This window comes from Eubalaena glacialis, chromosome 3 (genome assembly GCF_028564815.1).
Source record: "Eubalaena glacialis isolate mEubGla1 chromosome 3, mEubGla1.1.hap2.+ XY, whole genome shotgun sequence".
Classification (NCBI taxonomy): domain Eukaryota; kingdom Metazoa; phylum Chordata; class Mammalia; order Artiodactyla; family Balaenidae; genus Eubalaena; species Eubalaena glacialis.
This window is the reverse complement of record NC_083718.1, coordinates 119,109,516-119,181,604: the sequence shown is the minus strand read 5'-3', so window position 1 is coordinate 119,181,604 and position 72,089 is coordinate 119,109,516. Positions and strand designations below refer to the sequence as shown.

The 72,089-nt window shown below is 35.8% G+C and overlaps 1 protein-coding gene across 2 annotated transcripts; it reads right to left on the bottom strand.

Annotated features, from left to right (window-relative positions):
* Window positions 1-36,438: 36,438 nt before the first annotated feature.
* Window positions 36,439-71,315, bottom strand: ODF2L (outer dense fiber of sperm tails 2 like). Of its 2 annotated transcripts, XM_061186375.1 has the most exons (18): window positions 71,121-71,315; window positions 65,059-65,231; window positions 63,011-63,143; window positions 62,189-62,314; window positions 61,100-61,159; window positions 60,901-60,972; window positions 60,231-60,347; window positions 55,860-56,045; window positions 53,093-53,202; window positions 51,569-51,704; window positions 46,524-46,634; window positions 45,136-45,240; window positions 43,003-43,161; window positions 42,173-42,211; window positions 41,604-41,689; window positions 41,359-41,521; window positions 38,857-38,982; window positions 36,439-36,586 (listed from the first exon to the last, which is right to left on the bottom strand). In XM_061186375.1, exons 1-18 carry the CDS (start codon window positions 71,133-71,135, stop codon window positions 36,458-36,460), a joined length of 2,046 nt encoding a protein of 681 aa, XP_061042358.1. In that variant the 5' UTR covers window positions 71,136-71,315; the 3' UTR covers window positions 36,439-36,457. The 2 variants fall into 2 exon arrangements, with proteins under 2 accessions (XP_061042358.1, XP_061042359.1); XM_061186376.1 differs by lacking the exons at window positions 60,231-60,347; window positions 61,100-61,159; window positions 62,189-62,314; ... (1 more) ...; window positions 65,059-65,231; window positions 71,121-71,315 and having other exon boundaries at window positions 60,901-61,050.
* Window positions 71,316-72,089: the final 774 nt, after the last annotated feature.

The window sequence follows — 72,089 nt, the reverse complement described above, 5'->3', positions numbered from 1 at the left end:
AACCCCAAAGTTAGCAGAAGGAAAGAAATCATAAAGATCAGATCAGAAATAAATGAAAAAGAAATGAAGGAAACGATAGCAAAGATCAATAAAACTAAAAGCTGGTTCTTTGAGAAGATAAACAAATAGATAAACCATTAGCCAGACTCATCAAGAAAAAAAGGGAAAAGACTCAAATCAATAGAATTAGAAAAGAAAAAGGAGAAGTAACAACTGACACTGCAGAAATACAAAGGATCATGAGAGATTACTACAAGCAACTCTATGCCAATAAAATGGACAACCTGGAAGAAATGAAAAAATTCTTAGAAATGCACAACCTTCCGAGATTGAACCAGGAAGAAATAGAAAATATGAACAGACCAATCACAAGCACTGAAATTCAAACTGTGATTAAAAATCTTCCAACAGGGGTCTGGGCAAGATGGTGGAAGAGTAAGACGCGGAGATCACCTTCCTTGTTGTGAGTCAGCAAGGTATCTACTTTCACAGATTTTTCACATAACTGAAAATTACCTCTTGTGTATTTAAAAATTTTTCATCTCATTTTTGTAAGAAATTTTTCTACAGTCTACTATATTCTTACCTGCCTTATTAACAAAAGATACTGTCTTCAGTTATCTCAATGAATACTCATCACCAGTCAGTGTTTGCAGAGTGAAATTCTAAGTACTTTTCAAAGTTCTTTTCTCTTCCTATTGTACTGGCAATCACTTTTCACTGATACTCCATCAAATATGTGGATGCCACCTCCTCTTTTCAAATATTTTTTATAGCTTACCAAGCTTAATTGAAGTTGTGTGTTAAGTAAAATCAAGCAGGCTCTGAATGAGGGTTTCTAAGTTCATCTAGGAAGGAAGGAATTTACTTACTCTGGTAAGCTAGAGTGCTGGCTTGTCAAAGCCATTCCAGCATGTTTTTCAAAAACTTTCTGGGTGCATAATCTATGCACCAGAGACTTGAGAACTGTAGAAATCTGACCTCCAAAAGAAAGTGGTTATACTAGCTGTTAGTTACAATCTTCTTTTTTAAACAGTTTTGTTGAGGTATAATTGACATACAGTAAACTACATACGTTTAAAGTGTACACCTTTGTAAGTTCTGATATATGTACATACCCATGAAACCATCATCACAATCAAGATAATGAACATGTCTATCTCCCCCAAAAGTTTCCTCCATTCCCTTGTAATCCTAAACCCCAGATCCTCAGGAAACCATTGATCTCCTAATGCCACTACAGATTAGTTTGCATTTTCTAGAATTTTAAATAAATGTACTCATACAACATGTATTCTTTTTTTGGTCATTTTTTTCACTCAGCATAATTATTGTGAGATTCATCCATGCTGTAGCATACATCAACAATTCATTTCTTTTTATTGCTGAGTAGTAGTATATTATATAGCTATACCACAGTGTATTCATGTGCTTATAGACATTTGAGTTGTTTTCAGTTCTTAAGCTGTTACTAATAAAGCTGCTACACTTTTATATACAAGTGTTTGTACGGTGTTATGGGCTGAACTGTATTCCCCTAAAATTCATAAGTTGAAGTCCTAAGCCCCGTTACCTCAGAATAGGACATTATATTTGGAGAAAGAGACTTTTAAGAGGTGATTAAATTAAAATGAGCCCATTAGGGTGGGTCCTAATCCAGTCTGGCTGCTGTCCACAGAGAGACACAGGGATGGGCATGCACAGAGAAAAAAACCACATGAGGACACAGCGAGAAGGAATCAAATATATCTATGTACACATAATTTTTTCTTTTATAGATCTTGCTTTCAGTGATGTATCTAAGAAATCTTTGCTTAATCCAAGGCAGCAAAAATCTTCTCTCTTATGTTTTCTTCTAGAAGTTCCACAGCTTTAGGTTTTTCATTTAGGTCTATGACCCATTTTGAGTAAATTTTTGCAAATGGTGTAAAATATGGATTGAGGTTTCTTTTTTTTCCCCCTCACCATTTGTTCAAAAAACTGCAAATCAGTTGTCCATAAAATTGTGGGTCTGCTTCTGGACTCTGTTTTGTTCCACTGATCTATTTCTCTATCTTTACACTAGTGCCACACTGTCTTGATTACTACAACATTATATTAACCTTTAAATCAAGTAATGTTGGTCCTCCAACTTTGTTCTTTTTCTAAGTTGTTTTGGCTATTCTAGGTCTTTTGAATTTCAATACAAATTTTAGAATTGGTTTATCAATTTCTACAAAAGAGCCTGCTGGGATTATGATTGAGATTGCATTAAATCTTAAGAGTCAGTTTCAATTAATTGATTTGTTTTCCCACTATGGTTCATATTTTCCTGCTGCTTTGCATGGTAAGTTTTTATTAACTAGCAGATACTGTAAATTTTATCTTGTTGGGTAGTGTAAATTTTTGTATTCCTTTAAATATTCTAGAGTTTTGTTCTGGGATGCAGTTAAATTACCTGGAAATAGTTTTATCCTTTTTACATCTTGCTAGACTGGTGCAGAGCAATGATTACTCTAGAGCTTATTCCCCACCACTGAGGCAAGATCTTTCTGTGTACTGGACCCAGTGTGCTGTGAATCCTGGGGCTTTCTAGTCTGGCTGGTGGGAGGGGTAACTATTTTTTGCCCTGTGTGAACACCAGGCACTGCTACCTCTAATACGTTTAGATGTTTCTTTCTCCAGCCCCAGCTGGTCTCCTCACAGGCAAGGGCTAATCTTTACTCAGCTGCATACTTGAGGGGACCCTTTACAGATCTCTTCAGTTCTCTCTGTGCAGCTCTCTCCTGTCCAGCACTCTGTCCTGTGAACACTAGCCAGCTCAGTCCCCTGGACTTTCAGCTTTCTCTCCTCAACTCACAGAGTCCATTGTACTCTTCTGAGCTCCCCCTCCCAGTACTGTGGCCTGAAAATGCTCTCAAGTGGTAAGCAGGGTAATTATAGGGCTCATCTTGTTCTTGTCTCCTGTCTCTCAGGGATCACTATCCTTTGCTGCCTGATGCCCAGTGTCTTAAAAACCACTGTTGCCTATATTTTCTTTTTTTCGGGGGGGGGGGCTTGGTTGTTTCTGGTAAAAAGGAGAATATAGTCCCTATTACTCCATCTTACTCAGAAGTAGATGTTCCCACTCTCCTTTTTGACCATTGTTTTATAGCCTCAAGGTAATGCATTTTTTTAAAAAATTATGTCATTAATCAAACCTTTTTAGTCAAAGGTTAGCTATTCTAATTCACTTATTTTTCTTATGTCATTTGGGAACTGTGTCTTTTGATTCTAACCAATGCAGGATTCCTTTTCCATCTGTAGCAAACAATGCTAATAAAGGGAAATGACTGAATTAGCACTGGACAATAAATACTTCCTCTCCTGATGTGCCTACTCTGACCAATTTGTTATGGCCACTGGATTGTGTTGGCTCGTAAGTATTACAGAAACTTATTTGTTACCTCTTCACCAATAACTGAAAATGAGTAAAGAGAAAAAATTTTAAATTAAGAAGATGCTTTAAATTTGGGTTAGAGTGTTGAAATGTTGGTTAGCTTAAACAATCCATTCTATCTAGATTTTTTTTTTTAATGACAAAGTTGTGCATTGTCATTTTCATTACCTTTTTAATCTCTATCTATGGTTATATATCCTTCATCATTAAAAACATTTATTTGCATTTGTGTTTTTTAACTTTTTTTCTTGGTCAGAACTTGCCAAACACATCATTTTAATGGACTTTTATAAAAGCTGGCTCTTGATATTACTTATTAATTTTTTTTTGCTTTATTGCTTTCTTATTCAATTTCTACTTTTTATCCGTCTATTGCAATTTTGTTCAATTTCTGGGATCTCATCTAGCATCTTCAGACAAAAGCTTAGTTTGTTTCATTTCAATTACAGTCATTCTACCTTCTATCTCTACTGTTTCCCTAACTATCACAACTTATATCCAATATCTAAAATGTTTCTCTCTGGAGGGGGTGGGGAGAGAGGGAGAGGGAGAGAGAGAGGGAAGGAGGGAGTTAAAACCAATAATTTGGCAGACATTTATATAAAAGAGACAACATAAGCTTCATGAGGGTACGACTGTTCACTTCACAAGGGCAGGTTTTGTGCTCTAAAATATTTGGTGAATAAACGAACATACCTGTTCCTGCCAAACTTATTTCTTCTGATTTTGCCTCTGTACTTGGAATGCCCTTTCCCATTTTTGCTAGGTGAATGTGTGTTAATTCTTCAAAACTGGTTCTAGGTCAATTTGCCAAAAGTCAACTGCAGAAAGCCAACCTTCCACAAGGCCGATTTGCCGAATATTCTTGTTCCTTTGAACTATTTATAAAGTTTACAACAATTCACATTGGATGGGATAGTTTTAATAGCTTTTAAAAATTTATGTAAACTTTTAGTTCACCAGTTTTCATAACAGCATTTTAAGGAATGTTTAATTTGTCTCTACCCAGATTCCTGCTGCTGCAGCTGGAAAGAGCTGGGACAGAGAAAGGGGACTTCTACTAGGGGCAAGATGAAGATGAGGGTCAGTATTCATTGCTTCCCAGAGAGAGGCAAGATGTGGTCAAAATACAAAGGATACATGCATGGACCATATATTCACAAAGAATAGATTCTCAAATACAATGACTTTTTTTTTTTTTTTTTTTTGGCTGTTTTGGGTCCTCGTTTCTGTGCGAGGGCTTTCTCCAGTTGCGGCGCGCGGGGGCCACTCTTTATTGCGGTGAGCGGGCCTCCCACTATCACGGCCTCTCTCGTTGCGGAGCACAGGCTCCAGACGCGCAGGCTCAGTAGTTGTGGCGCACGGGCCCAGTTGCTCCGCGGCATGTGGGATCTTCCCAAACCAGGGCTCGAACCCGTGTCCCCTGCATTGGCAGGCAGATTCTCAACCACTGCGCCACCAGGGAAGCCCATGATGACTTTTTATAAACACATTCTTAAATAAGAAGCTGCCCACACGTTCCTCCTTTGTTTCTCCATACATTTCGCCCCGTTTCTCCTCATCTCTGTAGTCTCCTTCCTCCCTGGGAGGGCCGTGCTATGTGCTGACTCTGCTCCCTGTCTCTTCCCAAGTAGTCATTCCCTCCCTGTTCCTTCCAGTGTCAGCAGAAGGAGCTGGGGCAGACACAAACCCAACATTCCTTCGAGTGCTATTATGGAGACAAAATGAAAAGTAGCCCATCTAGTTTCTAAGTAGTGAAACGAAACAAGTAAATTCAAAGAAGTGGTTATTCCACAAATTGGACTCATTTTCTCCCAGACCTCACTCATGTGGCTGCTCTTCTACAAAGTCTTCTCTGACTCTCCTTGGTTGAAGCGGTGGGTCCCATTACACCCTGTTCACACCTCCATCACATCCCTTAGAAGTGATCTGAAGACAGAAGCATTTTATCCCAGTTATTTGATTTCAGAAGTAGCTCAATCTCTAAACTGTTTATTCATTCAACAACTACTTATTAAACAAAATTTTTTCATTAAACAGACATTTACAGGAGGGGTGGCAAATTGGGTGAAGGGGGTCAAAAAGTATAAACTCCTAGTTATAAAACAAGTTAAGTCCTGGGGATATAATGTACAGCGTGGTGACTATAGTTAATAATATTGCGTTGCATGTCTGAAAGCTGCTAAGGGAGTAGATCTTAAAAGTTCTCATCACAAGAAAAAAATTTTTTGTAACTATGTATAGTGACTGATGCTAACTATACTTATTATGGTGATCATTTTGCAATACATACATATATCAAATCATTATGTTGTATACTTGAAACTAATATAATGTCAACTATATCTCAATTAAAAAATTTTTTAAACAAAATAGAACACAGACATTTACCGTGAGCTGACTATGTGCTGGAAAGTAGAAATGCTGGAGATTAAGGTAAAATAAGTCCAGGTCTCAGTGCAGAAATCAGTCTGGAGAAAGCAGAACAAGTCTTAGACCTCTTTATATTCACCTTCCCCTTGGCATTGCGGTTGGCATCGATTCTGTGCTCATTAGAAGTGCTAAGCATATCACAGGCACTTTGCAACTAAAAGAACTAGAACTACAAGTCCCAAGTACAGTCACGGGTGTTATAACTAACAGTGAAAACAACAGCAGAAAATAGTTCCAGTCCAAGAGAGATTATGAGGGGCTTCTGAAGGCTACATTTTCTAATTCACCAGAATATTTAACAAAAAAAAGGACAAACAAAATTGTTTAGTGAGGTACATAGTATTCAGAATGTCACAACAAGGAAAAAAGATGAGATAGCCCTTGTATTTAAAGTCTGGGTCCCGAAACAGGGCACTTGCCATTTCTTTCAAACTACAGCAATAATAACTCAATAACTATGCTCAAAGTCTGGATATGCTAAATGGTATGTTAGGTGTAAATTCATTGAAGAAAATGTATTAATTCAGCCATAATCTAGTTCAAGGTGTAACCTATCAGGCCTAGGGTGATCAAAATTAAATAATGTTGAATCATTCCAGATTCAAGGTCTTACAGCTTCCACATGGCTGCTCAAAAACATGCAGCACACAATAATTTAGGAAGTTCAATAACATACAAAATGACCACAATAAAATTTAATTCAAATCTGACCCTCAGGATTTTTGAAGACTATATCTATTAGTCTGGACAGTTACAAACAGAAATTATGTTGTCAGATGTTCCCCCAAACAGCTCTCTTTTAAAATAAAAGAAACCTAGGTTTATGATTGCTAGTCATAACGAAAGTAGGTCTTTGGAATCTCCATCCTCTGATGTTCTGTTCAGAGATAGTAGGAAGTAAATAGATTTTAGTTTTAGCAAATTTTCAGACAACATGCATGTTAGGCTGAATAATATCCCTTCCCCCAAAAGATAGCATGTCCTAATCCCTGGAATCTATGAATATTGCCTTACATGGCCAAAACAGACTCTGCAAATATAATTAAGGATTTTGAGATGGGGAGATTACCCTGGATTATCTGGGTGGATAACTTTTATTGTTGTCATAATTTATAGTTGTATCATAGTAACACTTTGTCAGTGTAACTATTTAATTTAGAGGCACAATGGATTAGGATAAATCCTGCAGTCAAATTGATGTGAAAGACAAGATTACCTGGATTATAAAAGTCAACATTCTCTGCTCCACCTTTCTTGAATGAACCAGAATTCCATTATTCCCTACTTTGGCTCAAAGGCCAGACTGTGCCTTTAGGCAATCACAAGCAGTTACTCACACAGTTACCTTATTGATTCCCAGTAAGTAACTCATATGCTCTGGGTTATAACTAGACCTAATTCAGAACCTGTCAGACTGTCAGGCCACATTTCCATGATGCAGCCCCTGAAAAGAACATTTAAGGATGGAGATCCCAAAGACCTCTTTTAACCTATTTTATTTAACAAAGTTTTGGAATAAGCCCTCCACCCCACACCACTTCCTGGATAGCCAGGTAAATTCTGAAAGGCGTAGCTTTGCTTCCTGAATTGCTTTGGATGATCTGATCATCCAACATATTCCCAACTGTCCTCACTGTCATCAATCCATAGCTACACAGTTTAGACTGCTAATTAAATCTCAGGTATAAGCTTTAACTTTAATTTTTGTAATTGAGACATTTTTATACACACACATGCCAAAAGTCTTTTTAATTAAAACCTTTTGTGGAAATATTTTTACTTTCCATTTTGGAGATGGTGAGAAGTATATGAAAAGTTTTGATTCTGTGCAGGGCATTCCTGTTTTAAATCAAACTAATTTTTCCATAGAATATTCTGTGATTTGCCCACTCTTAATACAGTTCAGCCAGACACATTCCCTTTGAAATTAATTCCAGTTTGTGAAATTCGAAAGGTGAAGACTAGAAGGAATGTAATTTCATATTGGTGGTTTCTGTGGCTGGGTAAACATTATATGTTTTCACAATGGCATAGTAAGTGATTTAATTCACTAAGCACAGTAGACATATGGTACCATGTTCATATTAGCTATGCCCAGTACATGAAAATAAATCACTAAGTATAATCCATATGCCTATTTTTTTTTTACTAACCTACTGCATTTGAATATGAATTTGTCACTAGCAATGAAGATCTCCAGTTAATATGAACTACGGCAAGAAAGAATATACCATTAGATGTATAGGTTAATAACTAGAACATACAAAAAATGGTGATTAGCAATTCAGTTCTACAAATACTGGGATCATACTATGCGACAGGCCCTGTATTCTGAACTGGGGACAGAGGAGTGAATGAACCAAATTCAGCCCCTGCCCCACGGAGCCTAGTGTACAGACCAGGTACCGCTCTTGCCAGACTCACGATGCAGGTGATCGTGGCAGATAGAGCAGGACGTCTTAATACGAATTCCAACCTCCTTCCTGTACTGCAGTACTTTCATGTCCTACTCAGGTCAGAAAGCTAAAAACTACACTTTCCAGACTCCCTATAAACGAGTTTAGGATGTGATTTGGATTCCACTAATCAGGTGCACTTATCAAAGACCTGGATTAAAACTAAATTAAGTGGAGACCGGGATAGCTACAGAATTCGTGGGGCCCAGTATAAAATGAAAGCACGAGGCCCCTGTACAGAAAGCAGGGGGTGGAACTTCTACCTTCCTTTTGTGGTCTTTTCCGCAATTTATCAAGGTGGTTTCTTTTTTTTTTTAAGCCCCTCTTTCTGTCTGCTATTTCGTGGTGTGATCTCAGAAAGCGAGGACACTCAGATACGAGTGCAGACACTTACCGGGCCCAGGGTCCCTGCCCACGACTGGGCGCGCACTTGCGACCCACTGGCGGCTGGGTTTCCTCTCCCACCGGCTGCCGGACCGACCGAAGCTTCCAGAAGTCCCGTCAGACATCTCTCTTTCCCAAGGGCTGGCACCCCAACCCACGGAGGATGGGTGACACTGAAAGTACTGCCACCTACACGCCCAGATGCACTAGGCACCTGGATAGAGGCAAGTAAGAACCTCCCCCTGCAACTAACGACAAGCGCTGCTACCCGCCAGGGGCGCGAACGGTGCGGCGCTGCCGTGTCGGCGACCGAGGGGCGCATGCGCCTGACGCGAACCAATCCCAATCCTCCTCGCACGCAGGGCCGGGTCAACCCCAGGGCTGGAGAGGCGATGGTCACTGGGCAGTGGCAGGGAAGGAGAGCCCTGGGGTGCTAGGTCGTAGGGGACAGGCTGGCCGAGAACTTGTCACAGGGAGGAGGCAGGAGGAGGGACCTGAGGCTGGAAGCTCCCCGTGCATAATCCACTGTCCCAAAGGACTTCTCCTCAGAACACAAATTTTAAATCAAGAATTTTAGGATGGCAACCTCGGAGTGTTAAACTACAAAAGTGGCGCCCTTCTAAGTGTGGGACCTCGACTGGCTGCACAGGTTGTATGTTCGTGAAGCTGGTCCTGAGCGGAGAGAAAAGGTGGGAGGCTTTCATTTTGTGCCTGCGGATTTGGGCAAAGGCATTAAGGTTCTCCTGTCATCAGTTTCCTGCAAATGTCAAGAAGAGATTGTGAAGTTCCTGGCCACGCAGAAGCTGTGTGATTTTGGAAATTGGGAGTTGTTCCTAGAAACTCAGCCTAGAGCTTCCTCCTATAGCCCTTCCAATAATTTTATAAACCATCAAATACCTGGCAATAATTCCCTTAGCCCAACCAGGAGAGTTCAGTTGCAAACAACAGAAACCACAATGGATACAGTAGTAGTATTCTCTCTGGAGAGGCATGAAATAGGAAGATTCCAGGAATAAATTGACTGCGGTGGCCACTGTTCAGGCACAAAAGAAAGCACTTCATATTGGAGAAGTTCATTCTGTGCTAGAAGAGAAACCAGTTATACTAAGGGAGAAGCATTATTAAAATAGAATAGCTGTGCCATTCTTCACTGCCCTTTTATATCACAAGAGTTGGAGAGGATTGTTGAAGCAGAGCAGTGATTAGATTTGAAAGTGGGGAATCTAAGTAAATTGTGTCTTTGCTAAGAAAGAAGTACAAATTGTCCCCCTGATATGGTAAGAAAACATGAAAAAAATCTACTTTAGATTTAAGTAGATCTACTTGCTTTATTACCTTGAGTAAGTAAATTAACTTCTCCAAGTCTCAGGTTCCTCTTACTTTCCTTCCCAGGTAAAGATAATATATAAAAAGAACCTGGAATAATATCTAACTCATAGTATATATTCAGTAAAACTACTGTTATTATTATAATAAAATCAAAATTTTGTATAGAAGCATGTGGATGGCTTTCCCAGGTCACATCACCCAACCAAAACTTTAAATAAAGCAACACCACTCCGATTCTCTGTTGGATTCCTTGGCATCCATCTCCTATCCTCGCACCTGTCCATGCTCCAATCCAGTCAATTCACGCATCCACCCTCCCACTCACCCCTCTAACCTTTCTCTCTTCTAAAACTGGAACTGTTATGAGTTGGAATTTAATATTCAGAAGCCTTAAGATTGCCTAGTAGCCATCTATCACAGCAAGCCATAGATTAGAGATTTACTCCAAAATAAAGTTAGTTTAAAATCCATATAAAATTTTCTCCTCAAAAAGTTGCTTCAACTTTAAAACAATCACAGGGATGCTACATATTTCTGGTTGGCTGGGGAGGTGAACAGTGGAAGGCCGGTCTTCATGTCAGCTCTAACCACCATATTGAATATTGATGAGAAATCTTCCTATACTTTTGCATGTGCTATTACCTCAACTTGGGATTTCTTTCCCTGCTTTATCTGATAAATGTAAGGCCTATTTCGTATTTTTACACTTCTTTGAATCTCCCAGCACCCCCAGACAACTGATCACCCCCCCCACTGCCAATTTGTACCTTGTGCACACCTCTGCATAGCACTTCCCATAATAAATTGCTAGTGCTTATTTATACATCTATATATTTGATGTATATATTGTTTATATTTTTTTAATCTGACACCTAACTCCGTTGGGCACATTGGGTGCTTGATACATGATGAATTAATCTAGAACTTTAAGAGGAAGTCCAAGCCCTTTGCTCCCAACTTCACCCCATGTAGGCTCAGTCCGAGGTTTCCCTCTTCAGTTATGATCAGCAGCTCCACCCATCCTTCCCTCCTCTTACCAGAGCTCCTGTGAACCCAGCTCACTGTCGGGCAGCAGCACATCACTCAAATCTCATCCACCCATTCCCATACTCCTGTTCTGTCCTGGACCCTCTCAGACCTGTCCTAGCATTTTAAAGGTATGAGCAGAGAAAGACAAAGAAGTGAAAGAAAAAAGAGAGAGAGAGTTTCAGAAAGAAAAGCATGGTCAACAATGACAAATGTAGCACAAGGTAAAAGCTGGTGAAGTGCCTAACGTATTGTGCCCTACCATGCTGTAGGCTCAAGCAAGATGTAAAGGGTAAAAAAACCAACAAGGCAGATGAGTCCCTTGTCATTCTGGACCATGCATCGTACCATGCCACACACAACAAATGAATAAATAAACAATGTAATCACAGCTCATAATTGCAACAAAGGAAGAAAATAGGGAGATGACAAAAATGTTGCCCATAATAGTAAGCAGCTATCTATAATTAATCCTAAATTACTGCTATATGTCAAGGCTTGTTCTAAAGACTATGTGTATAATTTCATTTAATCCTTATAACAGCCATAGGGGATAGGTACAATTATTTCCTCACTCATAGACGAGAAACTGAACCACAGAGAGGTTAAGTGATGTTCCCAAGGTCACACACCATGTGTTGTTCAGGAAAGGTCTCTCTGAGAGTGGATATCTGAGCCAAGACCTGAGGGATGAGAATGAACCATCCATGTGAGAGCTGGGGGAGAGAATCTGGGGCTATGGGAAGAACAAGTACCCAGGCCTGGAAATGGACAAGGGTTTGTGGGGTTTGAATTATAAAAAGGAGGTTGGCGGGGCTGGATGAGCAGGAGTGAGTGGGGAGAGTGCAGGAGATGAGGCTGAGGGGGAGCAGGGGCTGGATCACATGGGCTGGCAAGCCTCAAGAGGAGACAGCTGGCGAGGCCAGAGTGGCTTGAGCAGTTGCAGTCGAGCCGTGGTAGCAGAAGGCAGGCTTAGCTGGTTGAGGAGAGAATGGGAGGTATACAAGTGGAGGCAAATATTCAAAACTGAATAAAGAAAACTAGCTTTAGAAAGGGGAGAGAGGATGGTGATGAGAGGCAAGGCGTGGGACTGACCAACTTTAAATACATTTAAATGCTGAAGAGAATGAAGTGAAGACAGAGGAGAGAGGAGGGGTGATTTCCTGAGCAAGGTCTGAGCATGCACCAAAGGGCTGGGATTCAGGGCACAGTGGGGGGATGAGGTTCAGACAGGGTGAGGCAGAGTGATTCCAGTGTGGTGGAAGTGATGCAAGGAAGGATGAGCTGGACACACATGAGCTTACGGGTGGAATGGAAGAAAGCTGGAGAGTCCTTATCTCATTCTTCAGTTCTCTCTGTGAAGTTGGTTCCCCAAACACTGTAGCCAACTCACCTATTGAATACTCATGTCCAAACTTTACTGCAATTAGGGCTGAGACTCTTACTCCTCTTGGACCTCATCCTGGGCTTGCCTGCCCACTCCCAAGTCAAGCTCTTTATGTGGGTCACTGCTCCTCGTTCCTTCCCTGCTGACCAAGAGGTGTTCAGTACAACGTAATGCTTTGTGCTTGTTTTCCTGAGACCTAGTAATACCTAAACTCTTAAAATGGCAGTAATATATGCTCAAAAATTAAAAATAATACATGAGAATTGATCTCTTTATCAAGGAACTTTATAACAAATGGCTCACTATATATGCAAACCTCGCCCCATGAGATGATGCCAAAGGAATTTCATAGCTCCTTTATCAAGCAAACATTTCTGTAGAGGGTGGAGTGCAATCCTCTGAAGAGTCTCCTCTGGCATCATTGATATTGTCAACCTATATTTCACGTAGACTGAATGGGATCATGGATTCTGACAGATATAAAATTCCACGGGTGCAAGACATTAGTGAACATGTTCAATAAAGCTCGTATGATGAAATGACATGTTCATTCAAAAACACCTGACCACAGCTTACCCATCTCCTTTGAGAAAACTGTAATGGTTGTGTTCTTCTCCATTAATAATCAAGATAATAAGGACAATCCACATAGAAAAGGATGAGTTACTTGCATCAATCAAAATGTGTTTTATATAGTTTACTCACTTTTGAGAAGTAAAATCTCTCCTCTTATGAAATTGTAGACTTGTAACAATTATATAAGAAAACTTTCTCAAACTTTCAGCTGTAAGATGAATAAGGTCTGAGGCTCTAATGTATAACACAGTGATTATAGTTGATAACACTGCAATGTATAATTGAAATTTGCTAAGAGAGTAGAATTTAAATGTTCTTACCAAAAAAAAAAAAGATAAATATGTGAGGTGATGGATGGGAGGAATTAACAAGAATAGATGGGAGGAATCTTTTCACAATGTATATACATTTTAAATCCTCATGATGCACACTTCAAATACCTTATAATTTTGTCAAGTATATCTCAGTAAAACTGAAAAAAAAAGTCAAATGATTTGTAAGCATCCTTCCCCTCAACCCCTAATTTTTTTCTTCTTCAGCAGCAAGCAATAACAGCAACAAAAAACAACTAAAAGTGGTTGAATAATGAAGGGGCTAATTTTTATGTAATAAAATGTCTCATGTAAGGCTGTGGAGAGCTGGTACATGAACTCCCTGATTCCATCAAGAACCCAGGGGCAGTCCTCCTCCTCCTGCTCCAGCATTCTTGGCAGGTGGCTTTTCCCCACATGGTCATGAGATGGCTGCTATACCACCTCATTACTCATCTCCCTTCAGAACCAGGGAAGCTCAGTTTATTCCTTTTAAAATGCTGTTTCCAAGTTTCATCCAACGACTTACATATTACTGGCTAGAATTGGGTCATATGGTCAGCTCTAGTGGAAAGATTGTTGGAAAGGTGAGTATTTTAGCTTTCAAGCCACCTTGTAGAAAAAAGCAAGAATGAAAGATTGTGAATGGCTTTTAGGTCACCTTGTCTGCCTCTGTGGGCAAGGAGATGAGGAAGGAAGTTTATTAAAAAAATACTACTAGGCCATCCAAATATTCTAAATCACAGAAAGAGAACATTTCCTTAGCAAATATTGACTTTTATAAGTGTTACTGCTTGGCAGTACAAGGCAGATTTTATTGATTTAGCGAGTCAATGTAACAGTCATTACTTACTACTGAGATGGTTTCTCAATATGCTAAGGTCCTATTATGATTTGACCTTCAGCTGAGTCGATTTTTCAAATGCTTTTATTTAAACCCTGGACACTTCTAGACACTCAAACTTCAGGACAGCACAGATCTCAGCCCCATTATTCCCATTCCAAGCTGTCTCAGGAAAAATAAAAAGGTTTGTCTAATTCTCTTAAGTATCAGCTAGATAGGGAAGCAAGATGCTAAATGGGCTCATTTATACAGTGATTCTACATATTAGAGTCACCTAAGAACCTCTTAAGAAATTCTGATAAACTGATTTTTTAAGACCTCTCTAGATAATTCTAATGTGAAGCTAATGCTGGGTACTGCTGCATTAGGACAAAGAAGGGAAAAAACCAGAAATAGCATGGAAAACCATGAACAAGTTATTGAACCTCTATAGGCTCAGTTTTCTCATCTGTTGATTAAATTAGTTAATTCTCATAAACATGTAGTTTGATGCATGGCATAGAGCAAACACTTAGATATTATTACTGTTTTGTTGATGTTAATATATTTTTGAAAACAAATCATTTTATTTGTGATCAGATGGAGTTTTTCCAAGGCAGGCAATAATATACAAGAGCATAGATCTTGAAGACAGCAAAATTTGGTACTTAAATCCCAGTTCGGCCAATTACCAGTTAATCTGACATTAAGCAGTTAAGCCATTTGATCTGAGTCTCAGTTTTCTCTTCTATTAAATGTGAATAATACCCATCTCTCAGGTTGTGCCTATTAGAAGATACTATGTACGCTAAAGCACAATTTTCAAAAAAGTAAAATCATGACTCATATAAATATAAAATGGACATGTATCAAAGATTTTATTCAACTCTTCAGTTACTTAGGGAACCAGTAAGATGGTAAGACCTGTTCAAATGAGAATTTGACTTAACAAAGCTTTATAATTTACCAGTCAAATTGCATTTGCCTTGTTATGAACAGGAATTATTTGCATTGCTATTTGTTTTTCGCAATTTAACAGCTACCCCTATGGAACTGTAAAATAATCTAGTCAAAAGAAAGTCAATTGAAGGTACATATTCCTGGAATCAGATAATACCCCGAGGGTCGCCTGGCCAATGCCCAGCTCTCCACTGAAAGACACCAGTAATTCTCTTTGCCCACTTCCAAGTCCTGACATGCAGACAAAGTGCCCGGCAGGGTGTACCTGCCATGGAGTAAGTACTGATTAAATGGTGGCTCCAGTTCTTGTTATTCTTGAGTAATATGATTATTTACCTAGAAAACCCAAGCAAATCAACTAAATGTATTAAGACAGATTTATCATTGCTATGACACTATGCATTTGTGCTTTACATTCCTCCCTCTACTGTAAACATAGCAATGATAGATTTTTTATGTAAAGAAAAATCATAGTCACATTCAAAAGCAGGATAAGAGAGAACATGCAGCAATATGCAGGAGCCGAAGCCTCAGGCAGCCCAGCGTTGGACTTGCGTGGGATGACAGAGCATGGCCCCCTTCCTAAAGCTGGAGGCAAGGACAGTCTTATCCTTTTCCAGCTCAATGACTAGATCTCCGATTATCTCCAGTCACGGAGCGAGGGACAAGAGCTCAAGCCACAACTAAGACCATATCCTGGGCTAGAGATGGTGGGGGAAGAAAGGGTACAGGCAACCAAAAAACTGATAAACATGGAAGCTTGGAGGGGAGGAGGCTGAAACACCCACATAAGATAAACCTTCAACTAAAATTTCAAAGAAAATGAGGAAAATTAACACTAAGAAACACAGCAAATAAACTTAACCAGAACATTAATAATTAACAAAGAATATGATGCAGCCATTAATTGTGGAAGACTATTTAACAACATGAAAATATTCCCGTGTGAAAAACGTGTTAAGGGAAGATAAATGTTTTAAAGACTGGTCTGCTTGTTGGCCATTCGCTCGTGGTTGCATTTCCACATTTCTATGCTTCCCCCACCTCCCCGGAAACACCCCGCCACTGCAGGAAGCCAGAAGTCTATATACGCCAGTCTTTTCCATATTCCCTGGCAGAGTGGAAGTGTGGAGGATTTCCCTTCTTCTGGAGGTAGCTCCCACAAACAGCAGCAGCAGGTAAGCCTGAGTCCCTGACAAGCAACAGGGTTTGAACAGGAGGGTTCCTAGAATCCTGTAACATCGGCAGGATGTTTTGTTTCATTTCATATTTAATTTTAACTACATTTTATTTCCATCCAGGTCAAGGGACAATTGAGAAAAAGGTTCTATCCTAAATACATAACCAAGGAAGCGTAGACGGGCTCTCGATGCCATTGTTTTGAAGTTAGCCTATCAGTCATCGTGATTGAAACGTAAGCCCGATGGCTTGCACAAGAGGAATAAAATGCTTCCCATTGCAGGATGTAATAAAGGCTGCTTAGCTTCATTTCCAATGCTGCACAACTCCCTGCTCCCTGTACATCAGCTGCAGTGGGGTTCCAGCAGCCTCAAGGCATGTGATTGTGGCTGGGGTCTGGGCAGCAGCATCTTCCTTCCTGTTTCTCCTGTCTTAGGCGTGGCAGTGGCTGCCAGCAGTTACTATTCTTTAGGTAAACTTAACACCTTCCTTTTTTTGCTCCTCCCATCTTTCCAACCACTCTTCTGTACTGTATTCCCTCTATTGGTCCTCACTGCCTGAGTGGACAGTGACCGACAGAGTTGGCTTCACCAGCAGAATACAGACGACACTCAGCACTGTCATAAGTGCTGAAAAATTGGAGGAGCAATGATACTTGAGCAACTGTGAATGCCAGCAGGAACTGACCTTTTTTTTTTTTTTTTTTTTTTTTTTGGCCACACCTCACAGCATGTGGGAACTTCCCTGACCAGGGATCAAACCCGCACCCCCTGCAGTGGAAGCATGGAGTCTTAACTGCTGGACCACCAGGGAACTATTATGCCAAAGAAGTAAGCAACTTACACAGTACAACTGTTTTAGCATATCTATAGAAAGGAGGCCAGTTTTATCTGGCTAGCAGGATTACAGGTGATTTTTATGTGGCGAGAAGATCACAAATGATGGAACCAGCCTATCTATAGACTCAAATCCCAGCCCTGCCACTTCCCAGGTGTGTAGCCTTGGGCAGGATTTTTAACCTCTCTGCCTGGTTTCTGCAAATGCAAAGTGGTTGTGGTTGAAATAATATCTCAAAAAGTTATTTGAAGAAAAAAAGTGGGTTAATGAAGTTGAAGAACATAGAAGAGAGCCTGACGTATAGCATTATTTAAGTGAATTTTAGAAATTATTTTTTAAAATTTTCTTTATTTTCCAATTTAAAAAAAGGATATATATTATAATTGACCAGAAAACATGTCATATGTAAAAAGAAAAATGTGACATTCATAGAAAGTAAATATAAATGATCTTAAAGTTATTGTTAAATTTGTAATTTTTACCGTGTCACAGAGTTGTAGCAGCGACCCTGGCAGACTGTGGGAGGGGACTGCACAAGGGTGTGAAGGAGGCGGGGATCATTGTGGGCCATCTTGGAGACTGGCCACTGCAATGTGGAATATGAAGACCACTGTCATGCTTATTGCCAAATTAATTTTTTCCTTGAGTCAGTTAGTAATGCATGCAGCTAGGAGTAATAGGAGTCCCAGCCAATGGTGATTTAAACAAGGAAGGGGTTTCTTTATTTCACATTACAAGAAGTCCCACAGTAGGCAGTCTGTAGCTAGTATGGTGGTCCAGGACACCTTCAAGGACCCAGGCTCCTGGCTTTTAGCTTTATCGCCCTTAGTGATGACAGCAGCACTTCCAGAGCCCTTTGGCAGAAAGAGACCATGTGGCACCAGCAGCCTTCCCTTTACACCTCATTGGCCATAATCCCATCACGTAACTTCTAGCTGAAAGGCAAGCTGGGTCATTGAGTTTTTAGATATTCTAGCCTCTATAGTAGATGAAGGCAAGAAAAGCCAGGAAAACTGTACTGATGGAGGTCACAAGTTTCTAGCATGTTTCCTAAGTTCAGATTTTGAATGCTGCATTTTCTTTAGATCACGAGGCAATAAATTATAGGAGCTACATTATGACATAAAAGAAGCACAGGGCCTTACATGTAACAGGTTCTCATTAACTATTTCTTGAGTGAATATGTTATATAAGCATTAACCCTATACAAGCTTTTCCTGAAATGACTTTGTATTCTATTTGCATTCATTGGGAAAAATAGATTTTCCATTACTAGGAAGTAAAAAAACACAATAATTCTATGTAGTTTACTTTTCTCTTAATTTTAGGACTTTATTTCAGGCTTTGATCTGTGCATGAAATGCTAAGCCCAGCTACACTTCAGCTCTATGCTTCCCCTGCCACCCCCCGGCTTCCAAATCTTTCCTGCTACCCTACAGCCCTGTCCTCAGACATAAGTTCTTTTTCTATAATTGTTCTTTTTGGTTCAGAATTTTCTTTCTTAAATAACATAAAAATAAAAGTGATAGGGCAAGATGATTAAATATATTCCCTTCAGAAAAAAAAATGTTAGAAGAAACTAACTTTGTAAATAGACAACCTGAAAAACAAACTGCATTCTGAAAATACCATGAAAGGCCAACATAGCATTTTTGTGCTTCAAAAAAATGTCTTCTACTTTCATACCAAAATTGACTTTAAAATTGAAGCTGTTAAAAATACACACTTAATTTAGTAGCTTTTAATTCACAGAGCTTTTTCATGGGTGGGGTGCAAAGTGGTGAGTTGAATTTTGCCCCAGAGGAATATACTGCCTGTGTACAAGTCAGGCTTTTTACTAAGAATAGACTGTGGGCAGCAGGATAATTAAAAAGTGCTTGGCATAATTGAAGTTCTGGTGAGGAAGTGATTAAAGTCACGGCCTTGCCTGTTGGGTGTATACAAACAACTTTAAAACTTGGATACTGGAATGTATGTCCTTAAAAGGATTGCATTAAGATGAAAAACATGTAAAAGGCCACTGATAAACCATACTTTCGTTTTTAAATAGAACTTGAATCACTAAAATTTTACACTGATTTTACATGAATAGTGAAACTTGCTATACCTATTAGAAATATAGAAAAACATCTTTTTAAAAAGGGTAGCTTATGCTCTTACTCAAAACAAAGGAAAATAAATTGCAGAAAAATTTTTACTTAGCCATTTCAGCATGAACAAACATTTTAAATATTATTCAGTAATCTCTAGCTTTGTGAGTTACTAAAATTTAAAAGTATTGAAAATTAATTTTTGTTACTTGTAAAAGAACCAGATACTGTTTCTTTCTTAGACTAAATTACTTAAAGAATTAGGCTATTTTTTAAAGGTTAAACAGTATGATTAGGCAACTATTATCAGTGGCTACTTTGGGGAGTGGAATCTGGGATGAGAAGCAGCTGAAGTGATACTTTTCACATCATATTCTTCAGTACGCTCTGAATTTGTTTTTAAACAAACATATATTATCTTCATAATTAAATTATTAATGATAAAATTAAGTTAAAAACTGTGTGAGACCAACAATCACTGAAGAAACTGAAAAAGAAGTCATGAAAAAGAATTACCTTGACTGAAACTTGAAAAGGAGCTTCATATATAAGAACAAGTTTCAAAACAGTAAGGCCCAACCTAGATCTAGAATTATCACCTTAAGAACAAACAGAAAAACTGAAATGATTACGTTATTTTATGTAATAGTTTTTTTAAAAAAAAATCTATCCTAAAAATCAAGAAACCCCAAATTCCTTCTTACTAAATGTCAGTTTACCTGTTAACAAAGGAAAGACCATTTTCCTCACCTTTTTCATAGTAATTTTGAAGTCTCATTAACATGCTTTTATTACGAGACTCAGGGTTTCCAGGCTAGGTGTGGACCCCTATGAAGTCAGTTAAAGATAAAAATATAAATTTAAATGATTATTTTACAACATTAAGTTTTATTTTTAAAGTAATTTTATATTGCACTATTATAAAACCAATAAATGATGGAGTTTACAATCCCAGACTGAATTATCAAGGACTGAGAAGGGGAGAGGATGGGAAAAGTAGCAAATTCCTTGTTTCCATGAAAAGTCACTGAAACAAAATAAAACCAATGGAATAGGCACAATTTATCAGACAAATATGAAGAAAAAAGTACGCAGAGGTGCATATTTATACCATCTAATTATAATTCAAGGCAAAAAAAAGCATAAAATAAGACAATGAAGCCTATTTAAATAGTATAATTTGTAATAAAGACAGAAGTCATCAACCTTGTGGCTACCCTGAAAGGATTAGAAAGTGAATGGCCTTAGCCATCATTTAACAGGCGTAGACAATATCCAAATAACAACATTAAATTACATAGAATAAAAATATTTCATGCAGAAGGAAAAATGGACAGAAGTACACATGCAGTAGAAGACTTTAATATACATTGGCATTACTCTATGACAGATAAAATGGACAAAATAAGGAAGATTTAGAAAATTAATAATGAAGTAAAAAAGATACTTAATGAATTCCCAACAGCAGAAATTACAAAGACCATATTTTTACTCTAATATAAAAATGAAAGCAAGGAAATCTTTAAGAACACATACATGGGGGGCTTCCCTGGTGGCGCAGTGGTTGACAATCTGCCTGCCAATGCAGGGGACGCGGGTTCGAGCCCTGGTCTGGGAGGATCCCACATGCCACGGAGCAACTAGGCCCGTGAGCCACAACTCCTGAGCCTGCGCGTCTGGAGCCTGTGCTCCGCAACAAGAGAGGCCGCGATAGTGAGAGGCCCACGCACCGCGATGAAGAGTGGCCCCCGCTTGCCACAACTAGAGAAAGCCCTCGCACAGAAACGAAGACCCGACACAGTCAAAAATTAATTAATTATTTTTTAAAAAGTAACAAATGTTCAAGTACAATTGGTGTCTTTAAAAAAAAAAAACACACACACACACATACATGAAAATAAGAAAAATACAAACAAGCCAAAAGATGCAAACTGGGCACACACACACCCAACCACACACCTCACTCACTAGTACAGGAAATGGCCAGATATAAATTGAAAGTGTTAGAGTCTTTCATTACTTAAACAGAATAAAAATAAATTACTGCAATGGGTTAAAATAGACATATATATATACATATATAATCTGTCTGTAAGAATATACTGAAAAACCCAAAACCTTATCTGTCACTTCTGGAGGCTGCTAGGCACTCACTCATTATTCTAAAAATTGAATCAAGCATTTCAGCTTTCTGTGTCAGGATAATTAAACAGTTGACGAGGTAAAGTATTTTTTTTTAATAGAAAAGGTGTAACGAATAAATGCAGAATAATAATAGAATTAGAAAATCACCATATTAAGATTTTCTAATAAAATAACGGACTTGTCAATGATCATCAATGGCTGCTTAAAAGCATTTGATAAAAAGTTGATGTAATTTGTTTTTAATGAATGAATCAGTCTGACATCATTTGAATCCACTGATCCATTTTAATGTTAATAATAGTAGGACAACCAGATATTACATTGCTCCTAATGTGATACAATTGAAAGCATACAGCACCACCAATGAAGTGTTCTTGCCAAAAAGACTGAAAGCTGAATTCAATCAAGATTTTGGCCCTAACTACTGGTTTACAGGAAAGACAGGAGATGGAGAAACATGTTAAATAATGTCATGAGGATATAATCAGCCAAGTACAGACTGTAAGAAATTCTCTAGGGCAAATGACCCAATGTATTCCATAAATAAATGCAAATATTCCATAAATAAATGAAAAATAAAGGAAGGGAAACTGTTATAGACTTAGGAGACATGCCCACCAAATGCAACGTGTGGATTTTGTCTGTATTCTGATATAAATAAATAATTTGTAAAAAGACATTTTAAACACAAATGATACTTAACAAAAGTACAGTGTTAAATAGTAATACTGCTAATTACAATCTTATACTGCCTATTTAGAAAAGGCAAGAGTATCAGCTGGAAAACTAACAGAATTAATTAGTAATGTGACTAAAAACAATATAAAAATTATTACTAATAGTATTCGTATATACTATTCATCAGTAGTTAGAAGCTAACAATTCTTAATAGCTACACAAAAACTCCAAATACTTAGAAATAATTTTACAGAGAAATGTGTAAGCAGTTTGAAGAAAACTATAAAACTTATACTGATAGATACAAATACTTAAATTAATTGGGAACTAGGGTTAAGAAACTCCATTTTACACTCTCTCCCATTGCCTTAATAATCATTAAACATTAAATGTGCTCCATCTTACCATACACCTCATTCTTTACTCTTATCAATCCATTAATCAATAACATATGATAGGTAACTTATTCGTTTCTTTTAGTAAAAATGTCTCCCTTTACTTGGGAATCCAAAATCATTAACTGAAGTAAATGGTTACAGAATTGCCTCATTATTAGCAGTTGGATAGAGAATCATAACTGGATACTTTTGACTTTAACAATTTGGGGTTTGCTAACCTATTTCTGAACTATTTAGGATTAGGAAGTTATTGCAGCCTCATAAAGCTTTATCATGGGGGCCAAAGTCTTCATTATTTCCTATGGCCTAGATTCATTAAACATAGTTCTGCTTGGCTAATGCTCACAACTAACATACACATAGCAGCCCACCATTTATAATGCTCCCACCATCAGCACCAACCCCATGACTGTAAATCAGCTTAGGGAATTTTGTTGTCCTAGCCATTCCAGTACACCTCAACTGAGCATTTACAGTGAATTACTGTCTCATTATAATCTACTTATAGCAGGAATTAATGCCATAATCATAGGCTATTGCTCGCTTTACATATTTTTCATCCCATAAAAGGACATCACATTGAATCAATTAAACTCTAATGTGTGAATACATTCTAATAATCTTGCACATCATCAGCTATCACAGTAAACTCTCAATTTATTATTGGCTCAATTATTTATAAATTAAACATTTGTGACTAAACATAAGCTTACATTTTTAATAAAGCAAGGTTTTCTGAGAACTGTAGAGAGAACCTGCATTTATCAGCTGTAAAATACTAAAAAAGTTATCCACAGACTTAGAATTTAAAAAGTTAATAAAATTACAAATAAGTGTAAAACTCAACCATACATATTATTTTGCTTCAATCATTTTCCCATTGCAAATGATAACTTTACCCCAGCTATTTCAAAGCCAAACCACACTGCACTCCATACAATGTAAACTATGTGTTCCTCTGGAAGAGAAAAAAATATGGGAACTTCCCTGGTGGCGCAGTGGATAAGACTTCGCACTCCCAATGCAGGGGGCCCGGGGTTCAACCCCTGGTCTGGGAACTAGATCCCACATGCATGCCACAACTAAGAGTTCGCATGCCACAACTAAGGAGCCTGCCTGCCACAACTAAGAAGCCCACATGCTGCAACTAAGGAGCTAGCAAGCCGCAACTAAGACCCAGTGCAACCAAATAAATAAAATAAAAAAATAAATATTAAAAAAAAATGTAACACACAGAGAGAGAACAGAGGAGAAACTGAGGTGGTAAACAGGCTAACAAGACACCAATTTCTGCTTCCATATAACAGATTACGAGTAGTCTGGATGAGTCATGGATTAGAGAGCCTGACTGAGGAAGGGCATAGGGATTCTGGCTCACCCATCTACCATCTCAGATCCAAAGGCTTCTGGAGTTAGTACCAGTTCTCCCCCAAGGGGCATAAGAAGAAACTCACAGAAAGGCTAGAACATAAAAGAGAAAGGCTAGAACATAAAAGCAAATACCAGCTTAGCATGCATTTCTTAAGGCAAAGGGTCCCAATCAGTGCCACAAGTGGGTTACAGATATGGAGATACTGATCTTCTCAACCAGTAAAGTGATCTGGTCAAGACCTATGTTGGCTAGAGCTCTGGGCCAGAAACTTCTGGCTATAAGCACCCTCCTCTATTTACTATAATTTCACATAAAGAATATTATTTTCTATATGTGTTATGGTTTTTAAAAGGTTAGGAAGCACCGTTGTAAGGGAAAGAAATAGGTCTTAATCATCTTTGTACGTTCAATAAGTCATATTTTCTGAGGGGGCAGTTGCCAATGCTGGACATGGCTAGACACTGAGAATTCAGGCTTGGCCCCTGGCAGAAGACTGCTTCTGGGGGTCAGAGAAACCAGCAGAGATTTGGGTGGGTTGGTGAGAAATGGAGGAAAACATTGGAGACTTAAGGGTCTCAAACATACAGCATGTTTGCTCATAAAGCCATTTCCTGAACTCTGAAGCCTAGGTGGGGCAAACTGGCTAAAATCTTAACCTGAAAACCTGTGAAGAACAGAATTACCTGCACTCAATCAATGCTGAAGAGAAAAAGACCCATCAGACTCTCAGTTCAAAGTCCAAAAGAGACATATCATAGAAAAAGGGATGACCAGAGGTAGACTTAGACTGAGTCTTAGCAAAACAATAGCCCAGCCTCGAATCAGCTGATTGGATTAAGGCAACCAGCCTGTCCTCACTCAGTCTGCTTAACAGAAAAAGGGTAGACCTTCTCTGGTGAAATATAAAGCATCTTTAGCTTCTACAGTTTTTTTAATAGAAGAAAATTTAGAATAAGTGATATTTGACTGATCTAGAAGAGGAATCAAAGGAGAGAAAAAGGAACATAAAACAGGTGGATCAAATAGAGAAAAAAGATCAATATAAATCCAACTATATTGGAAATTACATTAAATGCAAATACGCTAAGATATTCAGATAGGGATTATCAAACTGAAAAAGCAACAAGCAAACAAACAAAATATATTTTGTGACTTACAAAATAAAATATAAAGCCATAGAGGGGTTGAAAATAAAAGCATGGATAAAGATATACTATGCAACCACTAAATGAATGAAAGCTGGTAGGACTACACTAATATCAGACAACACAGACATTAAGGCAAGAAGCATTATTAGAGATCAATAAAGACATTTAATAATGATAAGAGGAGTTAACCACAGGAAAACATCACAATTCTAAATTTGTATGCATACAGTAACAAAGGTCGAAACAGAAACAGAGAAAACTGACAATTAAAATGAGAGATAGAAAAATATACAGTAGTAGGAGATTTTTACATACCTTTACTATTAGAAATTTGATAGAACTGGGAGACATAGAGAAAACTGCTTTCCTGACTTACTTCCTACCCCACCTCCCAACACACAGATAAAAAGCAGAATTTGGCTGCCATAAGGAGGAAGAAAAGGAACACTGATAACCCTCCCCACCATAAGGCCCTAAAGGACTGCTGAAGACTGAAGCAGGACCAGCAAAACTGAGACAGCCTGTTGCTTCATCACAAGCCTAGCACTGAGTAGCAAACAACAGTCTATTGGGGAAGGGACAAGAGAGTGGAGAATGACACCCTCTATGGTGCAGGTGTGCAGGGACTGCTGAAAGTTGAGAGGGGAGGGGCATACTGAGAAAAACTGTTTGGCACCCCCAAACCCCACAATAAACACAAGGTAACTGCTGGAGAGATTTGAAATTTGTGGGCTCTGAAGGTAATCACAACAAGGATACTCAAACCGAGTTCAACTACTGAGTACATTGATTCATCCCTCCACACTAATGGCATGACAGAAGAAGAGTTGTACCCAATCCTGGGCATAAATACTATGTTTATGTCTACTATTTGTCTACCCACAATGTACATTGTTCAATCAAAAATTATAGGATGCAGAAAAAAGCAAGATTAAAAAAAAATCCATTGTCAAGATAACAGAACTAGATCTAGCGATGATCTAAATGTTGGCATTATTAGACAGCGACTTAAAAATAACTATGATTACTGTGTTAAAGGAACTAGTGAAAAAATGGAGACAATATGCATAAACAAGTGGGAAATCTCAGCAGACAAATGGAAACTATAAAAAAGTTAAATAGATATGCTACAAATAAAAAAAAAAGCACAACATCAGAGATAAAGAACTTCTTCAAAAGACTTATTAATAGACTAGACCCAACCAAGAAAAGAATCAGTGAACCGAAAGATAGATCAACAGAAATTATCCAGACCAAAATGAAGAAAAAAGGGAAAGAGACAGAAGAAATAGAGAAAGAGAGAGAGAGAGAGATGGGGGGTGTGGGGGGGAGGAGAGAGAAAGGAAGGAAGGAAGGAAGGGAGGGAGGGAGGGAGAGAAAGAAAGGGAGAGAAAGAGAAGACAGAGCATCCAAGAGCTGTGGGACAATATCAAAAGTCTAACATACATGAAATGAGAGTCCCAGAATGAGGAGAAAGAGAGAACAAAGCAGGAGAAACGTTTGAAAATGCAATGGCTAAAAATTTTCTGAAATTAATGAAAGACAAAAACCCTCCAAGATCTAAGAAGCTTAGAGAACACTAAGGATGATTTAAAAAAAATAAAATAAAAAGGAAAAATCTACACACATCATAGTTAAACTATAGAAAATCAAAGATAAAGAGAAAATCTTAAAAGTAGCGGGGTGGGAAAAAAAAAGAATCAATACAGAGACAAAGATAGGATTGACACTGTACTTCTTGTCAGAAGTTATGGAAATCAGAAGACAATGAATTCCGTTAGAGAAATGAAAGAAAAACAAAAGTCAACCTAAAATTCTATGCAAAGTGAAAATACCTTTCAAAATGAAGACTAAATATTTTTTTCCAGAAAAAGATAAAGTGGGAGAATTTATTTCTAACAGACTTACACTGCAAAACACATTAAAGGGTTTTTCAGACATAAGGAGTATGATACCAACTGGAAAAATAGATCAAAAAAAAGAAATAAAAAGTGCCAGAAATGGTAAGAATGAGGGTAAACATAAAACACATTTTTTCTTATTTTTAATCACTTTGAAAGATAACTGTCAAAGCAAATATAGTAACAATGTATTGTGAGGTTTATAGCAAATACAGGAGTAAAATGTTATAACAATAATAGCAAAATGGATGGGAGAGAGACAATGAAATTATACCATTTTAAAGTTCTTAGATTATAGGTAAAGTGTTATGTTATTACGTGAAGGTAGACTGTAAGGACTTAAAGATGTATGTTTTAAACCCTAGTGTTTTAAACTGCTAAAACAAAAAACCAAAAAACTAATAAGCCAATAGTGGAAATACAAATTAAATAATAAAACAATATTTAATTAATCCAAAAGATGGAAGGAAAAGAGAGAAAAAGGAAACTAAACAAATGGGACAATTAGAAAACAATTAGCAAGATGGTAGATTTAAATTCAACCATATTATTAATTATATTAAAAGCAAATTGTCTAAACACCTCAATTAAAAAGCAGAGACTGTCATATTGCTATCTACAAGAAAATTCCTTTAAATATAAAGGCATAGATAGCCTAAAATAAAAGTATTAAAAGTAAATATAGCATGCAATCACTAATCAAAAGAAAGCTGGAGTGGCTCTATTAATACGAAACAAGGTAGACTTTAGAACAATGAATATTATCAGAGATAAAGAGGGACATTATATAATATTAACTGTCAATTCAACAAGATATAACAATCCTAATTGTATATACACTTAACAATAGAGCTTCAAAATATATAAAGCAAAAACTGATCAAACTGAAAGGAAAAATAGGCAAATTCCCAATTATAGTTGGGGACTTTAACACAACTCTTTCAGTAATTGAAACAAGTAGACAGAAAATAGCTAAGAATATAAGAAGACCTGAAAAATGCTATCAACTAATTTGACCTAAAACAAATGAAAACAAACTTCAAAGGACTGAAACCATTCAAGGTATATTCTCTAATCACAAAAGAATTTAACTGAAAACCAACTACAGAAAGATATCTGAAACATCTCCATGTGTTAGGAAGTTAGAAATTAGATAATTAGAAAATAACCAACTGCCTGGAAACTAGAATTACATTCATAAATAATCCATGGATTAAATATTAAGTCAAAATAGAAATCTAAAATCATTTTAAACTGAATGATAATGAAGATATGATATACCAAACCTTGTGGGATACAGATAACCAGTGCTTAGAGGGAAATTTCATATCCAGAGCATATATAAAGCAGACTGTCCTCTCCAGTGTAGGTGGGCATCATCCAATCCATTGAGGGCCAGAATAGAACAAAAACAGTGGAGGAAGGGAGGATTCATTGGCTCTTTGCCTGACTACATGAGCTGGGACATCAATCTTCTTTTGCCCTCAGCACTCCTGGCTTTCAGGCCTTTAGACTCAGACTGGAATCTATACCATTGGCTCTCAGGCCTTTGAGGAATGCCACTGGCATTCCCAGGACTCCAGCTTGCAGACAGCAGATCACGGGACTTTTCAGGCTCCATACATAATCACATGAGCCAATACCATATATATTCTGTTTTTCTGGAGAATACTAACACAACCTAGAATCTGTCATACAGAGTGAAGTAAGCCAGAAAGAGAAAAACAAATACCGTATGCTAACGCATATATATGGAATTTTAGAAAGTGGTACTGACGAATCTAGTGCCAGGGCAGGAATGAAGACGCACACGTAAAGAACAGACTTGAGGGCATGGTGGGCGGGGGAAGGGGAACCTGGGATGAAGTGAGGGAGTAGCGTTGACGTATATACACTACCAAATGTAAAATGGATGGCTATTGGGAAGCTGCTGCATAGCACAGGGAGATCAGCTCAGTGCTTTGTGATGACCTAAAGGGATGGGATACGGAGGGTGGGAGGGAGGCTCAAGAGGGAGGGGATATGGGGATATATGTATACATATAGCTGATTCACTTTGTTGTACAGCAGAAACTAACACAGCATTGTAAAGCATTTATACTCCAAAAAAGATGTGGAAAAAAAAAATTAAAAACTCTGATTAAGAAGGACACACTTCCAGTTACAAAATAAATGAGTCATGGGGATGGAATGTACAACATGGGGAATATAGTCAGTAATATTGTAATAATTCTGTATGGTGACAGATGGTAACTAGACTTATTGTGGTGATCATTTTATAATGTATAGAAATATCAAATCATTATGTTGTATACCTGGAAGTAACACAGTTTATAGGTCAATTACACTTCAATTAAAAAAAATAAATCTGGACTTCCCTGGTGGCACAGTGGTTAAGAATCCGCCCGCTAATGCAGGGAACACAGGTTTGATCCCTGGTCCAGGAAGATCCCACATGCTGCAGAACAACGAAGCCCGTGCGCCACAACTACTGAGCCTGCACTCTAGAGCCCACGAGCCACAACTACTGAGCCCACATGCCACAACTACTGAAGCCCGTGCGCCTAGAGCCCGTGCTCCGCAACAAGAGAAGCCGCCACAATGAAAAGCCCGCACACCACAACAAAGAGTAGCCCCTGCTCGCCGCAACTAGAGAAAGCCTGCGCACAGCAACAAAGACCCAACGCAGCCATAAATAAATAAATAAATAAATAAATAAATAAATACGTAAATAAGTAAATTTATTTAAAAAAAAAAACGTTGTACACCTTAAACTAACACAATGTTAATAAAAAAAAAAAAATCTGTTACTCAGGCAGTTCCAAAGTAAATGAAGGAGGGGGAAAAAAGAACCAGAGATATGACTAAACCCCTCATGACCACAAATATTATTGATATTTATTTTAAAAGACTGGTTAGCTCACATCTTAATAAACTTCACGTAGAATTAAAAGACCAAACAAAAATGATCAGCAAGTCCTAATTAAGAAAGTGAAAAGGCAATTCACAGAGAAGTAGAAACTATTTTATATAACTAATTCCAATGAAAATTCATATCTGGAATTCACTTTATACTAACTACAACCTAACCTGACTTTTAACAACAAAAGAAAATTTTAATACAAATGGATAATAAAATAAATAGAGATGTGGGAGAATAAACACCAGCTTCGGGTATTACTTAAACTGCTAACAACTAAATATTAGTGAAAAATAAAAATATAGCCTTCTAAAATTATGAACAAATATTAATATTTACAATTACAGAATTCCATACAATTTTCAAAGCATGTTCACATTTCTACTTGACAGTTATAACTAAATCGAGAGATGACTTGACCAAATTTATATTCATTTAATGTCGAATGAGAAGATTAATTGTTTTTACTAGATGCCAGGCACTGGCTAAGCAATGGAATGGCATAACAGAAGTAGTTTTGCCAGCATTTAATTGTTACTTCAGGATAGATGGCTAAATTGCAGATTATTATAGCAAATGGCGTGAACAATTCTGTGTTTCAAGAACCTTGAAATTTCTCATGGCATTTGATACAATAATTCACATCTAGGCATTTATCTTAAAGTCATAATTTGATGCAGGCAACAAATTGTACATGATGATATTCACTGCAGAAACATGGAAACAACTATCCAACAATGGAGCAAAAATTAATATATTATGATGTATCCAGAGGTAATGGAACAGTAAGTTTATTGGTAGTGTGTGATCATTCTCATTTTACCTTATCTTGTCAATACTAGGATTACCTCTTTTAAATTATTGTAGGGAAAAAAGATTAATTTTCATTTACAATCTTTACTAATAAATCTGAACATCTTGTAAACATGTTTATTGGTCATTAGTAATTCTTCTTTTATCAGTTGTCTGTTTTTATCCTTTGGCCATTTTATCTGATGGACCTTTATATTTTATTAATTTGTAACAGCTCTCTATATGTTGGGCAGGAAAAAGAAACTATAGAAATCTTTGCGTCTGTTTTACCCTCAAGTGTTATGCTTGGAGTTTTAGCATGAATCAGCTCATTTGAAATTACAATTCCTGTTTCTTAAGATGCTTCAACTTCTGATAGTTTTCAACTTCATGGATACTATCAGAAGGGTTAAAATACAATTTTTCAAGTAAGATAAGTTCAAAATAGTAAAAGCCAAGATAGACTTCTAGCATAGAAATGAAAATTTATAAAGTTTTAAGGTAATTAAGTATGCTTATCTGTAGAAATGAAAACAAATCTTTTAAAAATAAAAAAGTTTTAGGTAGTATTACATTCAGGTAACATTCAAGAAGTTTTATTATTTTATTATTCAAGAAGTTTAATTATTAAAATGAAATCATTACTTTTTCTTAAGGACCATTTACACATGCCTTACCACCTTGGGTTTAGACATCCTCTTTAGTTAGTTCTTTTTTTTAAATGATAGGGAAAGATATCTATTTTACAAAAAAGCTGCAAAAAATAAACTTTAAGTTTGCCAAAAGCATTCACAGTATATAATTAAAATGTTTCTAATCAAATAATGTATGATAGTTAATCACAGGTTTACTTTTTATAGTTTTAGCCATAATCAATTGTCAATATTAACTTCATCTACTAATAACAAACTAGATATAAGGGCTCCTAACAGTTCTTCCCTCCAGTGCCCACCCCAAACTATGCCTACATAAGAAGAAAAGAAGAAAGATACTAAAGTTATTTTTAAAAATAAGACTAAACTTCAAGATTTTAAGGAAATCTTAAATTTCAAGGAAAATATTATTTTTAAATGTTTGTGTGTGCATCTGTATGTGTGTGTGTTATCTGAAAGTACTGCAACTAGTTGTAATGTTAAATAAATCAAAACTACTAAGTTACACTTGGGATTTAATCAACTTCCCAATTCAGTAGCATCAAAAGAAAAGAAGACAACATATGGGATTTTTTATTAATTCTTAGACAAGAAAAAAAGAGAGAAATTCCAATTAAATTATCTGAAGCAAACAGCTATAAGTGAACCCATTCTATTGAATACCTTCCCGACTCCCAATACCAGCTCCCTCCCATTTTCCACTGTGGCCTCTGGAAAGCATATCTGATTATAAACAAGGTCTCTACATCCTATGTCTCTTCAGTCTCTACCTCTGCCTGAACAGAAACCTGACCCCTCACCCAGGAAACTGCTTCCCTTGCAGCCCTCAGGAATGAAAGTTACTCATTCTCCCAGACTCCATATCATTTCCCTTTAGTAGGCAAATCCCCTCTCCCTACTTTGAAGATCAGATCTAGTGGCAATATCACTAACCCATCATCTATCTATCCATCCAACAAATACGTACTTAAGTGCCTGTTACGTGCCAGGCACTGTTAGCTATAGGCTACAGAACAGTAAATCCTCATAAGGATTAAAATCTAGTGAGACAAATATGAAACATAATTACACAAGTAATTGTCAATTATGAAAGAAAAGAATAAGAAGGTATACGAGAGAATCAGTAGGATTTAGTCAGGCCAAGAGTGACAGAGAACATTTCAGCATGAGAAAAGGAAAGAATGAACTCCGTTTTCAAGGAAACCAAGTGCAGCTGGGCAAGTGGGTGAGGAGAGTTGTCTGACAGGTTGAGGAGGGGGACAAGGCCTTGAGGCCATGAATGTGAGGGCCAGGACATGCAGGGCCTTGAGGGTCATGTTGAGGGCTCTGGATTTTATTCTAAATGCAATCAGAAACCACTGATAGAGTTTCAAGGCTTCATTCCTCCCCGGAGTCATTACTCATCCACTCACATTTAACCAGGATGCTTGTCCTTCAGTTCTACCCAATGCCTTCCGCATCCCAGAAAGCTTCACACCCAAGGCTTCTCAGCTCCTCCACATCCTGGACTCCAGTGACCTCCAGCTCCTCCTCAAGCAGATTCTCTCCACTTTTTCCTTGTCCCAAATTACTCCACCTCTGAAAATCAAATTCCAGTATTCCATTCTCAGGCCATAACCTCTCACCAAGCCTACTCTTCTTCCACTCTATACCTACTTCCACTCTATACCTATCATGCCTGTCCTTCAACCTTTAAATTATTATCTGACTAGAAAAAACAATTGAAATATAATCTCATCAGAATAAGTGAAAAGTTACTACTATTTCCTCCACCCCTACCAAGGCATGTAGGCTTTTCTACGCCTTCCTCCATGCCCATACCAACATGTGTGAACTTATATACACAAATGGAGAGATGCTTGTTTTGATTACAAAAAGGGAATCATACTTAATACAAAATGCTGTGACTTTTTTTACCCTAAAAATAAAAATCATGCACAAATCTCAGGCCAGTAGATACAGACTGAATTCATTCTTTAAAGTGCTGCACATTGTTCCAGGGACAGATGCTGCCCGTGGTTCCCCTCCAACATGAACTTCACTTGTTTCTGCAACAAACTTGCTGACCCCGGAAAACCTAGAAGGAGACTCTTCAGTGGAGTAAAGTGCTTCCATTACTGGTAGTTGGAAAAACACTGATACTTGTGACTGAAAAAGTCTGGGAGCAGAATGGCTGCTCACAGCACCGCAGCGGAGGATAAGAGGTTTCAGGCCCATGAGTATTGAAGCCATCATGCCTTTCACCACTTAGTTTGATAGTGCCCCAGAAATGTGCAAGGCAGGCTGCTGGCAGGTACTGAGGGAACCACAACCATGAGCAGGCAAGGAAAGTTAAAACTCACTTACGGCTCTCGGAGAGAAAGATGGCCAACACAACAGAAACAGGAGATGCCTACTGAGGCAGAACCAATGGAAGAAACAAGAGAATTTTAATGAAAATAGAATGGAATTACAGTGCTGAAAAACAAAAAAACAAAAAAAAAAAACCCCAACACTTTCGGGAACTAAAAATCAATCATGACTTCTTATTTAGAAATTCAGTACCCAACAGAAAAAGAGAATGACTGCCCCTGAGAACCATGTAAGTGGTTAGAAAAATCAGGTGGAAGAAATACCTCACAAGAAACCCAGTGACAGACACCCTGAGGGAAAAGGCAAGCTGCATGGAGGTCAGATCCAGGAGACAAATCAAGGAAGAGGAAAGGAACATGTGGAGAGGTAATAATCACATAAATAATGAAAGGAAACTTTTAGAACTTAAGAAAGTCATGAGGCCCTGAGTATCAAGGATAAAGAGAAGATCCTGCCAGCCTGTTAGTACTGTGGGAACAAGGGCTTTCTGGGATGATGGGAAGTTGGAAGCAAACACTATGTGGGGACTCCAGGGGACTGACTCTGAACCTCCCTGACGCTGAGTTTGGTTCACACGCCAGGAGAGCAGAATGTCTGTGCTTAATGTTTCACATGGAAACATTAAGCACAGAGATTGTTACAGTTCTCCTGGCTCCAGCAAACTTCCTTTGTTATTCTGTGTTGCTAGCATCTGAGTACTAACCTTAGGGACTTTGCAGTAAGTCTTTTCCTTCCACAGTCCAGCTGAAATATTGTGGGGACCAATTTTTAAACGCCATATGCACAAATTACTTTGATAAAAATTAAAAATATAAAAAAGAGAAAGTATTCATAGATGAAGCAATGCATGATTGTTAAAAGAAACCATTACCTTTATTTATGAAATATACATGAAGGTAGTATGGTCATAGTTAAGAGCAGAGACTCTGGATGCCTGCTACTTACTAGCTGTGTGACCTTGCGCAAGTTACTTAACTTTTCTGTGTTTTGGTTTCCTGAAAAGTAACTGTAATTAATAGCACCTTTCTCATCAGACATAAAGATTAAATGAATTAATACATGTACTACGGTCAGAACTTTGGCACAGACTAGTACTCAATAAATAACAGCAATGCTGCTGCTGGGCTACTGCCGCTGTCACTGCTTACGACAGGAAAAAAGTATTGTACGTAGAACTTTAATTTTGGAGTCAGAAGGCTTGAGTTCAAATGCCAACTTTAAAACCCAAAGAGTTTTATATCACAGCCACAGAAGTTAACCTCTCTATGCTTACATTTTGTCATATCTAAGACAGGAATATGAATACCTCCCTCTTTTAACACCCATCTATCTACCTATTCACAAACATCAACTGAGTATCCATATACCAGGTATTATGTGGTGGTTGAAACAGAATCATAAATAAGATACAGTTCTGCCCTTAAAGAGTTCACAGTCTAGTGGGAAATACTCAAGAACCTTAGTTGTCTTTCACGTATTTCCTAAGGCTGTCTTTGCCTTAGGAGATGAAGAAAGGACCACAAGGGTCAAGCATGTGTTTTAGTACCACAAGTACTATGATTTAAAATTAAAAGGCAACTCTAATATTGTTAGCAATTGCTGGGAAAAAAATGTGGCCAGTTTCTGAAATTACTATATTTTGCTATTTTAAGAAAAATAGTATGAAGCAGTTGGGTCACAGGGAAGTAAGCCCCTGCAGATGATATGGTAGTCTTAGGAGTGAGGGGACCAGAGATAAGCAGGCCCCCATTTCTGGTCAGAAATGGATAAAACATCTTGGGGGGACTGAGCTCTGTTCATAGGCTGGACTGTGTAGTACACAACTTGCCTCTTTGAACAATCTTTTGAGACCTGAGTGTTCTTTGAATAAACAGCTCTCAAGCCTTTCTCTGAGAGGAGTCACTACTACTTGATCCCTTGTCAATTACATCCATCCCCTTTTAGAGTATCCTGCCTTGACACATAGGGTAGGAGATTACAGAGAACATGTTCTTGGTAGCTCTTCTACGTCATCCCAATAACAAACACCTTATTCTAAAGCTTCCTGGGATTAAGAGTGTTTATTTTGATCATCCCATGTGAGTTGGCCATGGGTAGGGGTGGGACAAGTTATTCCCCTTTAATCTTTCACTTAACTCAGGGGTTTCAGAATGTCTACACTAATAATATCAGACAATCACTAACATAAGATGAAGAACAAAAGAGACTATGAATTTATAGGAGAGCCTAAATGCCTATTCTTCATAAAGAAACAACGCATGCCAACATACTTTCACCTGTTACCATCAGTTGGCATTTAGTAGCCATGACTTAAAATTCTATATTTAAAACCTCACAGAAATTATAATGGCATCTCAGCATATTTGAAACAATATTAAGTACACTGAGACATTTGGTATCTTTAGAAACTATGCAATTATATCATTATTAAAAATAATATCCAGAATATTTTCCTTTATTATATTAATATATAAATATACAGCATCATCATGTAAAACAATTATATACATTATTTAAAATCATGTATTTGGCTCATAATTGGCCTAGGTTTATTACAAATTCACTTGAATGGTTGCTACAGTCACAAAGAATGATTCTGGCTTCTTTTCTGTGTGTAAAATATTCCAAAACCCAAAATAAATTAAATAGATATTAATCCAGAGCTAAGTGAAGATTATCCAGCAAAAAAGGAATACTAACATTTATCTTGTTTTAAAGTTTCAATTGGATAATAAATTAGGTTTCAAAAATCTTTACATAAAAACCCTAATAGTACCACCCATAAATCATAAAATATAGCAACAGATAGTATATTTATTTCATTTTTACCTAATTACTTTTTAGACTCATAGTAAAAACCTACTGCTTATAGAAAATAAATCCAACAACTTATCCAAACATTGTTACATAAGAAGTTTTAAGAAACTGTAAATAATTCTTAATACTCTCATTTTGATTCTCCGACTTTTCAAGACTACGTTGTATTTCTTTCAAACATACTTCCTGATGTTGTGCTTTCTAAATAAAAAAAGAAATAAAGATAATTAATAATGACATTCATATCAAAGGATAGTCATAATATAAAATTTATATACACAATAATTGAATACATGGTTTTTAATTTTTTTAAAGAAAGAATCCTAACATCTGATGTATTGATTATTAACTTATCTTAGAGCTCACTTTTCTTTAAAATCTAGAATAAAGCACATACATGGTTGACCTCTACTGTGACAGTTTGTTGTAATACACATTCACTTAGCCCCAAACTATTACATATTTAACATGATTAACTCAAATGGATTTTACTTAAAACTGTCACAATTAATTTCTATTACATTTAACATGACATATTTTAATACTACTTTTTGCCATTTTCTTTGCCTAAAAGAATGACTTTTGCTATCTTAAAAACTGATAGAATTCTAGTTTTGATAATATGAATACTTTATTTTTAGAATCTTTTAAAAAATAAAATGAACTCAATATCATAGGTATTCTTTGAGGAAAAAATTTTAAATGTAATGTATTTTTAAAATATTCAGCTGCATATAAATTCCCAAGAGATCTGTTCACTGAAAATACTTTAGATAGGCTGCAAATATCATCTAGCTTCCAACTAAAATGTAGGCACCTTGAGAAGAAAAATCTTTTATATCCTTCCTATCAGGTGTTCAATGACACCCGATACCTTCTGAAACTGAGCGATGCTCCCAGGGGAAGTGTGGTGGGTGGTATGAAACAACTTGCTAGGCTGAGCTACACAAAGTCACAGAATGAATATGGTGAATCTTTGAGGAACATCGATTTTACTCAACAACTTGGAGGGAAAAATATTAATACAAACACACATACTGTAAGGTAGAATGCAAAATGTACATGGATTTTAGTATAATATATAAGACTCCAAAGACATTTCAGGCTTCTTGGTCTGAGGTAAGCTGCTGAGGGTCACCCTTGGGTCTGTGCAAGCACTCCGCCCTCCCCCGGAGCACCTGGGCAGAAAATCTGTAGAGGCCTGCCACTGTGGGCAGGGCACCCTAGATGACACCAGCATACAATTAACTATGAGACAGCCTCTCAGGGGGCTTACAGTTCAGATGGGGCTAAGGCTTGTATACAAAACAAATACTGAATTGCCAACTAAACTGCCCCCTGGAAGGGAGAGAACTCATAAACCCATTTTTCAGCAAGGTCTAAATCTATGGTTAGAATTCTAGTTTTTTACTACTGTAAAAATGATCAGGTTTAACAAAACATCAGCTCTTAAATTTACCGATTTTAGCAGCTTTAATATTCCCAAGTACTGGGAATATTATAGCAAACACACCTCATCTTAATATACTTATTTTATTTTTTCAGAAGTTTCAATTACACAAAGAATATCACACATATTTTACAACAGAAAGTCTGACAGTGAGTTAAAAAAAAAAAGTTTTGAAATAAAGGGAAGGCCTGTGCTAAATTAAAGATGAGAAATGTTTTGTTCTGATTAAATTGCCATGGAACTTTTGATGGCAATAAAATTAAAATATTGCACGTCAAAACTCATTTAACTTTTGAACATTTCAGGTTTTCAATGATTTAGATGCTTGCGAATGAAAAAATAGTTTTCATGGAGTCTAGCTCCTGGAAAAAATAAAGTATGATTTCCTGTGTCACTGTTAGGTAGATAGTTTTCAAGTAATTCAGTCACAACTAGTGCCAGCTTTCACAGTTTGTTGTGCCATCTGACTATTTCATGAATAGTTAGGAAAAAACATTAGAAGACTAATTAAACACAGCCAATTTGGTATTCTCATCTCATGGCTGAGTGGACCAAAGCATCCACCTCACATGCAGATACAAAATGTTTACTTAACACCAACTTACAACTTTCTAAAATATAATATGCATTATTTAAGACATATCAAAATCTAACTCATAATAATAGTGTTTATCTTAAAAACTGAAAAATTCATATTAGAAAGAAAATAAGTAAACGATATCTGTAACTTTCATTAAGCATCTGTCATGTAAAAGTAATATGCAGGGAAAGGGCCTGATGAGACTTCGGGGGAAATGTAATAGATGCTACCAAGGATGCAGGATAATAATTCTTTGCCCAAATGCTGACATTTTTATTTTTTATGATTTATATTATTTGTTATTTTTAATACTATCAGTAAAGCAATAGCCTTGATTCCCCTCACTTTGTATTTTAATTGTTTATAACTAAACTCCATGGTAAGAATGTTAAATGCTAACTTATTTTTAATGAAAATACATTAAGCCATACTAATACTTACACTGTTCATTTTGCAAACAAGTTGATTTTGTTCTTCATTTTTCTTTCTAAGCTCAGTTTCCAGATCTAATATTTTAATTTGTAAAGCCTTTTCTCTAGATGACATTTTCTCTATTTCTTCAGAAACCTGTAATTTCAATTAAAAGAATTAAAAAACTAAATGTGCTTTCTTTAAGACATGATTTAAAGCCTTGACATAGTTATACTGTATCTCTTCTTTCCAAATAGGTATTATTTGGATATTAGACAATTTAATTAGAAAGTGTTTAAAGATGTTCCATCTTGAGAAACGCATAGTGTAAGCATGTATTCTCCTCTTTGCTGTCTAAGTACCTGAAAAATTAGCTTGAAGTGGAAGAGGTATACGTATTTGCACTGCTCTGTGACGTTGGTAGGTTTTCCCCAATACTATATTTCTATAACCTGCTGAGACCAATTGCCATGTTTTACAGTATTTATATTTACCATGGTGTCTGGAGTGGTGGTGGGACATATAAAGTCCACAACCAACGCTGATTATAGACTTGGATGGACAGAATTGGGGGCAGGGTAGGTGATATTTACACCACACACACACACACACACACACACACACACGAGATTGGTTTTTCATTCATTCACTTTGAGATTGGTTTTTCATTCATTCACTTCCAAAATGGTCTGAATTTGAGTTTTCATATTTCTCTGATGGCTTATTTTAGCAGAAAGTCTAGCTTAGCTACGTTCATCCAAGGATTCAGATACTTGGGAGCCTATTTGCAGGAATGCTGGGGTGGATCTATAAGAATGACAGTGGAGGCAGGGACTAGTTCAGGAGCAAGGAGCTAGCAGGAAGGACTGTCCTCTAATCTCACTCCCATGGACTAAGTTCTAAGTTATTATAAAGTTATTTACAAAGATTTCTTGTGCACAAATTCCAAGGGTGATTGTGAGGATAGCAGGATTTGAAGCTGTGGGAGAAAGGGCCCTCAGGACAAGTATCTGTGTCCTTTACAACGTCCTGCAGTGTAGACAATGGTGACAGTGCAGTGATGGCACGCCTCATGTGGCAGGAACTAAAGACAACCCCATATTCCACTGTAGCAGGAAAGAAAGGAGAGGGCAGACACATCTCTGGGGACTGAACACTTGTGAGAAGGAATCTGAGAGCACCTAGCATTTCCAAAGTCCATTTAGTCTGAACCCAGGATAAAGTCACTTCTTATTTTCCTCCCAAAGGTTGGCACTGAGAAATCTGGATTACGCTTCTATCATTGGCAGTACATTTTACTACTTAGCTTTCATTCAATGACATGTCTTTCAAAGTCAATTTAAATTGCTTTCCTGGAGTTAAAAAAAAAAAAAATCAAAATATATCTATATGACACTTACGATTTAAGAGCCACATTTCAAGGATATCAGATGTTATCTCACCCTTGTGGAACTGCCTTTAACAGGCTTGGGAAAGACCATGGGTGGAAGAGAGTCTAGAGAGATAGATTCAAAATTTGGTGTTGGACATGTTAAGTTTGAGATGCCTATGTTAAGTGGAGATGTCAAATAAGTAGCAGAATATATGAATTTAGATGTCAGGATAGAGAAAAGTCTGGGGCGGAGATATACTTCTGAGAGTCATCAGGGTATAGACAATCTCCTTTTGGTGTCATTCAATCCTATGAGGAAATTCATCATCCCCATTTTATCAATTAAAAAACTAAAGTTTAGAAAGTAGCTTGCCCTGGGTCAGGGTATAATGTGTCAGAGCCAGAATTCTAATTTACTTCTTGTGGATTCCAAAGCCCACCTCGTGCCTTTCAAGATTACATTTTCAAATCACTTGATAAATCTACCTCTTCTTTGAGATCTTCCTGAATCATTTTCCCCTCCTCTCCAGATTGAACTAACCACACCCCCTCGGTGTACCTTGTATCTTCCCTGCATTGTAGCACCTACTTGCTGGATGACATTTGTTTGTTCACATGTTATCTCCCTACTGGACTGTGAGTGTCCTGAGAGCTGAGGCCAGGTCTTATTCATCTTTGCATCATAAGCACTAGCAGAATGCTTGACAGACAGTGAGATAGTTATTAAATGCTATCCAGATGGATTTAACCGGAAATTAAATCTTGTCTGTATTTATTTATACAACAACATTTGCCAAAAGAAAAGGGAGTTGAGCTTTATAGCTCACTGAATCCTGATCAAAACCAAAAGGTTCAATAATTTGCATATTTGCTGTGGTTTCATTAAAAAAAAAAGAGGGGGGACTTCTTTAAAGTGTTTTCCATCTCTGCCCTTTACCCTGCCACATCATCATTTATTTAGTGAAGTAACTCTGGACCAGTAATCTATCTGTTTAGCTCCAAAAGGGAAAAGCAGGTAAAAAACAAAAATGTAATTGCTCCCTTCACCCTGTCATCAGGATAAAAACAATAACTGTAGGTTTGGCAAGATGAGATACTGTCTGTTTCAAAAGATGACTCTTCGGTAAACTAAAAAGTTTCTGAATAAAGGCCATCTGTACCTTTTGTCTTCCTTCTTCTAAAGCAGCTTCCAGCTGTCTGGCCAATGCTCTATATTCTGCAGATTTCTCTTTAAACTCAAGATTGGTATGCTTAAGACATCCTTCTTGGTTTGCCAGCTTCTTTTCAAGCTCTTTATTTTCTGCATCCATCTGTTCTAATTTTCTTTTTACAGAAGACATATATTTTAAAATTATAGTGTGTAGAAAAAAAGGTAACACCAATTTTAAGTCAATTTAATACTTACTGTTTAAGGTTTTCACATTTCAACTGAATAAGATAATTTTCCTCTTCCAGAGAAAGCTTTGTCAGAAGATCATGATTTTCATCAACCTAAAGGAGAAAAAAGTTTTCTTGGTTATTTTCTTTATAATCAACTTCCAAAGAAATCTATATAGTTTATCATTAGAACAACTATAAAAAAGAAGAAGCTATAAATATTATTATTACTCCTACACAGAGAGATACCAAGAAATATTACATTGTTAAAACACAAGTTCTTAAATTCTTGGTTAATTTTAAAAAAACTATGTTGCCTCATGGAAAATCTATGAAAAATTTTACTGAAAGATGGCAATTAAAACATTCTGAGTAATGTTTTATTGAAAAAGAACATTTATTTTATTAAGTAAATGTGAAGATTTTAAACAGTAATCTCCTATTGTTGGATACTTAGGGTTACTCTTACAGTTTTCTGTTTCACTTACAGATAGTGATTGATAATTGAATATCTGTGAAGTTGTAACTCTGAGTAAAAACCATATTTGTGAGAAGCAAAATAAAATAGATAAGCAAATCAACCAAAGACACACCTGCCCATGCCGAGACAGAATATTCTTCCCATTGCTTCAAAAGCTATATTTAAATAGTTTAAGAAGTTTTGAAAAAAAAAAAAGAATTTTTCTCATAATTTCAATTAGTAATTTAGGTTATCTATGTGATTTGACATTTTCCTAGCAAGATCTCTTTGCAGGAACTTAAACTCAGAAAAGTTTTGTTTGCCTGTTTTTAAAAAGAGGATGCATTTCAATATTAAATCCAGATTACATTTGAAAGATAGACAGGAAATCCTTCCTAAAATTATTCTGCAAATAAAGAAAAAGACTTGCCACCACCTTTGGACATGCTTCTTTGAAAAATAATTAATTAAAAAAATATTTATTAAGTGTTTACTATGTGTTAGGCACTGAGTTAGGAGATGGCTGTATGGCACCCACGATCTCTCTTCTGATGGAGTAAAAAAAGTATATGTTGAAAAAAATAATTGAGAATAATACAAATAAACTTGGTACATAATTCTAATTGAAATAAATTCTAATTTTTGTAAGGTAAATTACAATAATTTACCTTATCCTAACATCAAAAAATATACATGTAAACATAGCTTTGTTCCTTCGCTCATGCTATTACTATGTCCTCAAATGTCTAAATACAGATTTGTATGAATAAACTAAATCAGCAATTTTAATTACCAATTTTTTAAAAAATAGCTTGAAAATAATATAGTATTTGCATGAAACTGACCTTTTATCAACTTATTTAGATGACAGTAAAATAATCAACCCCTGACATGAGTGCCCTCAACTGGTGAAATTATTCCAAAGCATTTAACACATCTAGCAAAAATCAAAATGATGGCTGGACACCTGGCCCTGAAGCTCCCTAATGGCGTGTGCTTGGTCTGCACATTTCCCCTTGTGGTGCTGCAGACTCTCCTGACACTCGTGAAGCCTCTGTTCTGCCGCCGTCAAGGAATCGCGGACGTGCTCTAACTCCTTCAGATGAGACTCCATCTGGCCTCTCATCTGAGTTGTAGCATTAGGGAAATAAGTGCAAGATCACACATTCAGCATTAACGTTTTTACTATCTTAAATACTAGATATGCTTGTAATATAGTAAATGTTTTAGGTATAATAGTTTTTTAAAAAAGATTTAACCAAATAAATAAGAATAAACTTTAAGTTAGACTCTGCTAAATAAGAATGTATAACTCAAAAGTGGGCTGGACTTCAATTAGTTTCCAAAAAGTTTGCTGAATAAACGAATATGGTAATATTAGCTTGCAGGGAGACTGTTTAAATTACTTAGGAAAGTAAACTTTTTTGAATTCTGTCATTTATATTCAAGTATAGATATTACTAAGGAAGCTGGTATGGTAGTTTTCTGCTGTCCAGCCATCAGTCTAAAGTAACTTTAGACTTTTTGTCATTCGATCTGGTAACTCAGATATTTCAATTAGAGCAGACTTGCTGTGCTCAGCTTAGTCCAAATCAGTGGGTTTACTGTATATAAATTCAAAATAGCTAATATCATCAGTACTCAGTAGACTATAATTTGATCATTAATGTTACTATGTTACTAAGAACAAATCTAACTGTATCTATATTAATCTCTTTGGCTGCTGCAATTCCTCACTGTGGCACTTTTGTGGAGATGTGACAAGAAGCAGCCCTAAAAAAATGCTTGTACTGCTAATTAAGAAAAAATAATAAGACATAGGGCACTTAGGATGTTCATAGGGAGGGAAAACAAGAGCTAGACTCTTTCCCTGAGACAGGGAACACACGGAGTTGCTGTGCAACATCTGGCATTCTTGATCACAAAAGATAAAAGTAGAACAAAGCCTACCTCTGGGTCCCCAAACATCTAAGAGCCCATGAGAAAACCAGGAGACTTAAAACAGTAGGAAAGAAAAAGGAAGCATTTCATTAAAAAAAAATAATAATAATGGCTTGTCTGGTTTAATACCAGTAAGAAAACATTGTGACCTCACAGTATTTGAAAACCACAGGCTCCTGCCCCATTGGCCTTTTGAATAGGTTTTTTAAATAGACTTTTATTTAGAGTGCTGCCTACAAAAGAGGAGACATTTGCATTGGTATGTCTCATGAGAAAAACTGATCAAGAGTTATGAAATGATTTCTTCTCTGCTCTGCTAAAAATAGGTGAAAAGTATTGATAATTCTAAGTAGTAAGTTGCACATTTGATAGGCTACCTTTATTTCTTTTAACCAGCACATTTTCTGCTCTAGCTGACCTCTTCTTCACATTGGTGTCCCACTCAGACTTCTCAATTCCAAGATGTGGGGACGACCCAGAGACAGTCACCTTATTACACTCAGTTGGAACTGACCAGTAACATCCCATCATGTCCCCAGCCGGGAGTCAGGGGAGTCAACGTCCTACAACTTTTGTGCTTCCTTACCAAAACAACGTGAAAAAACCCAAAAAGGGATGCAGTTTCATTTAAAAACTTTAAAATAGTCACAAAAACATCATAACTTGCCAACACTGAACTTCCCCTCATTCTTTTGCAACAGGGTGAAAAAAAAAGGAAATGATGTTGGGTTTTTTAATGTTATTTTTCTTCCATAAAAGCATTTAGCAGAGAATATTTACTTTGCTTTTTTACACAAAAGATTTACTACCAGAATAAAAAGGTAAGATTAAAAATGAAAGGTATTCAACTTTGCATGAAGCTCAGTGATAACCATTTTTTCTGCTACTTAAGTCTGCTCTTGTATCAGAAAAATTAAACATTTATGTTATTTTCCAAATATTCAGGAAAAAGTAAAAAAAAAAACATTCACACAAACAAACATTTCAAGCCTGGACGAAACATCATGTCCTTAGAAAACAAACTGCCACAGAAATCGAGAACAGATAATTTCTAGGTCTAAACTAAAGGAAATGACCAAAATTAAAGAATTTATATAAAATTCATAAAGTATAAAACATACATAAAACATTATTTTATTGTTTAAAATGTCAAACTTACCTTCTTTAATTTTTTATTTTTGTTTTTTGTTATTAGGTTATTCTCTTGTAGCAAATTTTCACATCTGCTTTCCACAATTTCAGCTGCTTCTTGCAACTTCTGTATCTGAAAATAAAAAATATTATTAGAGTAAGATGCATTATTTTATTATTAGGACCACTGTATGAAATAAAAAGCTAAAAAATTGAATTTAAATTTTAAAATTTCAATTTTAAACCCATTATCATTTTCCTATTAATACTCTATGTTTATCTAATGTTATTCCTTCTTTAAATACAGGAATCACTCAGTGCTCTACTCTAATCCACAATCCTTTTATGATTTACCTGTCTTTTCCCATCAATACTTCTAGAATCTTCACCTGAGCTCTGAATATTAGAGAGAGATCCTCATTTGCAGGTCCACGTCACTTTAAAGAATCAGTCTCTGGTCCAAACTAGCTCCCAAACCAATTATTTCACTCTCCAAATCAAAATCTGCTCAAAAAATATCTGAGCACTTTATTCAAGGCCCAGAGTCAAGAATATGGTAACTCATCTACAGTATTCTTGATGGGGGATTAAACCAGAACAACCAGCTGGAAGACCCAAATGACATTCCCAATAACGCATTGCACAGTCCATCACAGCTTCCATTCTTACCTCCAGCTGGGATGACTGCAATATTCTAACTGGATGTCTCAACTCCAATTTCCTATCTAAACCATTGGGATGGAGTGCTTCCTACTTACCTACATTATGCCCCTCCTTAAGTTTTAACCTTTAGTTCATTATTCTTCAATTCAAACACTCTCTTCCAAGAAAATCAAGCTCTTTATTGACAGTTTGTTACCCATCACTCAAGGACCTACATAAGTCCCATCTTTCAAATGAAGTTTTTCTTAAACTTTCTAATGCTTAAGCTTTTCTATAAATTACCAATTAACACACTCTCTATTCCATACATATTGTCATCTGTTCTTTTCCAGGTCTTTCATGTGAGTAAACCTGAATTATACTTTATTTATTTGGAAAGAGGAAATATTGTGCTTTAATGACCCTTGAAGGGAGTCATTTTTCTAAATCAATACCATTAAAAATACAAGATGACAAATATAACCAAAATTAACTAACAGGATTATTATAGGTTCACATTACACCTATATAATTAATTTTAGATCTACTTTTAGGAATAACCAATACAAACACAGGATATTTAAATCAGGAATCAGCAGAATCATCATTTTATAGAAGTATTTGGGACCTTAAGAAATATTTGGGATACATCATATTTTATCACAAATAATAACGCCACCTTTCTTCAGTTCTGCTTTTTTAGATCATAAACAAATGTAGTGTTTTAAATTATCTACCAAGTTTAACAAACATTAAAATAAATGCAATGATCACCTGAGTTTTATAAACTTCAATAAGGGTTTTCTGTTGTTTTTCTACTTCTTGCAATTCTAAGAGTTCATTTTCAACAGAGGCAATCTCTTCCTTCAAAGCAGCTAGTGTAGTCTATTAAGGAATATATAAATAGATTTTATAAATCATTAGAATTCATTTGTACTCCAGTGCTATAGCATTAAAAAACATAACTCATTTATCAACGAAGCTAATAAAATAATTATTTCTGATTGCATATAATTACCATCTAAAATTAGGAATTTCAGGAAGTTAGTAATATTTATGAGCAACCTTAATAAGACTTATTCAAGACCTATTTTTTATAAATTTTTATTTATTTATTTATTTATTTATTTATTTATGGCTATGTTGGGTCTTCGTTTCTGTGCGAGGGCTTTCTCTAATTGCGGCAAGTGGGGGCCTCTCTTCATCGCGGTGCGCGGGCCTCTCATTATCGCGGCCTCTCTTGTTGCGGAGCACAGGCTCCAGACGCGCAGGCTCAGTAATTGTGGCTCACGGGCCTAGTCGCTCCGCGGCATGTGGGATCTTCCCAGACCAGGGCTCGAACCCGAGTCCCCTGCATTGGCAGGCAGATTCTCAACCACTGCGCCACCAGGGAAGCCCCAAGACCTATTTTTAAACTTTAAAAATTTACTGACAAAAAAGACTTGGAAAATAGAAAGACCATGTTCCTGGAAGGGAGGACTCAATACTCTTGACATATCAGTTTTTTCCAAATCAATAAAACTTTACTGTAATTACAACCAAAAGTATAACAGTTGAGGGAAAGAGGAATATGACAAAATTAATTTAAAATTCATATGGAAAAATAAAGAGACCAATAAAAATTTTAAAAAATACTAAGTAGAGAATCTCAGTACTTATTAGATATTAAAATGTATAAAGAACTAAAATTATTAAGATACTAACATAATAATATAGAGGTCTATGGAATAGAAAAAGAAAAATACACTAAGATTATATTTAGTGTATGACAAAGGTTGGATTTTTGAATAAATGGGGAAAATATGGATCACTATATAATGGTAATAAGCCAACCATTTATTAGGAAAAAAGCAGATTTAACTATTTGCCTTCAGCAAACATGATTTTTATATTAAACAATTATATATTTATTTTAATATATTAAATATTTAAAAGTTAAGCTTAAATTTTTTCACAGAAGATCCAGGTAAAATTTGATTTGATTTTAGGATAGCAAAAACCTAACTAAGCATAAAATCAAAAGACAATATCATGAACTGTAAGAGTCTGAGATTTTATCCTCCAAGTTTACCAGTTAGCCTAGCACAGTTTCATACATGCTAGCAGAAGACACAAGACCCCTGGGTCAGAGTCTTAATTTCTTTATTACTCAAAGCAATAGCAGTAGCCAGATATTAGCATTTGTGTTAGTTTCCAAAGCCCCACTTCCCTCAGAGCAACACCAAGAGGTTCAGATGACACCTGTACATGTGGTGGGATGTACAGAGAAGCAACTCTGAGTTTAGGGAACCCAAATCTCTTATAACAGGCAGTAAGCATGCTTTTTGGTAGAAGGAAACATTGTTATCTTCCAAGAATGTTCACTATACAAACATCCTTGAAAAGACAGTCTGTATCTGGATCACAGGCAGTCAGATGTGCGGAAATGTGAGACTCCCAACAGAAGCCGAAAAGGAAAAAAAGATATATATATACACACACACACATACAAACACACACATGCATATATATACATACATATGTACATGTACATATATCTCCAAAATTTCATAGCCCCTCAAAAAACTAAAGAGCCTAACAAAATGTGAAAAAAGTAAAAGATTATGACAAAAGATTAATACCCTTAATACAGAGAGAGGTCTTATATAATAATTAGGAAAAAAGACATGTAAAGGATAATGAGTAGGTAATTCCAAAAGGCAGAAACATAAATGATCAACAAATACATGAAAAAATATACTTACTAGTTGTTAAAAAATGCTCTAGGCAATGGATAGTCTTCTAGTAGTGAACATAAGAAGCAAAAATCCCTTCCATTGTGAGCTTAACGTACTCCATGTATAGACAGACACAAATAAGGGGTATATAGACCAAAAACAAGAAGTAAAATATATCATACACAAAAGCAAGACAGTAAGGACAAGTTGGGAATGGGCCAGGGAGGCCTCCTGAGAAAGGGACTTTGAAGTAAACACCAAAAGGAAGTATGGCTCTTTGAGGGAAGAGGATTCCTGTAGAGAAAGGCAATGGTGGGAGAAAGCCTGGCCAGTTAGGGGAAAAAGCAAGAAGGCCAATGTGGCAGAAAGCAAGAAAACAAAGGGAAGCGTGGAAGGATATGAGGTCAGAGAGGTAATGGAAAGCCAGATAGTATAATGCCTTGTAGATATTTACTCTATTAATTAAGGTATCACTGAAGGGTTTTGAGCAGAGCAGTGACATGGTCTAACTTACATTTTTATAGGAACTACTTTACTGTTACACTGAACGCTGACTGCAGGGGCAGGGGCAAGGGCAGAAGCAAAGAGAAGAGGTAGGAAGTCACTATAACAACGAGACATGATGGTGGCTTGAACCAGGATGACAGTGATGCTGGTGAGAAGTGGTCAAATTCTGGATATATTTGAAGTAGATCTGCTGACAAACTGGAAGCAGGTGTGAGAGAAAGGAGTCAAGTAACAGAAAGGATGACTGCCATTAATTGAGACAAGGAAAACTGTAGCATGAACCATATTGGGGAATATAGAAACTCTATTTTGGACATGATAACTTTGAGACACCTATGAAATATCCAAGTGGAGATTTCAAGTAAGCAGTAGAATACATGTCTGGAATTCAGGGGCAAGGTCTAGGCTAGAGATATAAATTTGAGAGCCCCCAGGATATAGATGGTATTTAAATCCCCAAAACTAGATAAGATCACTTATCAAATTTGTAGAGATTTGTTTTAAAATTGCCTAGTACTGGAAAACGTATAGGGACCCATTTACGATGGGTGATCTGGAAATATATAAAACTAACATTAAGGATGGGTCTTCCTTTTGACAATATAATTCCACTTCCAGAAATTTATCCTAAGAAAATATATATGCAAAAAGACTAAAAGTATCCACATTTTTATTTATATTATAATAGCAAAAAAAAAAAACAAACAAACAAAACTGGAAGTAGTCCAAAATCCCCCAAATTATATATATGCTAAAAGAGTAACTTTACTTATCTTTCAGTTGTGAGATTATAGGTGATTTTTAAATTTTTCCTTTTGTGCTTTTCTGTTTTTCAAACTTTCTATAATGAACAAATAGAACTTTGTAACCTTCCAAATAACTTTTGTTGTTTTTAATAGAGGAGGTCACTGGGGCCCTAGAAACAGTATCAGCTAGTATCTTCTTCATTTGAAACTAAAATCTAAAATTATTCTAAAATAATTGAAAGTAAAGAATACAACATCTAGACAATTTTACATTGTACATAACATATGCCAAATATACCTAGATGTTTTTCCTTAAACAAAATTCAGAGAATGTGTTAAAAATACAGGTTTTTGAATTATTTATAGAATATAATATGTAAACTTTAACTCAATGATTTTTATATGTAATTTAAAATTAATTCCATTACCATGTAATTAAAAACCAGACTTAAAATTAATGAAATATCCTTCTAATCCCCTCTCTGAAGGATATCAAGGAAATTAAGAAAATAAACATAATAAATAAAATTGCTTCCTCTTCTAGGATAAAATATTTAAAGAATTAATTCAATAAACATTGAATAAGAGCTAACTATATGTCACATCTCCCCTGATTATACTGTGCATACAAAGATGGGAGTTTATGAGGAAAGATTCATCCTAATTGAGAAGACTTTGGGAGGAAGCAGCATTTAAACTGAACTTTAAAGGAAAGGTAGGATTTATATACTGAGAAAAAAAGCATTCCAAACTGTAAGAATAGTAAAACTACAGGAATAGAGGAAAACATAAACAAGTTGCAGGAAATAAGGAGTATTAGTATTTGGCTAGAGTTCAGGATAACTAGAAGGCTACATTCTCTAGTCTCCCCTGTAACTAGGTGGGGCCATATACCTAAATAAGGAGAAGAGTCGACTGGTATGGAACTTTCAGGAAGTCTCTCTAAAGAAGAGGAGATGGGGAAAAAGGGGGAGATAATTCTTCTTTTGTTTCCCTCCATCCTGTTGTTTGAATCTTGGCTATAATGGATGGAGCCCCATCAGCCATTTGAATGGCAGAGTAGAGAGCTAAAAAGTAGCTAGGTTCTCTGATGCCATACTGGTTTTGAACTGCCAATTCTGGCCTTCTTTTCCATAAACAGATTATTTTGTGTCTTCTATTTACTGTCCTCCAAAAACAGTATTAAGGAACTGAAAATGATGCCATCATCTTTAGTCAAGTCTCATCAGGTTACATGTATCTATGACTAGGAACTCAAATACCCTTTTCCTCAGAATGTATAAAAGCTTCTTCCCCATCTTTACTCTGGGTACACATAAAAACCAATCATCCCTTGGATTTGACTAAGTTGGAAAATTCTTTCCGGTTATGAAGCAGCCAAGAACATACTTTCTGGTTTCAAATGGACCATGCCTGAGGCTATATCCTATCGTTAACCGTGACACCTAGAAATAATCTTATGCATTAAAGTTAATGTAATTTTGGATGATTCACCTAACTGCTAAAATTGGAGAGTAAATAAACTTTTTTAGGTTGAGACAAAGAGACAGTTATTCAACTTCATAAATCTTAGTACTGCTGAAAACAACCTTTACATGTATTTGTATATACAACTATAAACATCTAAATATCTCTATGTAAGTATGTGTGCATATATGTGTACATACAGATATATAGATATAGTTTTAGAAGTTACTTATAATGATATTCTAAAACTCTGAGAAACATAAAGGAAAAAAATGATACAAGAGCACTACTCTAAACTTGCTGTTATTTCAAGTTACTTCTACTAAGTAGACTAAGTTGTCATTATACTATACGTATATACATACACACATACACATAGTACCTTTAATTTTGTATTCTCAAGATTCAGAGTTTCATTTTCATATTCAATTGAGTGAAGTTTTCTAAGAATTTCTTCACATGAATTTTTTCCATGGTCTTCCATTTTCTTCAGGTCTTCCAAAAGATTAATAATTTGCCTTTATAAAAGTCATAGAAATTTTCATTCAAACAATGTATTTTAAGTGTGTTTCTGAAATTATTTTTGTAGGGTAGTTTCAAAAGTTAATAGAACTCATACAGCAAAGGAAATAGGAAGCCGTAATCTATATATAAGGTTACTACTACTACCTGAGTAACTGATTAGAAATAATTATCCATTGATGACGTCAATGAAAAATTACACAACATTCTCTTTGCTAGTCAGTAGAACATCTAAAGTAAGATCCACAGGTAGGTCTGTCTTTCTATCATTCACACATGTGCACACACATACACACAATTTCAGGAAAAAGGTTAAATAAAAGGATCAAGTGAGGCAATAAATAATCTTTAGAAGCAAATCATATACACTGGTTTTCAATGATAAAACTGAGGAAAATATACAGAAAGTAAAACATTCGAAAGCAAATATATAGTTACTTATTGTTAGCTTAATAATAAATTACAAAGTACAGAATATATGTATTTTTACTTTTCTGGTGGCACAGTGGTTAAGACTCCATGCTCCCAATGCAGGGGGCCCGGGGTCGATCCCTGGTCAGGGAACTAGATCCCACGTGCATGCTGCAACTAAGAGGCCCGCCCACCACAACTAAGACCCGGTGCAACCAAAAAAATAAAATAAAATTAATTAATTTTTAAAATTGCTGTTGTTGCTGATGTTGTTGTTAAAAACATTAAAAAAATCTGCTTATATATAAAATATATTATACTACATATATAAATATATTATATATAAATATATGTAAATACATATATTTATAAAATATGTGCATTTTTGATTTTTCTTTGTTATGCATATAAGACACTTTAAGGAACAATAATTTGTGAATACCAATGCAGTTTTAATGGGTAATCATTTTTACTGTATTTTTAAAGTAGCCTAAGAAAAGTTTATAAATTATAAATAGCAAAAATAGCAAATCATATAGAAAACAGCTTTTTTAAAAAAAATTAATTAATTAATTTATTTATTTATTTTTGGCTGTGTTGGGTTTTCGTTTCTGTGCGAGGGCTTTCTCTAGTTGCGGCGAGCGGGGGCCACTCATCATCGCGGTGCGCGGGCCTCTCACTGTCGCGGCCTCTCTTGTTGCGGAGCACAGGCTCCAGACGCACAGGCTCAGTAGTTGTGGCTCATGGGCCCAGTTGCTCCGCGGCATGTGGGATCCTCCCAGACCAGGGCTCGAACCCGTGTCCCCTGCATTGGCAGGCGGATTCTCAACCACTGCGCCACCAGGGAAGCCCCCTAGAAAACAGCTTTACCACATGTAATCCATAAGAACCAAAATACAAACTACCCAAGTTGGAAAGAACAGAAAAACACTTCTTATGAAACAGTAAAAAGGCTCTAAATTTTTTTTCTTACTTTTTCATTGTTTCGATCTGAAATTCCAATTCAGTTTTTTCTATTACAATTTTCTCATAATGACTTTTCCAGGCATTGGAAGCTGAAACTGTTTCAGACAACTTGGCTTCCTAAAACATACATAAAGTACTCATCTTGTAATTTCATGACACTGGTTTTGTCCAGGGTCCTAAAAACAAATACATTATAAACAAGGAAACACTCATCCTATAAAGTATGGAACTTTTTTTACAGAAAATTTCAGTGTACAAATCTGAACACAGGAAAACTTTAAAGTAAATTTTAATAATGACTTGATAATACTATTACTTTATCTGCACATAGTGGCAGTTCCAACTTAACATTTTAAGGATGTTGATGGAACTATTTTCAAAAAGTGTTTCATAATTACTGAAGATAATTCCCTTTATATTTACTGAACTCTTATTTGTCTTTCTCTGTCTGACTTATTTCGCGTAGCATAATACCCTCCAAGTCTATCCATGTCGTTGCAAATGGCAAAAGTTCATTTTTTTTTACAGCTGAGTAATAGTCACCCGTGTGTGTGTGTGTGTGTATACACACACACACATCTTCTCTATCCATTCATCTGTTGATGGACACTTAGGTTGCTTCCATATCTTGGTAATTATAAATAATGCTGCTATGAACATTAGGGTGCATATATCTTTTTGAATTAGTGTTTTCAGTTTTTTTCGGATAAATACCCAGGAATGAAATTGCTGGGTCATATGGTAGTTCTATGCCAAGCTGTTTTGTAGAGTCACCCCATTGGCTTTCAAACACTAGTACTGTCAGCAAGAAAGTAAGAGTGGTAGTGGTTGGTTATCCACTTTGAATGTGAGCTACCAGAGGTAGAAACTTTTGTCTGTTTTGTTCATTGCTAGGGTCTTGAACAGTGCCTGGCATAAAGCAGATTCTCAATAAATAACTGTCAAATGAATCTACTCTTTACAAATCCACCTAGAGAGCTGTAGCCATTGTACCCCTTCTCTACAGTCTACAGAAAAACAAATTCACTAGAATGACAACAGTGCCAATAATTATTAATCAGAAGACTCAGAAGTAGTGATATGAACAGTTAACATTTATTGGGTGTTTCCTTCTTTCCTTCCATCATTTATGCACTCACTGAACAAGTATTTATTCAGCATCTATTATGTGCAAGACATTTTTTGTTTATATTTTACAAGCAATATTTTCAATATATTGAAAAAAGACTAGTTTTCTGTTTTTATATTGTATGTAAATGAATATTAATATGCATTATAAAGTGTAAATTGGGCAATTATATTAGAATATAAATTAAGATATGTAGAAATTTTACCTATAAAATAAGGGCTAAGAAGAAAATTTAAGACATTGATGCGATTAATTGTTGTGGGACTACTTCTAAAGGAGTAGTCAAGGAAGGCCCCTCTGAAGAGATGTCAAGTAAAAAGATACCAGAATGATTTTTAAAAGAATCAGCTATTATTGAGCCTGAGAAGAAGATTACAGCCACAGGCAACAGCACAAAACAATGAAACAAACACACTCCATGCATTAGAAGAAGAGAAAGGAGGCCAATATGGCAAAAATGTAGTCTGGCCAGGCACTGTGCTTTGACATATATTTTCTCCTTTATTCCTCCTTACAATCATATGAGACAGGCAGTGTTATTATCCCCTATTATATCAATAAGGAAACTGAAGCTTAGAGAGGTTAAGTAGCTTACCCAAAGTCACAAGGTTAACAAATGGAGAAGTCCTCCTATACTATGATCTGGGGCATGGGTGACATGGTGCTAGTTAAACAGGAAAATCCCAAGAATGTTAATGACTCAATTAGTTTTTACCACTCAAGAATATTTTCAGGCATTCAACTAGGCCTACAGCCTTATAGATTTTGCACTTAGTGCTCAATTCTTTCATCTAATTAAATTCTTCTGAATGTAGTTTAAATATTAAGAGTTTTAAAATGTTAACAGTTGAGCTTATAAAATATTAGGTTGTTTTGTTTATACAAGCATTTATGCAAGTCTGTTTTCATTTCTAAAAGCCTCTGATAATTCTACAAGCCACAGTGTAAGTTCTTAAGAGGTAGGATACCAGTGAGACATTAAAAAGAGTAAATATTTTATTAACTGGTAGTTGAATAAATATAATTCATCAAAAACAACAAAACACTAAGTCCATTTTTCAACTTTGTTAATACACCCAAAGATAACTTTCACATGGTGCGTTTACGTCAGCAAATGGTTTTAAACGCATTACGGAGTTTAAGTGAAGTGAATTACTGAATAAACTCATACGGTCTAATAACATAAATCAGCATTTCCCAATCTGGTATTCCTCAGAACCAGTTCCAAGAGTTGCTTTGTGGGTAAAACAAGAGTTCTGTGGTTAAATAAGTGGTGGAAAACTCTGAATTCAATACCCTCCTTGACACTGCTTTATTTTTTCTGAAGGCCTTCTCAGAGCCTTTAATGTTATGTTAATGTGCTTTAATTCAATGTTAATATGCTATTAGCACTGAAGTGGTGTTACCCTTAGTTGGCCACAGATGCTTTGGGACTTAACATATCCTTTAAATAAAGCCCCAAGGAAATGCTGATATAATTCAATATGCAAATCTGTCATTTTATGTAATCTTTCAAAATAAAGGCTAAAGCAAAAATGTATGAGTAAAGTTTTTCTAACAAAATTATTATATTAAGCATTATGAGGTTAACTACATCAACTAAGTACATAAAACAATTCTTTAAGGAAGAACGTATATAACTTACCTGCTCTCTAATTTGGGAAGTAAGGTTTTCCATGTCTCCAGTAAAATGTTTAATCCTTTGTTTGTAAATTTTAGATGTCTTTTTTAGAGCTAAAGCTTTTTGCCTACTTGATTCTTTCATCGTTACAGCTTCATGCGTACTCTTTTTCAATTGCAAGTTCCATTCTGATATTTTGGTTTCTAAGCTCTAAAAAAATATTAGCAGTACTTAAATTATTTTAGAACGCCAATGTTTACATAAACATTGTTAAAGTATGTAAAAATCTTCCACACAGAATTTATCAAAAGGGTTAATCATAAGATTAATAAAAAGCAAAACAGTGAAGAAAGGTGATTCCACCAGTTTATTTGTAACCAGTTATAGAATGCAAATTTAAAATGTATAAACCTATATAAAACTAATACTAATCTTACTAAAGATACTAATATTGGTGATTATGGTAAAAACACTAATTTCCTTAAAACTTTTTTGATTAACTAGAAGTTTTAAAAATTTCCCATCTAGATTATACATAGTACTAGTTACTGCAAATCGAAAAAACATAATTTAGCTGGAGACAATTCAAACAATAGGTACATAAAGCTCAAAGGAATCAGTAGCTCCCCAAATATATTAGGACTCTTTAGTTAAAATAATAAATGCTTAAAGGATATATGATCAAAATCTATAGATCATGAAGAGTATAGATGAGATAAACATAAACTTATTTACCAAATTTTAATTTACTAGAATTAAGGAGCATGCTTTGACATTTGAAAGAGTTACATCAAGGACAATAAAAGTACTACTTTGCCTAATAAGTAGTAAGTTTATGGAAGTTATTATTCTAAAACCACACAGGGTTCAATAAGAGTTGGGATAAAAAAAGTTAGGATTAAAAAAAGGGTAAAAAGATGTTTGAGGGCATGTTTCTATCCATTGAATTTGATAGTGTTAATTGACATGACTGTTTCCTTACATATTTCTTGAGGATATAACTAGACACAGAACATTAGGTTGGGTGAAAGATGGATATGATTTAGTGTGATAACTCTCATGTTTTCACTTCAAATTATCTTAAGACTTTCTATTTAAAAGTATTTGAGTACTAACTATCTAAGAATTTAAAGACTTAAGATTTTAATGCTTTTACATTTTTTGAAAGTTGTGTAATTCTGAAAAGAATGTAAAATTATTACAGAATTTAAGTTTTAGTCTTCCATTCCTTGGACATTTTAATAAAAAAAAAATTAAAGGACTCACAGTAAAAGATGGAGCTTTTCTACTTTTTGATCAACAAAAAGTATGCTTAATTTCCACTAAAATTGAGATTAAGAAGTACATGCAAATCAAAACTACAATGAAGTATCACCTCACACCAGTCAGAATAGCCATCATCCAAAAATCTACAAACAATAAATGCTGGAGAGGGTGTGGAGAAAAGGGAACCCTCTTGCACTGTTGGTGGGAATGTAAATTGATACAGCCACTATGGACAACAGTATGGAGTTTCCTTAAAAAACTAAAAATAGAACTACCATACGACCCAGCAATCCCACTACTGGGCATATGCCCTGCGAACACCATAATTCGAAAAGATACATGTACCCCAATGTTCACTGCAGCACTATTTACAATAGCCAGGACATGGAAGTAACCTAAGTGTCCATCGACAGATGACTGGATAAAGAAGATGTGGCACATATATACAATGGAATATTACTCTACCATAAAAAGAAACGAAATTGAGTTATTTGTAGTGAGGTGGATGGACCTAGAGTCTGTCCTACAGAGTGAAGTAAGTCAGAAAGAGAAAAACAAATACCGTATGCTAACACATATATATGGAATCTAAAAAAAAAAAAAAAATGGTTCTGAAGAACCTAGGGGCAGGACAGGAATAAAGATGCAGATGTAGAGAATGGACTTGAGGACACGGAGCGGGAGAAGGGTAAGCTGGGACAAAGTGAGAGAGTGGCATGGACATATATACACTACCAAATGTAAAACAGATAGCTAGTGGGAAGCAGCCGCATAGCACAGGGAGATCAGCTTGATGCTTTGTGACCACCTAGAGGGGTGGGATAGGGAGGGTGGGATAGGGAGGGTGGGAGGGAGATGCAAGAGGGAGGAGATATGTGGATACATGTATATGTATAGCTGATTCACTTTGTTATAAAGCAGAAACTAACACAGCATAGTAAAGCAATTATACTCCAATAAAGATGTTAAAAAAATAAAATTAAGTTAAAAAAAAAGTACATCTTAAACAAGATCTAAAGACTTGATCTCTTTGAAAAGTAACTTGATAGTTTGTCTTTAAAAATCTATCTAAACTAAAAAATCCCACAAAAAGTTTTAATACGTAGTTGGGGAAAACATTTAAAATAAGTATAAAAAGGCTACTTAAGAGAAGCGAAGAACCCTTTCCACCAACCCAAGATATACAGCTGTCATTCCTCTAAAAAACCGCAGGGTGTCATCATCACATTATGAATAACAGCTACGTTTTCAGTTAAAAAACCTTTATCACTAAAGGTGAAATAAATTTTTTTGAACAAGGTTCCAGTCAAGACTTTCCCACTAGATTTATCAAATCCCACGCCTGAACACTATTAGGAAGTGTGCTGAAATTATCAAATTATTTTTATAGTTTCAAAATAACCCCTTCACAGTCATTTGCCAAATGAATGGACATATATTTAGAGTCAACTATTTGCCTTTTCCTATTTCCAAAGAATTATATTTGCAGCATATTATAAAGATAATTATTCTCTGTCTCTTCTAAAATGTGAAAATATTCTAACTCTAATTACTATAGTTTAAAGATCTAGGAAGAAAAATGAGTTCAAAGTACCTTTGGGGTAGTTCTCAGAGACTTATAATGTAATTAAAAATTTTAAAAGACCCAATACAATTTTTGAGTCATCAACAATACTAAAAAAATGAAATTTATATTGCTAAACTGAGTTAGTTCATTGTGTTTGTAGTCTTAAAGAAAAAAAAAACTCGTTAAACCTGAATAAATTCCAAAACTGTGTGTTAGAAGGAATGTAAAAAAATCCATGACCTAACGCAACTTCTTCTAATCATTTCTAAACAGTAGCATTTTGTAAGGGAACGTGAACCCAAAGTATTAGACAGGTGAATATCATGGCAAAACTTAGGATTTTAGCCTTATATTCACTCTTCTAATTATCTAAAAAGGAACCGTTAAACTTAACTTTAAAAAGTTATTTAATATTTCATTTTTAAACTGAAGAAAATATTTTCAAGAACTTCCCCAACTGCTATTTGAGGACAAAATTAAAAATTGCGTAAGTAAGATACACTGAAGTATATGATCTGAGATGTTAAATTACATGTATTCTCTTGTATTTACCATGACAGAGCAAGGCTATTTCAACTCTAGTTCATCTGCAGTGCCCTAGGACACCGATGCAAAAAACACAGGGAATCTTTGGGGGAAAGTGCTTAAAAGCACCGGTAGGCAGACAAAAGACAAAATTTATATCCCACATAAGCCTGCTTAATGTCCCTTTGATGGGCAAAAGCTTTTTGCCATTGAAGAAAAAATAAACAACCCCCCATATGCAGTCTTGAAACATGTGCCTGGACTGCAGATATCTGCCATGATTCAGGAGGATAAAAGCAAACAGAAATTTAACACAGAAGTCCTCACGCTCAGTGAGGTTTGTCTTTACACACTTCTTCCAAAAGCGAGAGCACTGCTTCTTTTCCGTTGGCAAAAATAACGACAGTAGATCCAGTTAGCTTGTGTCATACCACAGCAACCTCAAACTCTCAGCTCAAAGTGACTGTGAGACTTCCACAAGAATATTTAAACTGCTCAGTTTAAACCGGAAAATTCCTCTTAATTATCCTGCTAAACTGTGTAACAAGGAGGTTACTCAATTATCTAAACACCAAGGCTAGGTTAACTGATCTTAACGTTATTACCATTAGTATATTATCTGCTTACTAAATACGTGTGAGAGTATGTATGTATACGTACAGATGCATAAAAGACTAAATACTATATACCAAATATTAATGGTTTCAGTATTTTAATTTTCTCTTTTATATTTAACAAATTTTCCAAATAAACATAAATTAACTGATAATAGGAGAGATTTTTAAAGTAATTCGAGCTTTATAAATCCTTCTCAGATTGGTACTAAAAAGTCACAGGATTTTTTTTTTTTTTTATATTGGTATTTGGAGTCAAATCTTTAGACAGACCAGAAATCTTAAGATTTACCTCAAATATGTACTTCCCATGGCAACACTTAAATTGAATTCTTTCAAAACCACTAAGTTCCAGAAATAAGACTTTATTGTTGTCCATTACTTTTATCAATTAAACTATAAAAATGGGTGAATATTTATAACCTTTATGTGTTCTTTTAATTTATCATTCTCTGCTTCCTTTTTATGAATTTGGAACTGTAGTCGTTCATGTACTACTTTTACTGATTGTGAAAACCGGCTTGCTTTCAAAGCATTTGCCTATAAGAGAAAACAAAACAAAGCAAAAAATGTGTTACTTTATGTATTTCTTCACAATGTTAAACTTTACGGTACTTAGACATGATCTAAAAAGTTGCTAAAGAGCAAAGTACAACACTTCCCCAATTACAAATGGATTTTATATAAAACCAGGGGGATGTTTTCTCCTCCCCTTTTTTATTTAATAACTCCTAATTATCTCTTTTTAAAAGTTCCTATCTATCCTTCTAAGTAAAATTATGGGTATCTCTAAAATGCTCCTACAAACACAGAAATTCCTTAATTTATACTAAAATTGAAATATATATTTATACATAGGTCCCTGACTTAGGCCAAGTACCCTGAATGAAACACCACAAAAATCTAAAAAGAAAAAAAAAAAACTCTAAAAAATTAAGATATTATATTTGATGCATAAAACTTGTAAAAATGTCCAAAAAATCTAAAAATCTTTCTATACGTATTTATGAGGATATGGGGGCCAGGATGGAAAGAAGAGAAAGAGGGAGTCAATATTAAGAAAATTTGATGAATTAGCTCAAAATTTGCTTACCTTTTCATTCTGAAACAAACAAGAAAGTTCTTGGATATAGGTCTCCTTTTCAAGTACCTTCGTCCTAAGATTCTTCAGCAAATATAATGTAAAAGTTAGAAATATCACAACTTGGATAATGTTGGCTAATTTTATAAAACCAGCCAGCATACAAACAAAAAATTGGAGAAAATTAGACACCAAGTCTAAAAAGACTTACAGTGTTTTCACTTTCATTATCAGCTAATTTCTCTAACAAGTTGGATAAACTGTCCCCTCTCTGTGGAAAAAAGAAGTTGTAAATCAGTGTTCACAAACTATATTTCTCTACATAAAAAAGTAGGAAATGGAATAAGCATCACTTAAGAAATTAATATGGACAACTACTATGCATAGTTCAGTTTTTCAAAAAGTTAACCATCAGAAAGGTTTTTGCTTAAGTGTTCCAAATCAATTTTTATCCACAATTTATGAAATCAGTAATTTACTAAATTAATTTCTAAATAATGCCTCATAAAGTACAAGCCAATGAAATAAAAATCTTGTATACAAAGGAGGCTCACAATGCTGATTGTAAACAGGTAAAAATTATAAACATCCTAAAGTCTAGCAAAAAGAAATGTTTTAAAGTATTACAGCAAGTCAATAACAGAATTCCATGTAAATATTTTAAATGAGAACGAAAAATGTTTATTCATTTTGAGGGTCATACATACTGTATGACTTCATTTATGTGAAATATCTGAAATCAGCAAATCCATAGATGGAGAAAAAGAAGATAATGGGCTAAAGAGGGGTAGTGGGGAGGGGAAGTAAAATTCTAAAGGGCAATGGGTTTCTTTTTGTAGTGATGAAAATGCTCTAAGGTTGATAGTGGTGATGGCTACACAATTCTGTGAATATACTAAAAATCACTGAATTGCATACTTTAAACCGGTGAACTGTACGGTATGTGAATTATATCTTGGTGAAACTGTTAAAAAAGGAATATATGAATGTATAAATACAATGTAAACAAGGGCTTAAATTCTAAGAGTATTTTATTGTAATCAACTGAAATGAAGTATAACAAATAATGAAAGTTTTTGAGATTGAAAATAAAAATATATTTTCTATAAAAATATGCTGCTTTCATGTAAAACTATTTATGAAACATTGAAAGTGGGGGTTAATGATTGCCATTTCAAACAAAAATTCAAGAATCATTTCCATTTCAAATATACCAATATTTTAATTTCTACAGTTCAAGAAATAATATACCCTTCAAGTGAGAAATATCACTATTAAAATAGTGCTTAGTATTTCTTACTTGTTGGTGTTCTGTCTTTCTAAGAAGATGTTCTAAAGTTTGTTTTAAAAGTTTAAAAGTGTCTAATTCTTTTCTTAATATTTCCTTCTGTTTAGAAATCTTCAAATTGGGTGCAGAAAGATCAGTCTGACAAAAAAAAGAAGCACATAACACATTTTAAAACATAGCATTAAGACACTCTAAAATATAATACTACTACTATCAAAGAATACTTTTTCCTAGTAATAAAATCATTCTTTTGCACATAGTAGTAGTAAGATATGCCAAGTTTTTCAGCAGTAAATAGTATATGTTACACGGCTCTAAAGTAAAATGAAATCAAAATAAGGGCTTAAACCCTAAAGTATTTCAGGCATTTATTTTAATAAAATAGAATACCATCTATTTTTTTGTCCTTAACTCAAACTTTAGTACACTGAACTTTTAGAATAGAGGTTTCTAGTCCACACAATACTATAGAAAATATATTTCATCTCTCAAGAGTGAAAGTGAAGAGTGAGAGTGAAGCATATTTTAAATTCACTCTTGAGAAAAGTTGACTCTAGTTCAACTCAGGTAAGGTAAGCACCAAGGTACTTTCTAGTCAAGCACCAAGGTACTTTCTAGCTTAGCGTCTCATCAAGTACATGCCTGAGATTATCTTTGAGGAAAAGAATTGCAATTAATGACATAGGAATGAAGAACACTAATAAACCTGCATTTTTTTATATCAAATACCAGTATGTGAGCATAACTACTACAAGATATGAGACCTCAGTTAATGCATTCTGAGTATTACCCTAGCTTCTCATTTTATTACACATTCACTAGGCAAGTACTCACATTTTCAAAACTAATCTCTTCAATGGTGTCCTTAAATAATGGCAAAAGTAATTCTACAGAACAAGTTGCTAACTTGGCTTCCTTAAATGTTGCTTCCAATTTGGTCTTCTCATTTAGGATGTCCTGCTTTAGGCTAATTAGATATGCACAAATAAAATTTAAGTTAAAGCTGTTACATAAACTAGTTATGCTTTTTATGCAAACAGAGCATAGCATGATTAAATACTACAGTTCTATAAATTGCTCTGCAAAATATAACAGTAAATTGTCACTGAAAATGTATGAATTTTTTCTGTACTTCCATATTTTTTCTACACTTAACTATACATGGAAAGACAGTTTTTAAAATGTTAAGATATGTAAAACACAAAGACTACCAACAGCAATGTATCCCTGGGCTATTTGATAATTATTGAACATCTCTTCTCCGATTTGTAAAATGATTTGTGTGAATGTGTTCGTGTCTTTTTTTCTTCCCTTCCTTCTCCCTTACTCCAAAGCCAAAAGATTTGTCTTCCTAGACCTTATTCCAAAATGCTTTCTTGAAACTTATTGTTTTTCACAAAAAAAATTCCTCCAGAAAAATGTGTAAGCTAAACAAATGGAACACAAAAAACTAAACCTCTCCAGATATCTAAAAATCTTTCACATTTGGCTTTATAAAACATTATTATCATTCAAAACAAAACTGATAATATTTGCTTTCTTGATTACGTTTTACACAGACATTACTGTGTATCACTGTAAGATACATTTTTGGGTATGGGGGCTCACATTTTTACATCCTGAAATTGGGATGCTTCTTACAATCTCTGTCAGTCTGGAAGCAGTCCTGAGCTGTCTTTCCTGTACAGGTCCAGAACTTACAGAATGAGCATCCAATGTTTTGAAGAATATCCCAGAGATGGGGTACAGCACTTTTTTAACCCGTAACAACAAAAGGTCATAGAGAGGGATTGGAGGAGTTGTTGAAGTAGGAATGTTTAGCAACATTCTAGAAGCAAGACCCCAAGGTAGGCTTGCTGTATATTGTAAGAGCCCATCACCAATAAATTTCATTTCAGTTATAGATGCTCCTAAGAAATACCAGTACATATCACCAATACTCTTAATAGCAAGGATAACTCTGAGTCAAAAAGTGACTCATAAGAGTTGGACTTTGAGTATAAAGAAGTTTTGAGAATACCTTACCTACTTTATTTCATTCACATTTTATTTTTATATAAGCGCAGAGTTATTTGGACTAAAAATCTATGTATAAGTTTGACGGAGTTTTTTCAATATTTATAAATAAAATTCCAAGCAATAAGAAAGCATTGTGTCTTTCTTTAATTGACACCTTTTTTCTTCTATGGAACATAATGTAATGGCTCAGCAACAATGAATGGCATCTTAGAGGCTATGTCTCTAAGAAGTAGACTGTATTCTTAAGCACCACTTAAGGTATCTTAAAATGATGTGCCCAATGAAGACGCTTGCTACAAAAGACAGCTATCATTATTAAAAACCATGTACAGAAAGTCAAGAATGATTATATATGACCAAACATCATTTTCATTTAAGCTAAACTAGAAGTTGGACTATACTATCCATAGCAACAAGCATGGTATTTTAAGACTGTCATTTTGAGGAGCAATGAGTCATACAAATAACAAGTGCACTCGCCATACTAAAGAAGCAAAATATGACAGGTATTTGTTATATAGCAATATCCCAAATGACAGTGAATTAGTACTCATTAACCATATTTCCAATATTCCATAGTATTTATATTTTCATTTACATTAGTTAAAAAGATATATACTTTACAAATTTTTTTATAGGTAAGGTTTTCATTTTTAATTGCTTTCATTAAAATGCCAAAATAACTAGGCAAATTCTGCTAAATGAGTACATCTGTAATCAGATTAAATAAATATAAATTACTAGGCTGTTAGATGATATTCTTGAAAGAATGCTGTATTTGATTCAAATAATTTACAGTATGGACAAAACATGAAACCCTGAAATCAAAAAATTAAGATATCCCCTGTTATTGTTGAGAATACCAGCTGAGATGACTTTCACTGGCATGCCGTGGTAAATGTTCTTTCTCTGGTATACTTTTAAAATGGGAAAAGAGTTCTTCTGAATGACTTCCATCATTTGCAGGCTTCTCCATAAATTCGGGAAATGGATTTATAGGTGGCTTCCACAACAAGTTCTCCACATAAGCTGAAATCTAGGAAATATTTTAATTATTAAACATCATTTCAGTAGATTCTTTTTTTCTGCTATTACCCAATAAGATAAAAATCCTAAAGATCTGTAAAAGAATAATATTTCACAGACAAACTTGAAATTATAACTGCTACTCATTGTGATACTAATTCAAAATAGTATCAAAATAGTATCAAAATTGCATAGCATAATCATTCAATGAATGCCAACTTCCATTCACAGTTTCCAAAAGGCCCACTATTTTCTACATACTCACAAGAATGTAGAAATTATTATTAGTCTATTTCTTGAAGTATTATAATAATATCCTAATCCAATCGGACTAGAAAATCGGATATAAAAACCATAGAATAACTATCATTCTCAGCTGCATTAGATTTATCCAATAGGAAATGTATGTTATTCATGCCTGTAACAGTAAAAATGTAAGATACTTTTGAAAGTATTTGGCAACAATAGCTACAAAGAATATAAGTTATTTTTTTAAAGTAGACTTTTCAATATTAAATTCATTTATTCCTATAAATAAATCATATTTTTAAAAAAATCTCAATCTAGGATATTCTTTGGTGATAATGAATGGACAGATGACATTACTTCTAAGTTTTACTAAATAATCTAATTGTTTTCTCTCAAACTTGGAGATGTCATTTTTAAAATGTGAATATTTATGAATTTCTTCAAAAACGATTCCATTTTAAGTAATGAGTTAGTGCTTTGGCAATCATTAAGGCTGTATTTTTTCAAATCTAATATATGGAAATGTGTCTCCCTGACTTTAATTTGTTTATATAAAATCAAATGTCATATTTAAGGTTTTCTGCATTTTTTCAGAGATATTTTACCTCTTTGTAATTTATTTTTATTTATCTGTATCATAAAATACATATGTTCAAGAATTTTCAATACTTTAAGTAGACGTGAAATTAAAGGTTGAAAATTATTCACTATATTTAATTAGCAATTCAGAAATCCTTTCAAATGTCTGTAAAAATTTATCTATTTTTTTTGTCCAAAGGTTCTATATACCAGAAAGATAAATATTTAGGATATAGGCCAGTGAAAAGCATCCTCATATTTTTTCAATACTAGCAACTCATGTCAAAATGGAAATGTTGAATAAGATACATATAGTCTAAGATGATCTACTTGAATGCTGCAAACACGCATCTGTTATTAGGACATAACAACATTTTGACCTATTGGTAGCCCAGAAAAATTAAAAACATATGGATACACAAAATCAAATGAAAAACCAAACCTAAAGGTGAAGAAGAATATGCTTGGATAAGTCACTGCCATCAAGAAAATTATCATCTACTGATTTGTTCAGTTTTGGTACTTATCTTTTGTCCATTCACTTGTTTAAATATTCGTCTCTCTGTACAATGGAATCTCAAAAAAGAATGTCTTATTTATTGGAATCCTCAGCACCTATAAGCCTTGTAAAAGCTAAGCAATATTTCAAGGAGAGGACTCAAGACTTAGAGCAATTAATGAATATGATGAATAAAGACTGCTGCTTTTTTACTTATCTTTTCAGAGATCATTAAAAGAAAAATAGTTCATATAATTAAAATAAAAGTTCACAAATCAGTGTAAGAGGATAGAGATCTTCAATTTATTGAAAACATTTTATGAGGTAAGATTCAGTTTGGTATCAGTACTTTAAATGAGTTCTTGTTTGGCTTTGTGGGCTATTGGCAGCTATTTATATAATTTTTCTATAAGTTTTGTCACATGATAAAATCATACAACATAAGTAATTGTATCTTATCTTAAAGGGTAAACAAATAAAACTAACATATTATAAAAATAGGGATTCTTAGAATGACTTTTAGCCCAACATTCTAAAATGTTATCTTCATTACTGATTTCTCAAAACGTGAAACAGAGAACTGGGTATGTCTCAAATATTTGCATAGAAATTATCAACTATCATATTCTCACAATCTAGAAATGAATATAGGATAAATATTGTTGAGAGGTTCCAAGGTACTCCACTATTTTTGTGTTGTGACAATATTTTAACCAAAAACATATGTGTGCTGAACAATGTAATAATTTTCTTTAGCAAAAAAAATCCTGCCCTTATAAAAAATGCTATCATTTTGGGAGACCAAATGTATTCTTGCGTGGAAAAGCAGACATTTCACAAGAAAATGTTTTCAATTATGTAGAATAAACTGCCAATTTACAAATGTATTATACTTTTGTATAACTTGTTAGTGGTGAAACAAAGACACATATTCTGCACACATACTTAATGATCAAATCCCTAAAGAACAGCAATTTAAAATATTTTTAATGCTTAAAGAATTAAATTTCCTATATAGAAATGACTTTATCAGTCCCCTACCCAAAAGGCATGCACTTAAAGCTTTTTCCAGGTGTGGTCACGGGTTTATGCTGATCCAGCTACACTCACTAAACTATGTTCCATTTTGGCCAACAACAAGCATTTGAGGGATGGCTGTTCAGGGACCATGATGCTGGCCATGGTAAGAGAAAAGAAAGATCATGACCTTCCGCAGCACCTAGATTGTTCTACATAAACTAACCAGCTCCAAGTATGTATTCAAAACTAATCTCTCTAAAGAGACTAGCCTATGAATCTTGCAGATTCAATTTGTTTTGCCAAACACTAATCCTTGGAAAACTAGTTCCCACTGGCTTCAAACAAAAGCACACAGCTTATACTGAAAAATTCACTACGAAATATTCAGCAAAGAATACCAAGTAGATACAGGAATGTTGCTAATTTCCCACACTACTCTAAACACTTGTCAAAAGTTTACTAGAGAAGTAATTGTATGCCTTTTTGGACTCCATAGTGAAAAAAAAAAAAAGGTATACGAAATTTGGAAGTAGGCAGAGTAAAAATAACCAGAAGTGGAAAACTGATCTTATCAGTAAAGGCTATCAAAACTGGAAAAAACATTTTCTGATATAGAGAGATTAACTTTGAAAAGTAATTAGCTAATGCTTCTGTCCAATGAATAAAGGAATTAAAAAATAAAAGGGTTTCAGATTGGATAATACGGGGGAAAGAAGTTGACAGGAAGAGTGACTGATTTGTAAATAAAGGATACATACATACTTTCAAGGCCCAAGTCCTCCCTCCTTCTCAAAATGTTCCTCTGACTGATCCAGCCCACCAAGAATCCTAAACATCTAATAATATTCTTAGAATCATACAGTTTAGAATTTAATTGCTCCATAAATGCTAATATTTTAGTTCTTTAAACTTGCTACTAAATCTGTGAGGGCAAATATACCCATCACCATCTACCCTCAAAAATTAATCAGTGAGAGGCATAGGTTAGGTTCCAATATACAAGTTAGGGTCACCAAATAATTTATTGTTCAAACTGAAACACTTTTGAGAGGAAGCCCCACAGAGAACCCAATTATCCAGAAGATGGGACCAAAGATGTTGAGAACATTGTCTAACCCCAAATAGTCAGCATCCTTTATCAGATAAACATAAAACATTTTCCTTCCCTTCAACACGAGGACAGCATGAGGACATGCTGCCATTTATTAACAGCATTCACTGACCAAAAACCTACACTGTTGCTATTATCATCCAAAGGCTACACATTGAAGAAACCAAGTTTTAGAAAACAGCTTGACCAAGATTACAAGTAAGAAAGTGGTGGAACTCAGTTTTGAACCAAAAGCCATCAGGTACTGAAATATAAATATAAGAATCTACACAGCTGAAAGTAACATACAAACTTCCCTTTTATAAGAGTGTTTTAGCACACTCATAAATTCAGTTTATATTAAAAAAACAATGAAAATTGTTCTGTACAAGGAAATGAAGGATGAATAAGATTGAGCTCCTTGAAGGCACAGACTACAAGTCTAAAGAGAGAGCAGTGAGCAGACCACTAAAATCCAGTGTGCTAAAGACTATGATGGGGACTCATCAGGTACCGCGAAAGCAACTGGCAGGATCCTGGGAGACTTCCCAGAGGTGGATCCTCAGTAGAGTCCAGCAGAGCAAGTTTGAGCTTGGCAAAAGGGAACAGAAAACAGGCATTCCAGATAGAGGGTAAAGTACCAGCAAGAACAAGGAATCATGACGGAACATGATTTGAAAGGGCACGTGGCAAAAGATGAGACTGGACACATCAAAGTAGTCACTGTATACCAAGCTTGAATTTTTCCTAAAGGTTAAGACAGACCATTAAATAATTTTAAGCAGGAGAATGACAGATCAGAAGTGCATCTTTAAAAGGTAAGTCCAGTGGTGTTTTGGAAAATGGACTAGGCATATGGAGGAGAGGAGAGGAGAAGCAGTGATCAGGTTATTCGGGTCCCAAGAGAGATGAAATTCCAACATTCTTTTCCAACAAAAATTTTTGAAGAAATCAAAAGTTGTTGCTACTGGTGATTTAAAAAAAAAAACACATGAAAAACAATGAAGGAATTAGAATACAGGAATAGCAAGAGATCAGTATGGAAAGAAATGATCAAATGTAACCCCTCATTTACCCATGACCATCTGAATGGATTGCTCCACATCTAAGTTGCAGGAAATGATTACTTATCCCTTTAAATACAAAAATTAATTTAGACCAGTTTGAAGAAAATCTTTTAAAAGTATGTATTATTTCTTCCTTCTCAGAGTACAGATAGACTGAACATAATTTAACCATTCCTGATGACCCAGAGGCAGCATATTAAAAAGAAAGAACACTGGGCCAGATTCATCAGTTCACAGTCCTTATGAGCCACCTGACACAGACAACCCTTAGCTTCAATAGCCCTTTGGTTCTCTCTCCTACAAAATGAGAATAAGCTTTGCCAGCCAAAGCTGCCGTGAGGTTTGAACAGAATGAAGTAGAAACACTTACAGGTGGGGGGTTTTGTTTGTTTAATTTAGGACCCCTTTGGTCACTCTGTTGGGGCTGCTTTCCCACCAGGCCTTCTCTTTAATTTTTTTCATCTTAAAAAAAAAAAAATCATCCTGAGTCAATCACCATTCCTGAAATTACTTGCAGGCCTGAGTTATCTGTATAGAACCAACTGTTAACTTCAAAACAATCCTTTCAAAATCTATTCTTTGCAGAATTATTACAAGTCATTTTCAATGTAGTCAAAAATTGACTGAGTTCTACTAAACCAGAGCCCAGGGGAACAATTATTGACTTCCAACAGAACTGTGCCCAAGGGGATAGATGTTTTGTCAACCTCAAGCTGCTATACCCAGCTCCTTGGGTCTCAGTCACTTGCACAAACTAAGCAGTGATTAGTAGCAATATAAACAAAGCCATTTTCTCATACCTCTGGGTGTTTGAGATGCAAAAACTATCCTATTAATACACATCAATTGTGAAATTAGAAGAAAAAGAGAAGCAAAAAATGGATACCTGGCTGTTAAGGGCCATGACAAACATTGCCGTGACAATCTTATTAAAGCAGATAGGTATCAAACACATTTTAAAAGCCGACAGGCTTAACGCAGTCTATTCCTTTAACCATAACTAATCAAGTGGTGCTTAAAACTACTCCAAGAACCTCATTCATTCAAAAACACCTGAAACCTTACTATGTGTGAGGTGATAGGAAACTTAGTCTCTGCAATAGACTTTATCCCCAACACCAGCCAAAGTCTGGCTATGGTTTCCTCACTAAACAAGCACCACTTACTGACCACCTACTCAAAACCTGGCACTGGTTAACTTAATCTCTTTTATTACAACCACTCTAAAGTGACTTATCCTCCTCATTTTACACATAAGGAAACTGAAGGCAGTAACGTTAGTGACCTGCCCAAACCACACACTTAAAGGAATAGAGGCTGCACTCTAGGACCCTGGAGAAGGAATTATTTCCTGAGGCTTGGAGTATTCTTTACTTAAGGAGCCCCGGAGCTTACCAGAGTCTGGCACATTATATGGTGGGCATTTAAAAACCAGCCGAATAAGTAAGAGAGCACTATTTCGGTAAGAAACGATGCAGTGCCCGGGGCCGGCCGGGTCAGGGCTCCGTCCTGGACAAGCCCACCTCGGCTAAGATCTGCCCTGCTGTCCCAGGGACCACACACTTCCTCGCTGCCTTTCCCAAGCCCAGGCTGTCTGTCTGGGGGGAGAGGACGGTGTAGGCAGAAAGCGGCTGAGGTCAGTTTTGGGTGGACGCGAGGGCCTCTCACTTCCGTGACCCACCGTGGCCACCGCCCCGCCCCCAGAGCCGCCCGCGGTAACTGACCCTCGGCCAAGCCGAGGAAGCTTGCTTCCCCTTCCAAAAGCACGCCGACGTCCCTACCGCTGCGTCAGTACGTCGCCGTGACGTCAGCCCGCCGCCGCTCCGCTGTGAAAGGGGTCCGCCGGTGCCGCCAAGGCTGACGCTCGGCGAATGTTAGTGCAAGCAGCCCGTGAGCATACCTGTGTTCTCCAGCCCTGGGTCGGCTAGAACGGAGCGGGACGCGCCGGGCAGTGCAGTGGGTGAAAGCTAGGAAGGAAGGCAAGGACTCGACGCGGGAAGCAGGCGAATTCCTACAACGGCTTCCAGTGGCAGAATGCCCAACAAGGTGCAAGCGGGACAAAGCGGAGTTGGTAACCAGCAAGTGGCTTCTCTGGCAACGGCCGCCCCGCCCTTTCTGTCGGGCTCGCAGCGGCGCAGCCAATTGGCCGAGCTCGGGAAAGCGAGCGCCGGCGTCTGCTGCTATTGGCAGGAGTGAGGGGGCGGAGCCCGGGAGAGGAGCTTTGTCTCTCTGTAGCCTCTCCCGGTTAACTCCCCCGACCCCGCAACCGTTTGTTTTCCGAGAAGGGCAGCATTTGTGTGTAGTTACCAAAAAATCTTAACTGAGTTCAACCAGAAAGGGAAATAAGGCCGATGGATTCCAAAT

What these genes read in the sequence shown, in the direction of transcription:
- ODF2L (XM_061186375.1), bottom strand. An exon ending in AGTGAAAGTCATCTCAGCTG is followed by an intron (nt 63,144 to 65,058) that starts GTATTCTCAACA and finishes ATATCTAATTAG; the next exon opens with CCTAAAGCAGGACATCCTAA. An exon ending in AATTAAAAGAACACATAAAG is followed by an intron (nt 56,046 to 60,230) that starts GTTATAAATATT and finishes ATATTTTTTTAG; the next exon opens with AGCTTAGAAACCAAAATATC.